At 37.0% G+C, this 60,948-nt stretch overlaps 1 protein-coding gene across 1 annotated transcript; it reads right to left on the bottom strand.

Annotated features, from left to right (window-relative positions):
• Positions 1-18,391: 18,391 nt before the first annotated feature.
• LOC100766163 (vomeronasal type-2 receptor 116-like) lies at positions 18,392-40,090 on the bottom strand. Its single transcript, XM_027407935.1, has 6 exons — positions 39,894-40,090; positions 29,527-29,806; positions 28,342-29,148; positions 22,807-23,034; positions 21,734-21,857; positions 18,392-19,311 (listed from the first exon to the last, which is right to left on the bottom strand). The coding sequence occupies exons 1-6, from the start codon at positions 40,088-40,090 to the stop codon at positions 18,392-18,394; spliced, it is 2,556 nt and encodes an 851-aa protein (XP_027263736.1).
• Positions 40,091-60,948: the final 20,858 nt, after the last annotated feature.

Below are 60,948 nucleotides of genomic sequence, written 5' to 3'. Positions count from 1 at the left end.
CATCTTCTTCTAGTGGGTGCTGGTGGGGTCTTTCTATCTCCTCTTGTGACCCAGTGGTGTGTCGGGGCCAGGAATTCAATGTCCACAACTCTGGATGGTCTTGCCTCTCCTGGTAGTCTCCTCACTCATTGTGGATCATTTGGTGGAAAGAGATGGAAGAGTGGGGTGTTTCCAGATTCAGGGACCTCCTCCTTGTCTGTGCGTGTATACCCCAAGTAGGAGGGCACAGACACGGAGGGGGGGTGAATGATGGTTTGGGTAGGGGTTGGGTTAGGGCAGAGGCTCATTCACCTCGTTCCTGGGTTGGTCGGAGGAAAGGGGGTACTACCTGATTCAGTGAGCAGGGTGCTCCTCCCTGCCTGGGCATGTCTACCCCAAGCCGGCAGGTGAGGGCGGGGTTGGGGGGGGCTGGGTGAGTGATGGTTTGGGCTGGAGTTGGGTAAGGACAGAGGCTCACTCACCTCATTCCTGGGTTGGTCGGCTGGTTTTATTCATTTTTATTACTTACAGCTGAATCATGTGCTAGCTACGTATTGCCTCTACAATTAAATAATGACTTCTGCTTGCCCAGTTTTTCATTGAGAAGCTGTGATTTTTACATGCAGAATATGAATCCTGCCAAGGGCAGTGTGGACAGATGGTATGATATTAAGATGCTCTGAATATGGATATGAGACACATGAGATTCTTTTTTGTGGTAATACAGCTTTTATTTTTTTTACAGACTAATACCATTTCACCCATATCCCCTTCCTCATTCCCCACTCTTTCCCCACATGCACCCCATTTCACTCCTTAGAGTGTGTAATCTTCCCATGGTGGGTCAATCACCACATTGAGGTAGGACCCATCCCTCCCACCGGTTCTAGGTTGAATAAATTATCTCACCATAGGAAATGGGCTCCCAAAGCCAGTTCATGCACTGGGAAAAGATCTTGGTGCCACTGCCTTTGTCCCCAACACACTGCCCAAGCCACCCACTGTCACATGCATTCAGGGAGTCTAGTTCAGTCTCATGCAGGTTCCCCAGTTGTCAGTCCAGAGTCAGTGATCTCCACCTAGTGGGGATCAGTTGTTTCTGGTTTTCTCAACCTGGTCTTGGCCCCTTTGCTCATATTATCACTCTCCATCTCTGCAACTAGGCTCTGGGAACTAGACCCAGTGTTTAGTTGTGTATCTCTGCAGAGAAATGAGATTCTGTAGTAAGGTGAAGTAGTTGATATTGTTAATGGCTGATATGCATTGGAATTCAAAATTACATACAGAAATCTTGGCTATACTTCTGATTGGGAATATTAATTTAAATCAATGCCAAAATTCTTAAGTATTCCTCTTCTGTGATAATTTCATGTTGAAAGTCTTATGATGTTTATACATTGATAATAGGTAGGAGAATTGGTTATTTCTTTTTTTCTGAAGACAAAATATATAAATCCAGAGTAGTATCAGTGTCTGTTTATATAACTAATTTTTACACTGATTATTAGTCCTTTTTGGAAAGCAGTTTCATTGTTTTCCTGTCATGCTTGACATTTGGGTGTTTGTAGCTTCATGTGTGTTATTCTATTTCTTCTGTCATATTGCATTTGTCTGTGTGTTTTCTTACTGAGATTCTGGGGATCTACTATGTTATATTACAATAAAATGCTTTTGCATGTATTGAATGCATTGTCTTGTATGTTGTTTTATGCCCCCCTAGTATTTTAGAGTTAGTTGTCCATTTTATATGTATACTGTGTTTGGAATTTATATAGTAAATTCCTTACATCTGTAGTTGTTTACTGGTAATCCCACCAATTTTGTAAAGTATTGAGTATGATAATCTATATATGCAGAGGTCATTAAACATAATACAGTCTCCTTTTATTTTGCTCTGTAGTGCTTTGTTACTCTTATGCTTTCTCTGTTTCTTAGATGGTCCTTGATCTCTTATCCTGTTCATTCCATATTTCAAGTGCTGGCAATAACAATTAGGACCACTACACCTGATGGGAATATTACAGTTTTCAATGTCATTGTCTTTTCCTTCCTTCTTAGGTTTATGCTTAGGACTTTCATTTTAAATGTAGATGTAAATGAGTTTTTCATAATGCCCATTTCAATAATTTTGGTTCCACTGTGAGGATCTCACAAATTACCAACACACCCAAACTGTCACCAACATTAAGGAGGTCTTGTTAGGTCCCATGCAGGTTCCACAGGTGTCAATCTGGAGTCACTGAGCTCCCACTTGCTAGAGTATGCATCTCTGTGGGCTTTTCCAACATGGTCTTGACCACTTTGATCATGTAATCGCTTATTCCTTTCAACAACTGGACTCTAGCAGCTTAGTCCAGTGCTTAGCTGGGGATCTTTGCATCTACTTTCACCAGTTACTGGATGGAGGCTCTATGATGTCACTTAAGTTAGTCATTTATCTGTTTATAGAGAAAGGGCAAATAAGGTAACCTCTATTATTTAGATTCTTGTTTAGATTCTTCATTCGGGTCATCCTTGTAGATTCCTGGGATTTTCTTAGTGCCAGTTTTCTTGTTAATCCCATAATGGTTCCTTCTATCAAGGTATCTCTTTACTTGTTCTCTCTCTGTGTCATCCCACCCCCTAACTCAACCTTTCCAATATTTCATGTAATCATCTCCCTCTTCTTCTCCACTCCCCACTCTACTGGAACCCTCACCCTACTCTCCCTATTAATCAAGAGATCTTGTATATTTCCCTTTTCAGGGAGGTGCATGGATGTCTCTATTAGGGTCCTTCTTCTTTCCTGGATTCTCTAGAATTGTGGACTCTGGGCTGGTTATCCTTTGTTTTCTGTTGAATATGTGCTTATGAGTGAGCACATACCATGTTTGTCTTTCTGATCTGGATGCCTCACTCACAATGGCTTCTTCTAGTTTCATACATTTGCCTGCAAATTTCAAGATGTTATTTTTTTACAACTGAGAGGTACTTTATTGTGTATATGTATCACAATTTTTTGTCCATTCTTTGGTTGATGAACATTTTGGTTGCTTCCAGGTTCTGGCAATTATAAATAATACTGCTATGAATGCAGTTGAACAAATGTCTTTGTGGTATGAGTGCATCTTTGGGTAAATGTCCATGAGTGGTATTGGTGGGTCTTGAGACAGAGTGATTCCTAATTTTCTAAGAAACTGACATACTGATTTCCAAAGCTGCTGTACAATTTGCATTCCCACCAGCAGTAGAAGAGTGTTCCCCTTACTTCATAGCTTCTCCAGTAAAGGCTTTGATTAGTGTTTTTCAGTTGACTAATTATGATAGGTATAAGAAGGTATCTGAGATTTGTTTTGATTTGAAAACCAATGACGGAGAAAATGATGAGCAATTCCTTAAATGCCTTTGGGCCATTTGAGATTACTCTGCTGAGAATTATCTATTTACATCTGTATCACATTTTTTATTTTATTTTTATTTATTTATTTTTTCCATTTTTATTTAAATTAGAAAAAAGCTTCATTTACATGTCAATCCTAGTTCCTTTTCCCTCACCTCCACCCCTGCCCCCACCAACCCACTATCCCATCCCCTTTCTCTTCCCTCTATGTGGAATGGGTTCTTAAAGACCATTCATGTACTAGGGATAAAAAGTGATCCATTACCGGAGGCCCCATAGATTAAACAGACCTCTAAACTGACATGCTCCTTCAAGGGGTCTGGAACAGTCCTATGCTGGTTTCCCAGCTATCAGTCTAGCTTGTGAGCAACCCCTTGTTCTGGTCAGCTGCCTCTGTGGGTTTCTCCAGCCTGGTCTTGACCCATTTGCTCATCACTCCTCTCTATGTGCAACTGGATTTCAGAGTTCATCTCAGTGTTTAGCTGTCAGCATTTGCTTCTGCTTCCATCACCTACTGGATGAAGGCTCTAGGATGGCACTAGAGGCCATTTCAGGTAGCCACTCCACTATTGCTTAAATTGTTATTTGGTGTCATTGTTGTAGATCTCTGGTCATTTCCCTACTGACAGATTTCTCATTAAACCTATAATGGCTCCCTCTATTATGGTACCTCTTATCTTGCTCTCCTCTATTCTTCTCTTGACTCAACCTTCCTGCTCTGTCATATCCTCCTCTCCCCTCCTCTTCTCCCCTTCTGTTTCTCCTAGCTCCCTCTCCCCTCCCTCCATACTCCCCATTTGCTCAGGAGATCTTGTCCCTTTCCCCTTCTCTGGGGGACCATGTATGTCACTCTTAGGGTCCTCCTTGTTTCCTAGCTTCTCTGGTGGTGTGGATTGTAGGCTGATAATCTTTCCACTATATCTAAAATCCATTTATGAATGAGCAATACCTTGGTTGTCTTTTTTTGACTGAGTTACCCCAATCAGAATGGTTTCTTCTAGTTCCATCCATTTGCCTGCAAATTTCAAGATTCCATTGATTTTTTCTGCTGAGCAGTACTCCATTGTGCAAATGTACCCCATTATCATTATCAATTCTTCAATTGAGGGGCATTTAGGTTGCTTCCAGGTTCTGGATATTACAAAGAATGTTGCTACCGACATAGTTGAACCAATGTCCTTATTGTATGAATGTGCTTTTTTGTGGTATTGTGGTATTGTGGAATTGATGGATCTTGTGGTAGACTGATTCCCATTTTCCTGTGGAATCACCATACTGATTTCCAAAATGACTGTATAAGTTGGCACTCTCAACAGCAATGGAGGAGTGTTTCCCATTCTCCACATCCTCTGCAGCATATACTGACTTTGGTGTTTTTGATTTTAGTCATTCTGACAGGATTAAGATGGTATGTCAGAGTCATCATGATTTGCATATCTCTGATAGCTAAGGATGTTGATCACTTTCTTAAGTGTCTATTATCCATTTTAGACTCATCTATTGAGAAATCTCTATCTAGTTCTTTACCCAACATTTTAATTTGATTATTTGGTGTTTGTTGACTAGCTTCTTGAGTTCTTTGAAAATTTTGGATATGAGCCCTCTGTTGGATGTGGTTGTGGTTAAGAACTTTTCCTATTCTGTTGGAAGCCATTTTATTTTGTTGACTGTGTACTTTGCATCACAGAAGCTTATCAGTTACAGGAGGTTCCATTTATTAATGGTTGATCTCAGTATCTTTGCTACTGGTATTATGTTCAGGAAGCTGTCTGTTTTATCACTTTTTTAAGGGTACATCCCACTTTACCTTCTAAGAGGTACAATGTGACTAGGTTCATGTTGAGGTATTTGATCCATTTGGACTCGTTTTATGCATGGCAATAGATAATCATCTATCAGCAATCTTCTACCTGCCAGCATCCACATATGCCAACACCATTTATTTAGAATGCTTTTTTCCCCAATGTGTAATTTTAGCTTATTTGACAAAAATCAGGTGTTCGAGGTGTGAGTGTTAATATCATGGTTTTCCATTCTATCCCACTGGTCTACCTGTCTGTTTTTCTACCAATACCAAGCTGTTTTTAGGACTATGGCTCTATTATAAAGCTTGAAGTCAGGGATGGTGATGCCTCCAGAAGTTCCTTTATTGTACAGGGTCTTTTGGCTATACTGGGTCTTTTGTTTCTCCACAAAGTTGAGTATTATTCTTTCAAGGTCTGTGAAGAATTGTTCCAGTATTTTAATGGGGATTGCATTGAATCTGTAGATTGCTTTTGGCTAGATGGACATATCTACTATATTAATCTTACCTCTCCAAGAGCATGGGAGAGCTTTCCATTTTCTGGTATCTTCTTTAGTTTCCTTCTTTAAAGACTCAAAGTTCTTGCTTTACAGTTGTTTCACGTTTTTTGTTAGCATAACCCCAGGATATTTTATGTTGTTATTTGCTGCTGTAAAGGGTGATGTTTCTCTGATTTCTTTCTCATTGCATTTATCATCTGTAGGGCTGCTGACATTTTGAGTTAATCTTGTATCTTCCCACTTTGCTGAAGGTATCAATCAGCTGTAGGAGTCCTCTGGTAGAGTTTTCAGGTCAGTTATGTAAACTATGATATCATCTGCAAATAGTGAAAGTCTGAGTTTTCCCTTTCCATTTTGCATCCCCTTGATGTCCTTTTGTTGTCTTTTTGCTCTAGCTGGACTTCAAGTACAATACTGAAGTGATATGGAGAGAGTGTACAGCCTTGTCATGTTTCTGATTTTAGAGGAATCACATTAAATTTCTCTCCATTTAGTTTGCTGCTGACTATTGTTTACTCTATGTTGCTTTTATTATGTTCACATATGTTCTTTTTATCCCTGATCACTCCAAGTGATTGGATTTTGTCAGTGGCTTTTTCAGCATCTAGTGAGATTATTATGATTTTTTTTTTTTGCTGTTTGTTTATACCGTGTATTTCATTGATGGATTTTCATATGTTGAAACATCCTGGCATCCCTGGAATGAAACCTACTTGATCATGGTGGATGATTTATCTGATGTGTTCTTGGATTTGAGTTTCCAGTATTTTACTTAATATTTTTGCATCTCTGTTCATGAGGTATATTGGTCTGTAGTTCTATTTCTTAGTTATGTCTTTGTGTGGCTTTCATACCAAGGTTTTGTAGCCTCAAAAAAGAGTTTGGCTGTGAACCTTCTGTTTATAATGTGTGAAACAATTTAAGGAGTACTTGTATTAGTTGGTCTTTGCGTTTCTGGTAGAATTCTGTACTGAAGACATCTGGCCCTGGGAGTATTTTGGTTGGGACACTTTTGATGACTGCTTCTTTTTATTAGGGGTTATAGTTCTGTTTAAATTGCTTCTTTTTTCTTGATTTAATTTTGGTAAGTGATATATGTCCAGGAAATTGTCCATTTCTTTTAAAATTTTGAATTTTTGTGGAGTATAGGTTTTCAAAGTATGACCTGAATGTTCCTTGGTTTCCTCAGTGTCTATTGTTATTTCCCCCTTTTCATTTCTGATTTTGTGAATTTGCATGTCTTTGACTTTTGCTTAATTTGGATATAGTTTTGTCTATCTTGTTCATTTTCTTGAAGACTCAACTGTTTCTTATTTTATTTGTATTGTTTTCTTTGTTTGGACTGTATTGTTTTCAGCCCTCAGTTTGAATATTTCCTGGCATCTACTCCTCTGGTGTGAGTTTGCTTCTATTTGTTGTAGATCTTTAAGTTCTGCTGTTAATTCTCTAGGGTGACTATTCCCCAGTATCTTCAAGTGAACACTTAGTGCTATGAACTTCCCTCTTATTATTGCTTTCAAAGTGTCTTATAAGTTTGGGTATGTTGTATCTTCATTTACAGTGAATTCTAGGAAGTCTTAAATTTCATCCATTATTTGTTCCTTGACCCAGGAATAGTGGAATTGCCTGTTGTTCAATTTCCATGAGTTTGTAGGACTTCTGTAATTTGTGTTGTTGAAATCTTACTTTAAAGCATTGTGGTATGATAAGATATAGGGTGTTATTCCAAATTTCTTGTATCTTTTGAAGATTTCTATGGTGCCAAGTATGTGGTCAATTTAGAGATGTTCCCATATGGCACTGAGAAAAAGGTATATTCTTTTGTTTTTGGAAGGAATGATCTATAGATATCTCTCAATCCCAAGTGGTTCATAAATTCTCTTACTTCCTTTGTCTCTTTGTCAATTTTCTCTCTGGTGGTCCTGACTAGTGGTAAGAGTGTGGTGTTGCAGTCTCTCACTATAAGTATGCGAAGTTTTATGTGTGATTTGAGTTTAAGTAATGTTTCTTTTATGAATGTGGATGCCTTTGTATTTGGGGCAGAGATGTTCAGAATTGAGACTTCTTTCTGATGGATTTTTCCTGTGATGAATATGAAATGACCTTCTTCATCTCTTTTGATTGATTTTAGTTTAAAATCTAATTTGATAGATACTAGGATAGCTACACAAGCTTGTTTCTTTGTTACAATTGACTGTAATATCTTATCCCACCCCTTTACTCTGAGGTAATATCTGTCCTTGAATTTGAGTTTTGTGTCTTGTTTGCTGAAGAAGGATTGATGCTGTCTTTGTATCCATTCTGTTAGCCTGTGTTTTTTTATAGGCAATTTAAGAACGTTAATATTGAGGGAAATTTTGGACCATTGGGTGTTAATATTGGTTGTTTTTGATTTGTTGTTGTTGTTGGTATTGTGTGTTGATTTTTTCCTCAGTCTGTTTATATGGTGGATTACATTGCTGGATTTTCATATGTTGAACCATCCTTGCATCCCTGGCATGAAGCCTACTTGATCCGGATGGATGATTTCTCTGATGTGTTCTTGGATTCTATTTGCCAGCATTTTATTGAGATTTTTACATCAATGTTCATGAGGGATAATGGTCTGTAGTTCTCTTTCTTGTGTCTTTGTGTGGCTTAGGTATCAAGGTTATTGTGGCCTCATAAAAAGAGTTTGATAATGACCCTTCTGCTTCTATTGTGTGGAATACTTTGAGGAGAATTGGTATTATCTGTTCATTGAATTTCTGGTAGAATTCTGCACTGAAGCCATCTGGCCATGTTTTTTTTTTTTTTGGTTGGGAGACTTCTGATGTATGCTTCAATTTCATTAGGGGTTATAGGTCTATTTAGGTTGCTTATCTGTTCTTGATTTAATTTGGGTAAGTGAAATCTTTCTAGAAAATTGTCCATTTCCTTTAGATTTTCAAATTTTGAGGAATATAGATTTTCGATGTATGACTTGCTGATTCTCTGGATTTCCTCTGTGTCTCTTGTAATGTCTCCCCTTTCATTCCTGATTTTATTCATTTGCATTTTCACTCTTTGTTGATTGGTAAGTCTAGATAAAGGTTTGTCTATCTTGTTGATTTTCTTAAAGAACCAACTCTTTGTTATATTGATTCTTTGTATTGTTCTCTTAGTTTCCATTTTATTGATTTCAGCCCTCAATTTGAATATTTCCTGGCATCTGTTCCTCCGGTGTGTATTGGTTTCATTTTTTCTAACACTTTCAGTTGTGCTGTTAATTCTCTAGTGTGATTATTCTCCTGTTTCTTCATGTGTGCATGCAGCACTATGAACTTTCCTCTTAGCCCTGCTTTCAAAGTATCACATAGGTTTGGATATGCTGTGTCCACATTCTCAATGAATTTTAGGAAATCTTTTATTTCTTTTTTTATTTCTTCCTGGACCCATGAATTGTGCAATAGGGTGTTACTTAATTTCCATGTGTTTGTAGGTTTTCTGTAGTTCTTCTTGTTGTTGAATTCTAATTTTAAAGCATGGTGGTCTGATAAGACACAGGGGGTTATTTCAATTTTTTGTAATTGGTGAGGTTTGCTATGTTGCCATGTATGTGGTTGATTTTAGAGAAGGTTCCATGTGGCACTGAGAAGAATGTAAATTGTTTTTTATTTGGATGGAATGTTCTATAGATATCTGCTAAGTCCAATTGCACCATAACTTCTATTAGTTCTTTTGTTTCTTTGTTAAGTTTCTGTCTTGTGTTCATGTCCAGTGGTGAGAGTGGGATGTTGAAGTCTACCACTCTAAGTGTCTGTGGTTTTATGTGTGATTTGAGTTTTAGTAATGTTTCTTTTACAAACATGAATGCCTTTGTATTTGGGCCATAAATGTTCAGAATTGAGAATTCATTCAGATGGATTTCTAATATGATGATTAGGAAGTGACCGTCTTCATCTCTTTTGATTGATTTTAGTTTAAAGTCCAATTTGTTGGATATTAGGATTGCTAACCCCGATTGTTTCTTGGTTCCATTTGATTGGAAAATCTTTTCCCAACCTTTAATTCGTAGGTACCGTCTTTATTTAATGTTGAGGTGTGTTTCATGTATGCAGCAGAAGGAAGGATTATGTCTTCTTATCCATTCTTCTAATCTGTGGGGAGTTAAGACTATTAATGCTGATCGATATTAAAGACTATTAATTGTTCATTCTTGTTTATTTTTGATTTGGTGATGGTAGCAAGATTATTGGTGGGATTCTATCCCTTTTTCCTTTAGGCTGTTGGTAAAGTGGGGTTATCTATTGCCTATATTTTTCTGATTGTAGTTAATTTCCTTGGGTTGTAGTTTTCCTTCCAGAACTTTCTGTAGGGCTGGATTGGTGGATATTTATTGTTTGAATCTGATTTTGTCATGGAATATCTTGCTTTCTCCATCTATATTTATTGAAAACTTTGCTGGGTATAGTAGTCTGGGCTGGCTTCCATGGTCTCTTAGTGTGGGTAGAATATCTATCCAGGACCTTCTGGCTTTCAGAGTTTCCATGGAAAAGTCAGGTGTGATTCTGATAGGTTTGCCTTTATGGGTTACTTGACCTTTTTCCTTTGCTGCTCTTAATATTTTCTCTTTATTCTGTAAGTTTAGTGTTTTGATTATTATGTGGCAAGGAGACCTTTTTTTGTTCAGTCTATTTGGTGTTCTGTAGGCTTCTTGTATTTTCATTGGCAGTCTTTCTTAAGGTTGAGAAAGTTTTCTTCTATGATTTTGTTGAATATTTATTCTGCACCTTTGAGTTGGATTTCTTCACCTTCTTTCTGGCTATTATTCTTAGGTTTGGTCTTTTCACAGTATCCCATATTTCCTGGATACTTTGTGTTAGGGATTTGTTGTACTTAAGATTTTATTTGGTTGATGAATCTATTTCCACTAGTGTGTCTTCAACTCCTGAGATTCTCTCTTCCATTTCTTGCATTCTGTTGGTTATGCTTACATCTATAGTTCCTGATCATTTATCCAGCTTTTCTATTTCCAGCATTCCCTCAGATTGTGCTTTCTGTATTGTCTGTATTTCAGTTTTTAAGTCTTGAACTGTTTCTTTGAGAGATTTTTAGTTATCTTGTATATTTTGGTTTGTTTTTTCTTCTAATTCTTTAAGGGATTTTCTAATGTCCTCTTTGAGGTCCTCTATCATTTTCATGAAGATGTTTTTGAGGTCATTCTCTTCTCACTCATCAGCATTGTGAAGTTCAGGTCTTGCTTGTGTCTGGTTCCTAGTCTCCAGTGGTGTCATTTGAGTTTTCTGTTGTTTAATGTGCTTTTACCATGCCCTCTTCTCATCCTTTCTTCTGGTGGGTGTAGCAGGTGTTTCTTGCTCTCCTTGTGAGTGTGGGATCAAGATTCTTTTCTGGTAGATGCAAACAGATCCAATACTCTGATTTCTGTCCTCCTCTCTTGGGTGGAGGTGTCACTGTTACCAGGGCTCCATCAGTGCTGAGGTTTGTTGGATCCCGCTGGGCTGGGCTGGGCCAGCAGATGGATGCAGAACTGCGGCTGGGCCTTGGCTTGTTGGAGCCTGCTGCCGAACTTGGATCCGGTGCAGAGATCACTGTTGTCAGATGACTCTGAGCATTGACGATGAATGGATCTGGAAACAGCCCCTGGTCTACCTGGGCTGGCAGATAGACGCAACACTTCCTCTGGGCCTTGGTGTGTGCCCACCACTGAACTCAGATCGGGCACACAGATCACTGGTCAAAAATGTACTCTCTTAAGAGAGCCACTTTTATCATATCCAGGACCTTACAGGAAGTCCCAAATGAAGGTGATTCTATAAGAGCTACTTGGACGCCTGTGACAATATTTGATTTAGGGAAAGTCAAGGAAGCTGTAGTCTTATATGGCATCCATTCACTATTTTTGAAGCAGATGATAAACACAGTCTATTTATAATAGAGTTATCCCTTCAGATTTGATAGACTTATATTAAAGCTGTCCTAGAGCCTTGACCACAATTACAATGGACTTTCTGGTTCAGAGAATAGGCTAAGAATATTGAATAAAAGTAAATCTAGATGTCTAGATATCTCCCAAAATCTTTGAGGAGATTATGCTACTTTAGAAAGGCAATAGCAATATGCTGAAAATCTCTTGGGAATAATCCATGTATTAGCTTTGAATTCTTTGGACATAATTGGAGAATTAGGAAAGAAAATGAAATCTTTTACAAATCGTATACGGTACCCAAAGGAATCATTCATGGACTTCCAAAGAAGGGGGAACTTTCTGGAAAATTTATTAAGAAATATGTGACCTACTGCATTCTCCAAAAAGAAGATCGAATTCAAGTTGTGGAGGTCACACATGCCTTTAATACCATCATTTTGGAATCAGACTCAAGTAGATCTTAGTGATTTTAGGCAGCATGATGTACAACTTGAGTTTCAAGACAGCTAGAACTGTTAACCCAGAAAAACTCTGTATAGAAACAGACAAGGAGAGAGTAGCAGGGGAAGAACATGAGGGTACAGGAAAACTGAATCAGCGAAGAATGAAGGAGAGCAAGATGAGAGATACCATAATAGAGGGAGCCATTATAGTTTTAATGAGAAATCTGGCACTAGGGAAATGTCCAGAGAGCCACAAGGATGATCCCAAATATGCATCCAAGCAATAGTGGAGAGGCTACCTTAAATATCCTTCCACTATAATAAGACAGAGGACTACCTTAAATGCCATCCTAGAGCCTTCATCCAGTAGCTAATGGAAGCAGAAGCAGACTCCTGCAGCTAAGTACTGAGCTGAACTCCTGGAATCCAGTGGTATAGAGAGAGGAGTGATGATCAAAGGGGTCAAGTCTGTGCTATAGAAACTCACAGAAACAGCTGACATGACCAAAAGAGAGCAAATGGACCTCAGCCATAAAGCTGGGGAGCCAGCATTGGACTGAACCAAGCCCTCTGAATTTGGGTGCCAGTTAGGAGACCAGAGCAGTCTATGAGGCCTCAGACAGAGGAACCAGTATTTATTCCTAGTGCCCAATTGGACTTTGGGGGCCAATTCCTCATGGAGAGATACTCTTTCAGCCCAGATACATGGAAGAAGGCCTAAGGCCTCTCCCAAATGATGTGACAGACATTGATGGAAGTCCTCACTGTTCCTGGGGAGTTGATGGGGATTGGGAGGAGGATCAGTGAGAGGCATGGGAGGATGGCAGTGGGAGGGAACTGGAATTGATATGTAAAATAAGATTGTTTCTAAATTAAATAAATAATTTTTAAGAAATAAAATAAATAAAAAAAGAAAAGGTAAACAAACAAAAGAATTTGCAACCCCCACAACAAATTCACCAGGATTTGTTGAATAACAATAACAAAAACTACAAAATGTTCAGAACCTTTTTGAGATCAACAACTGAGAAAATCCAGCTTCACAGACACTGTTCAGAACCATTTGAAGAGGCTGAGATGATCCAGGCTTAGAGACTATTCCTGCCAGGGGATAAGATTAGTCCTGTACTTTCCTTTTATGGAGAGACTGGTCAACAAAGATACCTCTTAACAGTTAACTCATAGTTTTCTTAGGATCCCCTAAAGATGCAGTCAGCTCAGACAGTGGGAAGTAACTTTGAGAAAATGACACCCACATTTCTAAGAGGTAGCTTGGTTTTTTTTATTATTCAATGGGCTACAAATATTTGTCATTGCTTAAAGAGGTTGGTTACAAAATGATCCTGGTTATGGTCTGGAGGAAAGCTGAACAATGAAAATTAGTTTCACATAACATTTGGTGTGTTTTCAAAGACAAACAGATATATTTTAGAAATACACATGGTCTTCAAAAACTTCAGAGATCTACAGAATGTGGCAGTTAAAACTTTTAATGACAAAGGTTCTTTTTTATGACAATGAGACATGTCTGTTCCTGGCAGCACCAATGTACTGAAGAGAAGATGCTGGTCATTGAAGAAAATCACATGGAGTTTACTTTCTTTGTGGCAAGCCCCTGGGCATGAAAGTGCCCTTGCCTTGACTGCTGACAGTATGCTGTCTAAAATGGACAAATAAGACACAAAAGAGGATGACTGCAATACCTTACAAGAAGGCAGGACGACCTTCAGATAATGCTGTTTCACACAAAAGTTTGTCATAGACTCTAGACCTATAGGCTGAAAATAAATATGCCAATTTGTAGAGGAGTCTTGGGTTATTGTCCAGGTAGCCAGCTATTGATCACACTTCCTATTATTATTTCCTTCTTGTGTCTTTGGAGGAGCTGAAGACTAGATATTAGTTGCAGTTTTCATTGTTTACCAGACTCCGAAATACAACTCACTGAAGGTTTGTAAAGTGTAAGTGATTTGAGAGACATTAAAAGATAATTTGATAATGAAATTAAAATAGGAAATAAATTAGGTACAAGACTTCAGACTCACCAAGATAGGATAGATAATGAATTACTTTCTCTGAATGTGTCAAATGCAAATGGACTAGACATTTTTGACAAATTTATTGCCATTTTATATTAGATGTACTTATTGTATATAGTTTTTCTTATGTGAATTGTAGCCTTCTTCATTTTCTATTAAATAAAAAGGGGAATTGTAGTGATATATTATTTATGATTTATTGAAGCTTGACTGAGAATTCAGAAAAGCAAAGTCAGCCTCAATATATAGAGCTCAGGCAGTGGCGATGCACACTTTTAAGTACAGCAGCAAGAAGGTAGGTGGTACACATATTTAATCCTAGGATAAAAAGACAGAGGGATCTCTGTGAGTTCAAGTCATCCCAATCTACAGAGTCTAAAAGAGAATTATAGCTCACAGCTTTAATCCCAGCACAAGAGGGATATAAAAACAGAAGCAAAGATTTAGTAGAGAGATTCTTTCCAGTCACAGTGAGGAGAGGCAACAGTTTGAGACTTGGAGAAGAGCTCATGGTTGGATCATCTCTTTCAGCCAGAGCTATAGGTGAGATCTAGTGGCTGGCTGCTTTGCTTCCCTGATTTTCACGTTGAAACTCAATATCAGCCTGTGGGCAATTTATTTATTTGTGTTACAGTAAAATTTGAAGAAGTTTCATGGCTGGGTCTATTATGTATTTGGGCTGTGAAATACCACAACCCACATATTCTGGTCAGGATCCATTGTAGATCCTTAGAAGGAATGTTACTGATGATATCACTACATGGTAAAGTAAAAGTTGAGGAAGGGACATTCTGGAATTATACAATAAACAGTGTACCATAGGGAGAGTAGTACTTTGTCATCAGAGACTGATGAGAATGAATTTTGAGAAATAAAAGAAGGATTTTTGAGATTCCTAGCACCTACATAATGGCTCACAACCATTGGTAATCCCAGTTCTGAGGGATCCAACAAGCACACACATGGGACACATACATGCATTCAAGTGAACCAGCCTCCATTCACATGCCTGCTATTTTCTTGAATGGTCTTTGCAGATGCAGCCCCTCCTCCAGGTCCATCCTCCCATGGTTTGAGGGGACTGGAGGCAACTGAAGCCTCTTAGTTGGCAAGACATGGACTTTTGAGCTGTACCTTCCCTTTTTCTCTGGGACCGAAAATCATCTCCTCTTATACAATAACACACAGATAGAAGCTATCATCTCCACTGAACTACCCTACCACCCAGCACCAAAAAAAACAAAAAACATAAAACAAAAACAAAAACAAAAAAGAAGGATTTTTGAGAATGATGCTGTCCTTTTGCCTCAAAATCTGAAAGCATGTACAAATGCACTATAGGACACATATTTTATGGAATACCTAGTTGTTTTGGCTGTCAGTTTCATAGGACCATCCTTCTTGATATTTGGGATTTCAAACAGTAATCTATGGGCATCATTCCATTCACCACATTATTATATAAATGTTGAAGGACTTTAATAAGAAATTTGAGGTCTTGAGTCAAGAGAAAGTATGCATGATGATAGGAGCTCACACCATGGCTATTGCAATTATCAATTCCCTGTACATTTCATGAAATTCTAGAATTCTATGTAGTTGACACCTTTTTCTCTGTGAGGAAATCAATCAATCCTCAAAATGAGTGACACATTCCTAGGATCTTTGATCTTACCCAAAACATAACAGTCAGTATGTAGTATCTTCAATGGCCAAGTCTAATATTCAAAATGAATATCCAATGGATCCAAAAGTGTCTTGATTTTGGAGTAGAGGTAAAGTACAAACTGAAATTAAAATCATGTTAACTCCTGAAAATGGATAAATATAACTGACTCTTTCTATAATATTAAAAGAAAAATAAGAATGTTCTTTTCACTATGAAGGCAGGTTGGGTTGTAGAAAATTCATGCTCCCATATACTCCAGCATTTTTCCTGCTACTGGAGTAATTATATATGTGAAAGGAATCAAAGTTGCATTTGGTACCAGTATGAGAAAAAATTCCATAGTAACTTCTTGTTCTGGTTCAAAGGCACTTCAAACAGTCCGATTTTTCACTCTCTTACAACTCATGATTGATACTGATTATTTTGCTCATTCCTTTTTGGTTCTAATCATCTAACCTATCCTCTTCCTGGGTAGGACAGTTAGACAATGGGGAGTTTTAAATACACTATGTGTATTTCCACATGTCCCCATACACATTTTACATACACTCATCTCAATTTCTTTGTCTTTTGATAATGCTTAATTTTCATTTAATGATACTATTACATCAGTGGGTATAGAAACATTCAGTGGAGTGTTGGAATACTACCAGTTTTCAAACTAAATCTGAAAGAAAGTAGTTACTTCTTAATGTCATCATTTGTACCATATCAACTTTTAGTATTCATCTACTCTCAGATGAAAAGATTTGATTAAAAGTCTTAAACTAATAGATCTAATATACACACAGATGACATGGCACATACATTGCAGACCCTGTGCTTGCTACTTCCTTTCAATCATATGCTCCTTGTTTACTTGATTATGAGAATATGTTTTTTCTCCTGATAATCTCCAAAGCATCTAGCTCTTAGAATCTTTCTATCTCCTCTGTTGTGATATTCCTTGATCTCTGAGGGGAAGAACTTGATTCATATCTCTCACTTACACTTTTGTTCCACAAAATGTCCACAAGGTCTCTGCATCTTTATCCTTCTGCTGCTGGAGGAAGCCTTTCTGATGATGACTGAATCAGACACTGATTTCTAAGGATAGATTATCTGTAGAAACGATTTTATTGGTTTCCTTTTTAGAGCAGTAGTGTTTTGTTTTACTTATCATTTCTGGAATATCTGACCTCAGCTACTTGGTTATACATTCAGTGATGGGTGTAGGTTTTGTCCCACAGGAAGGGGCTTAGTCAAATCAGACATTGTTTTGCTATTTCTGCAATTTGCCTGCCACCATTGCCCTAGCATGTTTTGCCAGCAGAACACACTGTAGGATAAGGACTCTATTTTAGGAATGAATGGGTCCCTGACTATTATTCCTACTGTTGGGATTCTCTGGGTTGCATTGTCCAACTTAAATATGACAATTTTTCTTCAGCTTAATATACTATATTTTTGGATATTTGAATGCTATTGCTTAAAGCCTGTTTCATTTTCTATTAATAGATATGATGGGAGTTGTTCTAGAAGGGGGTAAGCAGGGAGACACTAGGAGGAGCACGGTGAGGAGAAATTATAATCAAGATATACTGTATGAAAAAAGATTCCATTTTAAATGAAAGAAAAAAAACAGCCAGAATAAACTATTAAAAATATTTGCATCCTAATGTAGGTTCCACATTATCCCATAAAAAATACAATAAGTGATGGAAAACAGCCTCTGTTTTCTCATAATTTCTGAATTTCATTTGTAACTATTGTGGACAGTAGGACAAGGTGAGTCTTCTTTAATCCTCAGGTTGTTATAGAAGAATGAATTTTGAAAACTAAGAGAACTTCAAGGTTACAGAGCAATGTATACTGTGTGTGTGTGTGTGTGTGTGTGTGTCTCTCTCTCTCTCTCTCTGTGTGTGTGTGTGTGTGTGTGTGTGTGTGTGTGTGTGTGTAAATGTGTATTCATGTGCATGGGTATATGTCATATATGAAGGGCCTGAGAAAATTTTTCTTTTCTTAGAATTATGTTTTTAGTGTTTATTTAAATACAATAGTATCACTTGCCTCTCTCCCTTCCTTCCTCCATTCCTGTCACTGTTCTCAAGCCCTAATTTTTTAGTTTAGAGCCACTTAGTTTTTCATTATTTTTGTTACATATGGGTGTATGTGTGTCATGTAAATACAAAATACTTGGTCATAAATGAATCAATTAATTTTGTGTAATGTACTTTTTATCTCATGTCAAATTAAACAGAATTCTCATATATATATATATATATATATATATATATATATATATATATGTATATATATATATATATATATATGCATGCCCATACATCTCCCACTGTAATGATTTAGAAAAGAACAGAAACTTAACAATAATTTATAGTACATAAGTTATATAAGATGTTAATACATAAGATCTAGACTAATGTATAGCTATTATCCAAATCAAGTACATGGATATAAAGCAGGAAACTAGCATTACAGATATTGCAATGTGAGATCAGAATGTTTGATCCATGAGAACTGAGGTCTTGCCAAATTTTACAGCTCTAATGTGTAGCTTATTTTCTATGTTAACTAATGAGACAAAGTACATATTTTGACTTAATATTTGAGGGTAAATGTGTCACTTTACTCTTTTGCTCATGTATTGTAAAATGAATATGACAGGAAAATTTAATGAGTATTTTCAATTTTATAATGCACATTCCTGTAATTTTTTAAAGAATTTCTCTCAGGTCTTAACAAAATAATGAAACACTTTGGAGCAAAGATGCAAAGAAGCAGCCCTGCACTGGAGACCAAGATACAGAAAACCTCCACACCCACCATAGCCTTGCCCTTGGTGCTATGATAGACAGGGAGGAATGTAATCCAGACACTACAGAACACCAGCATGCTGAATGTCAAGTACTTGGCTTCATTGAATGTGTCCGGCAGATTCCTGGCCAAGAAAGCTACAGTGAAACTTCCCAGGGCAATGGATCCCAAGTATCCCAGAACACAATAAAAGGCAGTAATTGAACCTTTGTTACAGACAATCAAAATGTGGTCTTTTTCAATGTGTATGTCAACATCAACAAATGGAGGAGAAGTTCCCAGCCAGATCCCACACAGAATCAGTTGAATCATGGTGCAGATTGGAATGATGAAGTTCGGTGCCCCTGACACCAGCAGCCTCCTCATCCTTCTACCTGGAGTAGTAACCTTGAAGGCCAGTACTACTGTAATTGTCTTGGCCAACACCGTAGAAGCAGCCACAGTGAACACTATGGCAAATATGGTCTGCTGCATCAAGCATGTGATTATATTGGGTTTGCCAATGAAGAGCAAGGAACAGAGAAAGCAAAAAATGAGGGAGATAAGCAGAACATAGCTAAGATCTCGATTATTGGCCTTGACTGTGGGAGTGTCCTTGTGTTTCAAAAAGACACCTAGTATGCCAGCTGTTAGTAGAGAAAAGCATACAGCCAAGCAGGCTAGAGACATTCCCGAGAGGTCTTCATATCCCAGGAATGTCACAACTTTTTTGAGACAGCGATTTCTTCCAGGGTTTGCATACTGATCATCAAGGCACTTCACACACTGATCCATGCCTGATACAGGAAGAAATGTATCATCAGGTTAATATTTCTTGGTATTTCAGAGAATATGTTATAATAATGTAGTAAAAATCTCTTGTCACAGCTGGACTTTGGTGGAGCACCCATTAAATACCAGCACTCAGGAGGCAGAACCAGCTGATTTCTGTGGGTTCGAGGTCAGCCTGGTCTCCAGAGCGAGTGCCAAGATGGGTTCCAAACTTACACAGAGAAGCCCTGTCTCAAAAAACAAAAAACTCTTGTCACACTAGCCTTATTTTAGTGGTAGATATAAAGTTAAATTTGTGCTTAAGAATTAATAGCAAGGGTGGGTGTTGGTGGCACATGCCTTTAATCTCTGCACTTAGGAAGCAGAGGTAGGTGATTCTTTGTGAGTTTGAGACCAGACTGGTCTACAAAGTTACACAAAGAAAACCTTTCTCAAAAAAAACCCAAAATAAAAAATTAATAGCAACAAAGGTCAAAATCTTTTTTCTTCATGACGTTTTTTAAAGTCTGTTTATATTTTTCATTTACAGCCAGATCATTTTTATTTTCTTTTAAAATTTTTCAGCAAGTGACAGATTATTCATGTTTGGAAAATAAAATACCTTATTTTGAACAATATTGAATGACATATTCATTATGAACCATTCTATTGGCTATAAAATATGACATAATAGAAACACATTCTTTCACATGTGTTTTGTTCTGTCACCTACAAGGCAGGTACCAAATATCAATTACTTTTTGTAACCTCTTGTTTAATGAAACACAGCCAACCATACATATAGCTTTAAAGACTGCATAAATAGTGTCAGGGAAAGGAGAAACGTCATAAAGTATTTACCACCTTAAGTGTCTATGTGTTGAAGTATCACATTTACTATTAGGTTTCTTATGATTGTCGTCAAGAAAAAGAGTCTACCAGTTTACTAATTTATGTAAGATTTGATTGTCACTATTCTCAATAGAAAAATGTTTATTGAGAAAACAACTTGAGAGAGATGGTCTCCATCTTTTTATATTTTTGTATTTGGATGAATTTTTTAATTCGTTAACATATTTTTAAAATTAATTTTTACTTAAATTAAAAACAATCTTATTTTATATACCAATCCAAGTAACCTCTCCCTCCTATCCTCCTCTTGCCCCCACAAAGTCCCCATCCCAGCCTCCATAAATTCCTCAGGGAAGGTGAGGCCATCCATAGGGTATCATCAAAGTCTTCACATCTCTTGGGGACAGGCTCCCCCACATATATCTAGGCTGAGCAAGTATCCCTTTGGATGATTTTTAAAATTATTTTTGCCAGCCATACTAATCCTTGATAACCTTGCTTGAAATATTAAGTTTTGGTGGAATACAAGAAAGAGCAGGCAGGAAGTAAATACATGGATGCCTCTAATTTTAATATTGATGTTATCATTATGTAAACCATTGGGCAAAACACTCATATGGTTTTATTTTTCTAATCATTTTATAATCATTATTTGTTATAAAATATTATATTATCAATATTTTCAAATAAACACAAGGAACTATTTAATTTTATAAAGTAATAGTAGTACATTATTATTATCAACTAAAGTTAATATAATTAAACATAATTTCTCATTGATTTATTTTCAATTTATTATTGTAAGAAACATTTTCCCCAGTATTCAACTGGTACTCTACAAATAATGTTTAACTTTTCAATGGAATTATTTGTGTCTAAACTCTACATGCATCTCCACCTTAATCATGTTCAAATTACTTGGAAAAATTTACATTTTGATGTACAGATGAAGTAAAATAAAAAGTTTTTTTTTAGATTGGCATCATTATTCCCAAGCAATTAATTCCATCTTTTAGTTACCTGTTATACTACCAAATGTTACATGGGAACTTTGTCAATAAGTAGATATCCCTGACTACTTAATCTGAAATGTTTCCAATCCTACTTGTTTTCATGACTAATACATTAAATATATGTCTCAATTTGGATTTCTGTATGCTGGCTTCCAAACTCAAAAGGAAACTTACCAAGTGACTACATGATCTACCATAGGACACATGAGAATATGCATGCCTCTTAAGCAGGATGCATCATCAATAGCTTGTACACGTTGTGACACATCTCATTGGGGTATATAAATATAGACTTGCAACTTCCATGTCTTAGGGAAGATATTAGGAAGGGCTGAATCTCAGACTAAAGATAAATGGTAATGGGATCGATCTTTAGTACACTAAAACAGTTTCCACAAGAAAATATGTGAAGAGTTTCTACAATAAGGATTCAAAGAAGAAGTTCAGGGCACAGGATGTGATGCATAAGGAGTAGAATTGCTATTCATTTGATTTTCAATTCCTAGTAGATGTCACTGAGAATTATGTAAAAAAGGGAGAATTTAACTAATACAATGAATATTTTGTTATGTTATGTATTTACCTGTCATATTGGAAATTTCATTCTCTGGGCAAGGGGTACAATCAAAACAGCAAACAGCCTTTCCCTGATGAGGGGATTTTCTGAATCCTGGACTGCAAGGCACACTGCATATTGAGGGTGGAATCTTAGGAAAATGAGAATATTAAAAATGTTTTATCTACTTGGTAATAGTGATAGACATTTAGAACATAGTACTACTGAAAAACATCCTGTTACAAAGTTGCATTAAATTAAAAAGTAATGTCTGTTTTATATTGTGTTTCCTATATTACAGATATATTGTCATTTATATTATGAAAAACTTGTATGTATATGTGGGTTTATAACTAATCTATATCTATCTATCATATACATAGGTACATAGACATTTGAATGCATAGATACGATGTTGGAAGACATTGCTGGATGGTAAATGTCACAGCCTCCCAATGGCCTGGTGCCTTATCTCAATACTTCAACAACAGGTGTCTACTTAGAAACAACAGATCTTCCTTTCTGTCCATGCCATTATCTGGAGAATGGTTCTGTGCCAACCAGACTAATCTTCTCTGAAAGCTGTTTCTATAGCAGATTTCCTAACAAAAACCTTCTAGCAGAAATTTGTGCCAAAGTGCATGCCAAAGATGAATCAGGCATCATCTGCTATAGAACCCTACACATACTAAGCCTTGAGATAGGAGTGTTCCTCTTAAGGCAAATTATGGTTTGTCCCCATGTTCCCCAATCTTATATATTCTTTGTATTCTCTAATAAAGTTGATCTGGTTCACCAAAGTTTGTTTCCTTTGGAGCTGTTTCCACTCATGCTCATGGGATATGTACAGAGCTTTCTGTCACTGATATTAATTCTTGCCCTCTTGACCTTGTGGCCAGTAGGTCAGCAGGAAAAGAGGACCATCCACATTGTATGAATTTTCATACTACTGAACTAAATTGTAGTGAAGGAAAATCTAGAAATGCGAGAAGTTAGTGACTATATTTGAAAATACTCTGTCTCATGAAGATTGTAAAGTCAATTTTTATATTTGGGGTACTTGTGTTACATGTAGAATTGTACAAATAAGTAAAACAAACCTTCCTGAGGTCTATATTCCACTTTATGATCTCTTCAGACACATGAAACTGTTGACTATGCAACAAATGTTTGGAAAATTTTCCTATTTTGACCTTAAGTCCATGGTATGGCAAAAAATCCATAGTGTAATGAATGTCATACTTCATATCCTGGTTTTCTTTCAGATTCATGTTCACTTGCTTTCCAATAGGGTTTATAAATTGTATGGTCTTCAGGAAATTGACCACCTGAAACATTTATTATTTAATTTTAAGTATTCCTATGCATTAGAACAAATAATTTGAGGAGTATATTACCTATATTTTCTTAATATATCAAGAAATGTGATGTAATACCAAATCTCATATGGTAATTAGAAAGAAAATCCACTAAGGTATAACAACAACATTATGTTTTGGAAATACCATCTTCTCACTGAGGATAATTCTTTAGCTCTTTCACACCTGAATGATATTTTTAGAGAGTAGAGAGATATTACCCAAACTATTTCCTCTAAATGTTACCTGATAATCAGTTAAGAAATAATACTCCTCAGTATGTTAAGCAACGTGGAAGAATCACTTGCTGTTCTTTAGGATCTATTTACTTAATTGCACACCAAGATTCTGATTACATGAAACACACCTCAACTCATAGACAGATATTTCCTCAGAGTGAATGGTTGAGAAAGGATTTTACAATCAAATGGACCTAAGAAACAAGCTGGTATAGTTATCCTAGTATGTAAAAAATTAGGCTTCAAACTAAAATTAATGAAAAGAGATGAAGAATGGCATTTCATATTTATCACAGGAAAAATTGATCAGGATGAATTCTCAATTCTGAAACTATGTCCCAAGGACAAACACCCAAATTTGTCAAAGAAACACTAGTAAAACTAAAGTCACACATGAAAATCCCACACACTTACAGTGGGAGATTACAACACCCCAATCTCACTATTGGGTAGGACTACCAGACAGAAATGAAAGAAAAGAAAAAGAGAAAGAAAGAAAGAAAGAAAGAAAGAAAGAACAGAATTTATGACCCACTTGGGTTTAACAGTATGACCCATTTGGTTTAATAGGCATCTATAGAACTTTCTACCCAAACACAAAATGATATACTTTCTTCACAGCACCACACATAACCTTCTCTAAAATCTGCCACATACTTGGCAACAAAGAAAACCTCAGCAGATACAAAAAATTGTAATAACCCCCTGTATCCTATCAGATCACAATGGTTTAAAGTTAGAATGCAACAACACAGATTCCAGAAAACCTACAAACACAAGGAAATTGAAAATTGCTGAATTGATTCACTACTGGGTCAAGGAAGAAATAAAGAAAGAAATTAAAGACTTCTTAGAATTCCATGTAAATGAAGATACAGCATACCCAAACTTATGGGAAACTTTGAAAGCACTTCTGAGGAAAGTTCATACTACTAGAACCCACGTGAAGAAATTTGAGAATAGTTCCATTATAGAATCAACAGCATACATTAAATCTCTAGAACAAAAAGAAGCAAACTCACACAGGAGAAGCAGATTACAGGAAACAATGAAATTGGGGGCTGAAATCAATAAAGTAGAAACAAAGAGAGCAAAACAAAAAATCAATGATACAAAGAATTTGTTCTCCAAAATAAATCAACCAAATAGAGAATCCTTTATCCAAACAAACCAAAGGGCAGAGAGAGAATGTGGAACTTAACAAAATCTGAAATGAAAAGGAGGACATAACATAGGATACTGAGGAAATTTAGAGAATTATCAGGTCATACTTTGAAAACCCGTTTCCCACACAATTGGAAAATTTAAATGAAATTGACAATTTTCTGTATAAGTATCACTTACCAAAACTAAATAAAGAACACATAAGAAATATAAATAAATCTATATCCAATAATATAAGCATCATCATGTCTCCCAACCAAAAAAGATCCTTGTTTCAGCACAGAATTCTAACATTAATTCAAATAACAACTAATACCAATACTCCTCAAAGCATTCCACAAAATAGAATCAGAAGGGTCCTTGCCAAACTCTTTTTACATCGCTACAATTATGTTGGTACCTAAACCACACAAAGAAAGATACAACTAAGAAGGAGAAATGCAGACCAATATCCCTCATCAGCATGGATGCAAAATACACAATACTGTCAAATTGAATCCAAGAAAACATCAGAAAATTATCCACCATTATCAAGTAGGCTTTAACCCAGTGATGCAGGGATTGTTCAACATATGAAAATCTATCAGTGTAATCCACCACATAAACAAACTGCAAAAGAAAAACTACATGATTGTCTCATTAGATGATGAAAAAGCCTTTGACAAAATCCACAAACCCTTCATGATTAAGGACTTAGTGTGGTCAGGGATAAGAGGAACATACCTAAACATAACAAAAGCAATATACAGTAACCTAACAGCCAACATCAAACTAATTGGAAAGAAACTCAAAGTGATTCTCTTAAAATCAGTAACAATACAAGTTTGCCCACTCTCTATCTCTTCAATATTGTACTTGAAGTTCTAGCTAGAGCAATAAGACTACTAAAGAAGATCAAGGGGATACAAACTGGAAAGTAATAAGTCAAACTTTTACTATTTGCAGATGATATAATAGTATACATAGCTGACCCATAATATTCTACCAGACAACTCCTACAGCTGATAATCACCTTCAGCAAAGTGGCATGATACAAGATTAACACAAAAAATCAGTAGCCCTACTATACATAGATGGTAAATGGGATGAGAAAGAAATCAGTGGAGACTCACCCTTTTCAGCAGCCACACACAACATAAAATATCATGGGGTAGCATTAACCAAACATGTGAAAGACCTGTATTGCAAGAAATTTGAGTCTTTAAAGAAAGAAATTAAAGAAGATACCAGAAAATGGAAAGATGTACAACGCTCTTGGATAGGTAGAATCAACATAGTAAAAATGACATTCTTGCCAAAAGCAATCTGCATATACAATGCATTCATAATCAAAATTCCAGCACAATTTTTCACAGAATTTAATATATATATATATATATAATATTAAATATATATATTTCCATATTATATATATGGAAAAACAAAAATCCCAGAATAGCCAAAACAACCCTGTACAATAAAGCAACTTACAGTGGAGTCACCTTCCCTGACTTCAAGCTCTATTATAGAGCTTTAGTAATGAAAACAGCTTGGTCTTGACACAGATACAAAGTAGACCAATGGAATCCAAGTGAAACCCCTGATATTAATTCACACACCTGTGGAAACCTGATTTTTTACTAGAAGCTAAACTTATACAATGGAAAAAAGATAGCATATTCAACAAATGGTGCTGACATAACTGGATGCTGACATGTAGAAGGATTGTAGTTATATTCTTATCTATGCACAAAACTAATTTCAAATGGATCAAAGACTTCAACATAAATTAGCCACACTGAACCTACTAGAAGAGAAAGTGGAAGGTACCCTTGAATTAATTGGTACAGGAGACCACTTCCTGAACATAATGCCAATAGTACAGACACTGGAATCACTATTAATAAATGGTACCTGCTGATAGGACTATTTTTGTAAGCAATGGACACTGTCAACAAGACAAAATGGCAGCCTACAGAATGGGTAAAATCTTCACCAACCCTACATCTGACAGAGGGCTGATTTCCAAAATATAGAAAGAACTCAATAAGCTACACACTAAAATACCAAATAATGCAATTGAAAGGTAGGAATGCTGAAGTAAATAGACAACTCTCAATATAGGATCTAAAATGGATAAAAGACACTTAAGAAATTCCTCAACATCTTTAGCCTTCAGGGAAATGCAAAACAAAGCAATCTTACACTAGTCAGAATGGGTAAAATCAAAAACACCAATGATAGTTTATGCTGGAGTGGATGTGCAGAAAGGGTAACACTCTACCCGTTTTAGTGGGAGTGTAAAATTGTTCAGCCACTTTGAAAATCAGTATGGCAGCTTTTCCTGAAAAGAGTAATCAGTCTACTACAAGATCCAGCAATTCTACTCTTGTGCATATACCCAAATGATGCACATTGATACATCTAGGACATCTGTACAAATATGTTCATAGCAGCATTGTTTGTAATAGCCAGATTGTGGAGGCAATATAGATGCTGTTCAGTCAAAGAGTGGATGAAGAAAATGTGGTACATTTACACAATGTAGTATTATTCAGCAGAAAAATAAAACAATGCAATCTTAAAATTAGAAGGCAAATGGATGGAACTGTAAGAAACCATCGTGACTGAGGTAACCTAGTCATAGAAAGAGAAGCATCTTATGTACTCACTCATAGTAGACAAAGAGGCAATGATAACACTCCTACATTCCATACCACCAGTGAAGCTAAGGAATAAGGAGGACCCTATGAGAGACATAGATGGTCCCCTCGAGAAGGGGAAAGAGACAAGTGATCCTGATCAAATTGGTAGCCTGACAGAAAGGGCAGGGAGGGAGGAGAAAGAGAAAAGCAGTACAGTAGGCTGAGAAAATGAGAGATCAGGAAGAGTACATTTGCAAAAGAATAGAGGAGAGCAATAAAGAGATACCATAATACTTTGAGCCCTTATAGGTTTTTAAAAAAATTTCTCTCTAGGAATTGTTCAGAGTTCCACAAGGATGTATCCAACTAAGAGTCTAAGCAATAGTAGAGGCTACCTTAAATGCCCTTCACCTATAATGAGATTGATGGCTACCTTAAATGCCATTATAGAACCTTCATCCAGTAGCTGATGGAAGTAGAAGTAGACACACACAGCTAAATGCTGGGCTAAATTCCTTGAATCCATTTGTAGATAGGGAGGAGGGATGATCAAAAGCATCAAGACCATGCTGCCAAACCCCACAGAAAAAGGTGACCTGACCATTTAAGAGCACATGTTCCCTAGTCATGAAGTTGGGGAACCAGCATTGCATTGTAGGTGCAAGTGCGGAGTCCTGGGCAGTTTATAGGAGCTCTGACCTTGGAACCAATATTTATCCCTAGTGCAGAAATAGACTTTGGGAGCTCCTTCCCCATGAAGGGATTCGCTCTCAGCCTAGATACAGCGGGGAAGACCTAGACCCTCCCCCAAAAGATCGGACAGAATTTTATGATAACCCATGAAAGGCTTCACCCTTCCTACCAAGTGGATGGAGCTTATGATGGGGAGTTCATGGGGGTCATGTGAGGATGGGAGTGAGGAGAGGGAAGTAGGATTTATATGGAAAATAAGTTTGTCTCTAAGTCAATAAATTAAAAAATAGAACGAACTATATTTTATTTCAAATATTGAAACTATGCACATGTGGAAGAAATTGTTATGGAAAATACTGTTGGCACAGATCTTGAAAATCTGTTATTGTTTTCCGTAGTAGAGTTTTTAATCAGTAAGAGTCTCAGATATTTGTCAACCTGTATATAAATTCTGTCTAGGCTAGAAATGATCCAGGTGTTCTTGCACAGAAACCACATTATCTATTACAAAAATTATATTTTATCACTACGTTGCATTCATTTAGAATACTTATTACCTGCCAAGAGTCAAATTCCAGCCTTTCCCCAGAATAATTTGGCCATGTATGTCCTTCTTGTAGCAGCATCTCATGGAGTGCATGGGCCACAGCATGCACAGTATTGTATAGGACATAACCTGTACCACCCACAGACATTTCAAACTTGTGCTTGAGTAACCATATATATAGTTTGTCTGTTGAGGAATTCTTAATTTTCATTAAATTAAATGAATTTGTGGAACAATTAAAATAAATCCACCATAATTTAGCAAGAGCAAATGGATTAGTATACTTGGAAGGATCTATTGTCTCAATAAATGTTGTAAAACCAGATAATTCAGAAAAATGAGGCAAAAAAGTAAAGGTCCCAAAGAAGGAATCAAGAAGGAATCTCTCATTATGTTTGATTAAGTCCCACTCTGAGGTAGTGACCCAGATCCTCTGAACATTTACTAATCTGTAGAGTCTAAGGTTGAGCTGAAGATGAGAGTCTTTGTCTCCATAAATGATAACAACTCTTGCTGATGATGTTATGATCTCATTATAAAAGATATTTGCATTTTTCTGGAATAATATTTTATCTTCCACAATAATGTGTACAAAGGCCAAGCATACACTGTTTTTATGTGTCTCTCTCCTCAATTCAAAGAGAAACTGAAGTCCTAGGTCATCATCCGAGATGATTGCTCCAACCCAGTTCCATCTGAAATATACCACCAAAGACACCATTGCCAAGGCCAGAGCTGTGTCCTTAGGAGCCATCTGGTAGAGATTTGGAAACTGTTCACGACTGCTCAGAATAGGATGAAATGGCCCATAGTAAATCTGAATGCCATAAACATAAAAAATAACTTGAAGAAGTTAGAATACATAATGATCACTCTAAAATATTTGTGCTCATCAAATGCTTGGAATATTAAGGCATGTATATTTTCCTCTCATTAAATCAAATGTGATTTCTTCTAAATATCTTAAAAAGCATAAATGAACTAAGACTGCTTCTAAAACACTTCAATTTTCTCAGTTTCTTTTGGGTGTATGTATGCTAAAGTACTATTGTATGTCACAATACATTCTGAGAATATATGCTTTGAATACTCTGCCTCAAATAAACATATACACACTTGTTCTGTCAGCCTCGGTATCTGAAAATCAGAATAAAAGAAGCCAATATTTCTTTAAAACTTGCTCACTCATCATTACCTCTGGTCTATTAGTGATGTACAGGAGTGGTCCAAGCATTGCAGATGATAACCATATTGGACCTGTAAGTACAATTAAGTATCTTCTCTGATTTATACAGTAGTAGTTAGGAAGAAATTCACCAATTCTTGTGGATAAACTATTCATTCTCCAATCATCCAGTAAATTACATTCAACTTTAACTAGCAGAGAAATGTTTGGCAGAATATGAGTGTCTTTGTTGATATTTTCAAGAGCAAAATAAAGAGAAAAAATCAAGTGGATATTCTTAGTAGTCAGCCTGAAAAGAGAGCAAAGAGATCATTAGGGATTGGGCTCCAAACATAATATTAATTTACACTAATAGTGGTAATTTATTTTATTCATACTTTTTCCATTGCTATGGTGATACAAGCCCTGTAATAGTACAGATTGAGAATATGAGATTTCTCAAATTATGTAAAGATTCATCAGAGTTTTTTGGTAGAACTCATGTGGGATTCTTTGATTTTGAACTTTCATAGTTTTATTCCTTTGCATGTGTGTACACTGAGAAGAAGGTCCTAGAAGACATTTATTTCTACTCATTACTTTATTCTAGAATTCTAATAAAAAACATACGTGTAAAATAGAAGGATATAATCTTCTACCCAGATTGTGATAAATTTTAACAAAGAAACTGCTGTTGACAAAGCCATGACTTAGTTATGAATAAAAGGATTGGGTAACCACATATATTCATTTGTTTTACCATCTCTGAGAATCTTTAAATTCATAAATAGATATAGCTTAATTACTTTTACTTTTTATCTGTAGCTCATGTCCCTTTGTCCTTTTCCATTCCATTTGATGCTGATTAATTTTCAGTGATATGTTATTGATTATAACAATGACTGTATATTATGAGGAATAAGCCATCTTCAAATGGGACCTCAGGTTAATGATGACCTATTTCATTTTTATTTATTCATCTGAACATGCTAATCCTTTCTACAGATTCTTGTTGCTTTCTGTTGATTATCAAAATGTTTAACTTCTCTAATATCTTTACTTTTTATATCTGAGTATTTTCTCTGATGTATTTTCTCATTCATTTAAAAATTACCTAAAACTTTGTTAATAATTTGTCTTATTTTTCTGTTTTCTTTATGAGTGTTTCAGCTCTTGTTTCCTCTCATGTGTTTTTCATTGCTTTATGATGGGGTCCCATATTTGAGTTCACTAGACTATTTTCTTGTTCTTTAGCTAGTATCCAATTGAATCAACAGTATATTTCCCCTATAAGTTATGGTTATTTTCCTTGAATAATTTTACTGTGAAGTTCAGTATTTTCTTTATTTCTTGAACATTTCTATCCAATTTAGAAATAACCACAGCTGCATTGTTTATTTATTTACCTTCCATTTCATGTGAATTTTTTCATGTATATTTCTAGTTTTATATTTGAAATCTATAGTTAAAACAATGAAATTACCATTGCAAGACATTAATATATAAATTTATTAAATCCTTATATTACAAATAAATTTTTAGAATACATAATTTTTCTTCTTGTGTATTCAAGTCTTCAGTTTCGAAGAACTCCTATTATTCTTTCATTTTGGATTCAAAGGTTTCTATATCACACTTTAGAGTACTTAGTAGTTTACATGCTTATTTAAAATATTTTTCCCATGAAACATCATTTTTCTACATTTTCTAATCTTAAAGATGACCCATTACTATTCATTGCTGGGTTTTCATTTTAATCTGTCAACTAGCTGGAGTATGAGTGGAAATTTTCTCCCCTTCATTTCACCATACTGTCTTCTACTGTGAAGCATGAATATGATATGCTGCCAATCGTAACACTCTGTTTATTTTCAAGATCAAATTTTTGTTGCTGCCGTTATTTCATATCCTAAAGAAAAATCCTTTAGTGTCAGTATTTCTATTCGTTGCCACTAACAGGATAATCCTCCTTTGTTATTTTGTTCCAATCATCTGTTTTTACAGGTTTCTCTTGCTTTATTCTGAGTCATGAAGTTGCTCTTCTAAGTAAATCCTTTATCTATGTATAACAGAAATAATCTAGACACAAATCTCATTCATCACAAAAATGGCTAAGAATGGAGGAATAGTGGCCATTAATACATTCTTGAAAAGTGAGACTCAATTTTCTTTAAGGATATGACACCAGGTTGATCATTCATTGCTCACTGAAAGAACACAAGTACAAAAATTAATCAGAAGTACAAATGATACTTGATGTGCTAATAAAAATATTGGTGAAAGAGCAGAGCAAATTTCATCAAAATCCATTATACTAAGCTATTAACCAACTAATAAAAATGGTACCTAGTACAATAGCTTCATAACATTCAAGTTTTACATGAACTCACAATTTTGGAAAATTAATTTGATGTGATTGCATTTTCATTGATATCCCTGGAAGATATATATATATATATATATTATATATATATATTATAAAAGAAATAACTATATACAATATGTTACTCTTTCTGTCTTTAAACAATCAAATCACAAGTTCTAGTGAATAACTGAAGCCACAAAAAATGCCTTTGGTTAATCACAGATATTCTTGTTAGGTATGTCATCAAAAGAGTGGCACATGTGAAATCTGATTCATTAAATTATACACCAAAAAACTTAGAAGTAACCTGGGTAGAAAATGGTCAACCAACAATCCTTTTTAGTGATAACATTTATGAAAATAGTGGATCAATAAAGTGGTGTGGTATATTGAAGGTAGTCTTCTAATTGAGTTTTAAATGAATTCATATCAAACATTTCATTTTAATACTCCAGCTTGTCATATTAGTTTCCAGTGGTGTAGAAGCTCCATGAAAACAAACATTGTGGAGGCCCTGCTCAGAGACATCTGATGCCAGGGATCTGCTCAGCAGATCTTAACTCTGCAGTGGTATCCGGTACACCTGGACAGTCCTGAGGCCCCAGGAACAGTGCCACCTCCACGCACAAGAAAAAGACAGATATCAGTATATTGGATCTGTTTGCATCTACCAGAAGGGATCCTTGGTCCCATACCCACTAGGAGAGGAAGAAACCCCTCTACACCCACCAGAAGAAAGGATGAGAAGAGGACAATATAAAAGCACATTCAACAACAGGAAACCCAATATGTCTCCACCAGAGACTAGAAACCATACACCAACAAGACATGAACATCACAATGCAAATGTAGCAGAAGAGAATGACCTTAAAAACATCTTCATGAAAATGATAGAGGAGCTCAAAGAGTATATGAGAAAATCCCTTAAAGAATTGGAAGAAAAAAAAAACCAAACAATACAAGATACCAACAAATCTCTCAAGGAAACAATTCAAGCCCTAAAAACTGAAATAGAGACAGTAAGGAAAGCACAATCTGAGGGAATGCTGGAAATAAAAAAGCTGGGTAATTGATCAGGAACTACTGATGTAACCATAACCAACACAATGCAAGAGATGCAAGAGAAAATCTGAAGAGTTGAAGACACAGTAGTAGAATTAGACTCATCAACCAAAGAAAATCTTAAGTTCAACAAATCCCTAAAAAAAGATCTGGGAAATATGGGATACCATGAAAATACCAAACATAAGAATAATAGGTATAGAAGAAGGTGAAGAAATCCAACTCAAAGGCTCAGAAAACATATTCAACAAAATCATAGAAGAAAACTTTCCCAACCTAAAGAAAGGCATGCCAATGAAAATACAAGAAGCATACAGAATACCAAATAGACTGAACCAAAATAAAGGTCTCTTCGCCACATAACAATCAAAACACCAAACATATAAAACAAAGAGAAAATATTAAGAACAGAAAAATAAAAAGGTTAAGTAACTTATAAAGGCAAAACTATCAGATTTACACCTGACTTTTCCATGGAAAGTCTGAAAGCCAGAAGGTCCTGGATAGATATTCTACCTACACTAAGAGACCATGGATGCCAGCCCAGACTACTATAACCAGCAAAGCTTTCCATCAACATAGATGGAGAAAACAAGATATTCCATGACAAAACCAGATACATATCCACCAATCCAGCCCTACAGAAAGTTCTGGAAGGAAAACTGCAATCCAAGGAAGTTAACTACAACCATAGATATATAGGCAATAGATAACTCTACTTTATCAACAGCCAAAAGAAAAAAAGGTATGGAATCCCACACATAATTTCACCACCACCACCAAATCCAAAACAAACAAGAATGAACAATCAATGGTCATTAATATACTTATAGTAAGGCTCTTAACTCACCCATAAAAAGACACAGATTAGCAGAATGGATAAGAAGACAGAATCCATCCTTCTCCTGCACACAAGAAACACATCTCAACTTCAAAGACAGATGGTACATAAGAATTAAAGGTTGGGAAAGATTTTCAAATCAAATGGACCCAAGAAACAAGCAGGGGTAGCAATCCTAATACCAAACAAATTGGATTTTAAACTAAATTCAATCAAAAGAGATAAAGGAGGAAACTTCCTACTCATCACAGGAGAAATCCATTAGGATAAAGTCTCAATTTTGAACATTTATGCCCCCAAAACAAAGACATCCACATTTGTAAAAGAAACATTACTAAAACTCAAATCAGACATAAAACCACAAACAGTTATAGTGGGAGACTTCAACACCCCACTCTCACTACTGGACAGGAACAAGAGACAGAAACTTATCAAAGAAAGAAAGGAACTAATAGAAGTTATGGTGCATTTGGACTTGACAGTTATTTATAGAACATTCCATTCAAATACAAAACAATTTACATTCTTCTTAGTGTCTCATGGAACATTTTCTAAAACTGAACACATACTTGGCAACACAGCAAACCTCAACAGGTATAAAAAATTGAAATAACCCCCTGTATCTTATCAGACCACCATGCTTTAAAGTTAGAATTCAACAGCAACACGAATTACAGAAAACCTAAAAACTCATGGAAATTTAGTAACACCTAATTGCGAAATTATTGGGTCGAGGAAGAAATAAAAAAAGAAATCAAAGATTTCCTAGAATTCAATGAGAATGGGGACACAACATACCCAAACGTATGGGACACTTTGAAAGCAATGCTAAGAGGAAAGTTCATAGTGCTAAGGGCCCACATGAAGAAACAGGAGAATACACTAGAGAATTAACAGCACAACTGAAAGATTTAGAATACAAAGAAACCAATATACCCCTGAGGAGCAGAAGCCAGGAAATAATCAAATTGAGGGCTGAAATCAATAAAATGGTAACTAGAGAACAATATAAAGAATCAATATAATGAAGAGTAGGTTCTTCCAAATAATCAACAAGATTTATCTAAACATACCAAACAGCAGAGTGTGAACATGCAATTTAATAAAATCAGGAATGAAAAGGGGCACATAACCACAGACACAGAGGGAATCTAGAGAATCATTATGTCATACTTCGAAAACCCCTATTCCTCAAAATTCAAAAATTTAAAGGAAATGAACAATTTTCTGGACAGATTACAGTTACCAAAGTCAAATCAAGAATAGATAAGCAACTTAAATAGACCTATAAGCCCTAAAGAAATAGAAGCAGTCATCAGATGTCTCCCAACCATAAAAACCCCAGGGCCAGATAGCTTCAGTGCAGAATTCTACCAGAAATTCAAGAAACAGGTAATATCAATTCTTCTCAAAGTATTCCACACAACACAAGTAGAAGGGTCTTGCCAAACTCTCTTTATAAGCCTTCAACAACCTTGATACCCAAACCATACAGAGACACAACTAACAAAGAGAACTAGAGACCAACTTCCCTCATGATCTTTGATGCAAATATTCTCAACAAAATACTGGCAAATTGAATCCAAGAACACATGAAAGAAATCATCCACCATGATCAAGTAGGCTTCATCTCAGGGATGCAAGGGTGGTTCAATATATGAAAATCCATCAATGTAATCCACCATATAAGCTGACTGAGGAAAAAATACCACATGATCATCTCACTAGATGCTGACAAAGCCTTTGACAAAATTCAACATCCATTCATGATAAAAAGTCTTGGAGAATCAAAGATAACAGGAACATACCTCAACATAATAAAAGAAATATACAGCAAGCCGACAGACAACATCAAATGAAATGTAGAGAAACTCAATGCAATTCCTCTAAAATCAGGGACAAGACAAGGCTGTCCACTCTCTCCATACCTCTTCAATATTGTCCTTGAAGTTCTAGCTAGAGCAATAAGACAACAAAAAGAGATCAAGGGAATACAAATCAGAAAGAAAGAAGTCAAACTCTCACTATTTGCAGATGATATGATAGTCTATATTAGTGACCCGAAAAACTCTACCAGGGAACTCCTACAGCGATAAACACCTTCAGCAAAGTGGCAGGATACAAGATTAACTCAAAAAAATCTCTAGCCCTACTATATACCGATGACACATTGGTGGAGAAAGAAATCAGAGAAACATCACCCTTTACAATTGCCACAAATAGCATAAAATACCTTGGGGTAACACTAACAATAAAGGGAAAGACAGAGGGATGATCTCCAAAATATAAAAAGAACTCAAGAAGCTAGTCTCCAAAACACAAAACAATCCAATTAAAAAGTGGGATACAGAATTAAATAGACAATTCTCAATAGAAGAATCTAAAATGGCTGAAATACACGAAAGAAAGTGTTCAACATCGAGGTTCAGGGAGCTCCTCCCTGCCTGGGCGTGTCTACTTCAAGCAGGCACAAGTCTGGGGAGATCTGGGTGAATGGTGCTTTGGACAGGAGTTGGGCAAGAGCAGGGGTCACTCACCTAGTTGTGATCAGTCGTCGGAAAGGAAAGGAAGGGTGGCCTGTACCCAGATTCAGGGAGCTCCTCAAGCAAATGGGAATCAGTCTACCACCACAAGATCCAGCAATTCCACTCTTAGATATATACCCAAAAGAAGAACATTCATAAAACAAGGACAGCTGTTCAATGATGTTCATAGCAGAACTATTTGTAATAGCCAGGCAGCCTAGATGCCCCTCACCAAAGAACAGATACAGAAAATGTGGTATATTTACACAATGGAGTACTACTCAATGTCTCCCTGTATTATGGTGTCTCCATTCTTGTTACCTTCTATTCTTCCACTAACTCAAACGTTCTGCTCCCTCATGTCCTCTGCATGCCTCCTCTTCTTCCCTTCTCATTCTACTAACTCCCTCCCTCTCTTCCCATGCTCTCAACAAAAAAATACACAAATACCCCAAAAACAATGGAATCTTGAAATTTGCAGGAAAATGGATGGAACTAGAAGAAACCACAAAAAGAAGACATGATATGTACTGACTCATATGTGGATTTTAGACATAGAGTAAAGGATTTCCAGGCTACAATCCACACTTCCAGAGAAGCTAGTAAACAAGGAGGATCATACATGATCCTCTGGAGAATGGGAAATGGTCAAGATCCCCTGAGCAAATTGAGAGCATGGGAAGAGAGGGAGGGAGTTAGTAGAATGAGAAGGGAAGAAGAGGAGGCATGCAGAGGACATGAGGGAGCAGAACGTTTGAGTTAGCAGAAGAATAGAAGGTAACAAGAATGGAGACACCATAATACAGGGAGACATTTTAGGTTACAGAGAAATCAGGGACTAGGGAAATGTTGGGGGATCTACATAGATGACACTAGCTAACAATCTAAGCAAGAAAGGAGAGGCTACCTTAAATGCCCTCCCCTGATATTGAGATTGATGACTGACTTATATGCCACCTGATAACACTCATCCAGCAGCTGGTGGAAGTAGAAGCAGCTGACACCCACAACTTTTCACTGAATTGAAATGGAATCCATGGGTCTAGACCAGGCTGGTGAAACCCACAGAAACAACTGACCTGAATATCAGGGAACTCTTGCTTCCCAGACTGATAGCTGGGATACCACCATGGGACTGATCCAGACCCCAGAAACATGGATTTCATTGAGGAAACCTCGGAAATATACAGTACCTCCTGTAGTATCCAGTACTTAGCCCTAGCATAGATGTGGACTTTGGGAGCCCATTCCACATAGAGCGATACTCCCTGAGCCAAGACACATGGGGATGAGCCTAGTCCATATCCCAAAGATATGATAGAGTCTGATGACACCGTATGGAAGGCCTCACCATCGGGGGTGTGTGTGAAAGGATATGTGATAGGCATGGTTTTAGTTGGAGGAGGTGGTAGGGGGAGGACCAGAGGGAGAAGGGAACTGGGATTGTCATGTAAAACAATCTTGTTTCTAATTCAAATTAAAAAATCTGAAAACCAGAAAACAAACATTTACTAGGATTGTCACATATTGACATATGCTACAGTCAAAGATGTTTATTACAAATAGTAATCACTATAACATTTCTTTCTTTTTTTTTGGTTTTTCAAGACAGGGTTTCTCTGTGGCTTTGGAGGCTGTCCTGGAACTAGCTCTTGTAGACAAGGCTGGCCTCGAACTCACAGAGATCCTCCTGCCTCTGCCTCCCAAGTGCTGGGATTAAAGGCATGTGCCACCACCGCCTGGCTTTTGTAACATTTCTTCTGGGACTTATTATGAATCAAATTCAAATGGCATGTACCCAAACTTTAGGAAGTCTTTCAAAAATGAAGGATATATAATAAAATAGTGAATATTAGAGAATAATTCATGTAGTGTAAAATTCTAAAATTGAGGAACAAACACACTAATTTCAATGATTTTGCTAATCACAAATATTAAAAGTTTGAAGTTGTTTATCACCACTTTTATTGCTGGTTCTCATTATTTCTATAATCTTCTTGAAAATTTCTGTATTCTACTCCATGATACCAAGCATCCATTTCTGCTTAAATTTCATTCTTCTATATGTTATTAAAAATGAATACAACTTTCATCTCAATGATAAACAACTGTTGTGTTCCTCACAGAGAGTGGAATGCTCATCTTGTACAATACTCATTACCATATATTTAGACTGTTACTTGTGATAATTTGCTTAGTAAATTATAGCAGACATTGCTATAATTATTCAAACCAAATACAATTAATAAAGTTAGATTATGGTTTAATATATAAATCTATAGTGTGTTGTATGTATTCCTACAATATAAACACACTCTTGATAATTGGGAAAAAGGTAAAGATAAACAAGTGTGAAATAAGTGCCAGAGATTATAGTTGTGGACCATAGAATCAAGACATGAAAATATTAAATCAATAGCAAGTAAAGTGATCATATTTATGACTTCAATAGACTTCTTAAAATTATGGCATGTGCTTCTCACAACAGCTTTCATTCTAGTACTTGACAAGGGAAATATAGTCAATATTTACAGTGACATAGTGTTGTTGTGTTTTTATTTGGCTTCCAGCTCAAAAAATGACATGGAGACATTGACTATGAAAGCATAGCCTTGGCTTAACTTGTTTCAAGTTAGCTACTATAAGTTAAATTACCCTGTTTCTACTAATTTACTTCATGCCCTGTGGCTATATTACCACATTTCTTTGATACCCATTTTGCTTGTCTTTCATCTCCTGGCATTTCTGTCTTCTTCTTCCTAGCATACTATCTGTCAACACAGTCCTGCCTAATTATTGACCACTCAGATTTTTATTTCAACCACAGTGACACATCTTTACAATGTACCCTCTTTAACAAGTACACAAAATGTCTCCTGCAATTGGAAAGATGGATGTTATAATTGAATAACACAAAATGTTACAGAAAAACTCTACTGTCATTGCCATTAAAAAGGAATCTGACTGCACATGGGCTCAAAAGAAACAAAATCAAATAAAAAGCATTAAACTAGCAAAATAAAGGATCTTTATGTTTCTATGCTTGATTTCAGCTGCAAGAGTCATGCAGCAGAGCAGGCTTGAAATGATGACATAAACAACACTTGAATAAAATTGCAGTATTCTACTAAGAAATGTACCCATGATGCAGAGAAGAAATATCAAAGACCTCTCTTCACTTTAATTGGGCATTCCATCATAAAGGAAGAAACACTAACACAACTCTGATAGAGGAATTTACTCAGTCTTAAAGAAATGGACTCATCTCACTGCTTTGTGTTATGATTCTCAGGAATATCATTTGGCAACATGCAATGGGAATTGCAACTTTTAAAGAAATCCCTTTAGAAAAAGTATAGACAGGGTGTCTCTCTCAGCTTCCATCCTGAAATATCTGATCCTAAAACTATGAGCCAGATAATCATGAAATCACCTGGAACAGAGAAATAACCAGCATAAAACAAGAAATTTTGGTTATGTCCTGGATAGTAAGGTAGGGCAACAGAGACAGAAGAGAAGGAGAATGACATTTTGCTTATACATATGTCTTTTATTATTTGGATTGATGATGAATTAAAAAAACAAATAAATGAAGGACACTTACTTCTTATCTAGATTACTGGGGAAAATTTCATTCTTCATGTGACCATGATTTGTATAAATAGAAAACAAACAATCAGTATCTTTATCTTGACCCCAGATATCTATATCGTTTCTTCTCAGAAAGCACCTGGTACCTGTCAAACTCCAAAATAGAAAGGAAAGCCTCAGGACCAAGAAGAAAAATTTCAAGTAGACCATCTTCATAATGTCACCAAGATGGAAACCAAGGTAAATGTGCACAAAGCAATGTTTCACAGAAAACCACATTTCAAATGTTCCTGTACACATATATGTATCTCTTTTATTGCACTTTATTTTAGAAGGGCATTTATGCTTCCCAATATATTTCTTCTCAGCTTATTGCTCTCTGGAGAACTGTGAAGCATTCTCAGGCTTCAGGGAGTGCATCAGAGGTATTATGCTCAGGTGCATGAAAATTTCAATGATTTGTTTAAATAATTATCTTCATTTCCACATTCATGTGATTACATCCACATTAGTGGAGGTGAAGGCCCCAGGCTTGATTACTCCTGAGATAGCTATGTAACCATCCCAACACAAAAAGTCTCTTTAATTGTCAACATGTGAAATACTTGAGGCATATTGCATTAGCCATTCCAAACCAAGTTTTATATGTTATTATCAGATGCAACCCATTGCAGACAGAGTATATCATAGACATACAAGTAGATTTCTCGTCATGTTTATGGTATGGAATGCATTATCACCTATTTTGTTTCCTAACTTGCACATGACATGCAATTTGAAACACAAACACATTGATGCATGCATGCACCTGTGTGCACGCATGCATACACACACACACACACACACACACACACACACACACACACACTAACATGGCCACAGGCAGCACAAAGTCTCCAAGAGTTGCAGGGATTAGAGAACACATAATCATATCATAAAAGTGTAAATGCCTATTTGTATCTCAATATCAATACAGAAACTGATATGATTTTGATAGTTCTATTTATGGCCTTGGCTTCAGTTCCAACTAATTGACATCTTACCTTATCTATTCTTTGAATAATCTTCTATCCCTAATTTACTCCATATTTTTTCATAACTTTCATATGACTAAAATTGTACAGAGCTGGGTTTCTTTTATTTTCCTTATTTATTTCATTGGTTTATTCATTGGCATATACTTTGCATAATATTTTCCTTTTATTGAAAATAAATCCTTTTCTCACAAAATATATCCTGATTATGGTTTCCCCAGCATCAACTCCTCTAATCTCATTCCACAAAACCTTGTAACCAGATGTGCTCTGTTTCTGTTTCTGGTTAGAAAAGAGTCTTTAAAGCATTATAATATAAGAAAATGTAACTTAATAAGATCAAACTAAAACCAACACATAGAAACTAAATGTAGAAAAGGAAGAAAAATAGCACATGGGAAGGTACATGAATTAGAAATCTCTCGTTCAAGGTCACAGAATCTGATAAAATTACTAAATTGCAATCCATAATATGTACAAAGGAAATGTAGCATAAATATAGAGAAAAATCAAATAAATACTTAGTAAAAGAAAGAGAAAAAGAATATGATTGCCATAGAATACCCTAGTCAGGTATGTTAGTCCCTGGGATGAGGGTCCTCGAAGAATAGGTGGGTAAGGATTCAGTGGTGAAAAACAGAAAGAAACACAGAGCCAGTTTGAATCTGAGTGTGTTTTGCAGTTCTCAAACAAGGATTTTTGTAGAGATATTTTTAAGGGTTGTTTTGTTTAACAAACCCAAACATATGACATTATTGTTACTTGACACAGTGACATGGAATTCCAAAATATAGAGCCATCCAGGGTTAATCAAAACACAAAATTGTCCTTGATTAGTCAAAACATAAGACCATCCTTGACTAACATAGTATCATCCGAGGCTAACCACATATTTCTTAAATCAAATTAACATACTTTTATGGTCAGTTATTATTTAACATCTATTACCTAGTTCTTGTGAGTTTTTGAAGTATGGAGCTATTTTAACTCTTTCTTATTAAAAGCTTTCATTTCTGGGCATTGGTGGCATACGCCTTTATTCCCAGCACTCGGGAGGCAGAGGCAGGCGGATCTCTGTGAGTTCAAGGCCAGCCTGGTCTACAGAGCAAGTGCCAGGATAGGCTCCAAAGCTACACAGAGAAACCCTCTCTCAAAAAAAACAAAAACAAAAAAAAGCTTTCATAACCAGACACTTAAGCCCACTTTCAATGACACCTGTACAGCCATATGAAATTTTATTTGGGGGAAAGTTTTTTCTGTTTGTACTTATGTGAATAATGTGAATGATTTAGAAAGTGCTGGCTTTTCCTGAGATGAGGTCATGGCTAGTACCCCCATCTCAGGGGATGTTTTCTTATCTATTTATTTCTTTTGTTTAAAATGTCAGCATAGGCTTTTAATAACATTTTGTTAATGTGCAAAAAAAAAAAAAGGAATAGAAGAACAAACTGAATTTGCCATGAGAATCACAGTCCAATATTTACCTCTGGATGAGAGTTTCACATCCATTTCCAGGAGACCTCCTTCTTTTGAAGTTATTGCCTCTGTTTGTGGAACTTATCACACAGAATCTACTGGATTTGGTGTGGCATCTCTACCTTTCCTTTTTTACTTTTAACTGAAGCTTGTAGATATCTCATTTGGCTGTAGAGATGGAGGAAAAGACTAATCAAAAGAATAGGAAAGTAAGGAGAAGAAGAAGAAATATTCCTGAAGCCACAGTGACAATACTAATCCATTGTAGCCAATTAACATGGTTTAAAGACCTCAAACCAAATCTTATATACTGAGCCAAATTTTCTAATCCAGTAGATTTCATATGTGCTTTACTCATAGCAGAGATTTGTGTTAGTAATTGAGCTATATCATGAGCAATATTGTTATTTTTCCAAATTCCCAACAAATCACTTTAATTAGATTCCAATTATGAATCTCATTATAAGGTAATGCTGTTATTCATATGTAATAAAAGTTGGTGTGCAATTGGTAGAAAGCTGAACTTTAATATTTTTCACCACTTGTCCTAGTTTTAAAACGACATCTTCTAGAGCATCAAGTTTTGCTTCTAATTTTTGGTATACAATTTGTTGCCTTGTGAGTATTAAAGAGACATTTTTATTTAAATCATTTACAAGATGTGCAGTTTTCATGTCTCAGACTAGGGTTACTGTTGATCCTGTAAGTGAAGTAAGGGTGGCTATTAAAGCACCAATGCCTAAAGCTAAAGCTGCTACAAAACGCTTTGGTCTAATTAATTCATTAACTCTTTTTAGGATTTGTAAGGCTACATTATCAAACCAAGCATCATTTTGTAAATCTTCAGGAAGCATAAAGTAGGGAGGTCTTCTTTTTTGTTAGGGTCCTCCTTGTTTACTAGTTTCTCTGGCGTTGTGTATTGTAGGCTGGTAATCCCTTACTCTATGTTTAAAATCCACATATGAGTGAGTACATATCATGTTTGTCTTTTTGTGATTGGTTTCTTCGAGTTCCATCCATTTTCCTGCAAATTTCAAGATTCCATTGTTTTTTTTTTTCTGCAGAGTAGTATTCTATTGTGGAAATGTACCACATTTTCTCTATCCATTCTTTGGTTGATGGGCATCTAGGCTGCTTCCAGTTTCTCGATATTACAAATAGTGCTGCTACGAACATCATTGAACAGATGTCTTTGTTTATAGGAAAATAACTGAATAATCTTTTATTGACCTCAGAACATTTGGTTAAAGTATGTTTGGAACAACTGACTTGATGGAATCATTGTACTTTAGTAATTGTTAAATCTGATGCCTGTCTAGCAATGAGTATGCCAAAAGGATACTTTAGACAAGCTCCAATTGCCACAGGATTGCTCATAGATTCCCTAGGTCTCTTTAAATAAAACATGTTAGTTGCTGCAAAAAGTCTACATAATTCTGGAAAAGCATTTGAATCATTGTATAATGAAGAGTGACTAACATAAATAGGTTCTACTCATCCTGTAGTGTACTATCTGTGAGCAGGCTCATTTGTAAATGTATGCTCATGTCCATAAGTCTCCATTAAGTGTCCCCTGTAACCATAAAATGGTCCCTCCATAGAATAGTTATACATTTTTTTCTTGAGTTTACCATGGATCATGTACTGAAGCCCATCTGCAAATCCACATTTAAGCCATTTTGGACTTTCATTTTGAAGTGAGGATGCCCACAATCGGTGTTTATCCCGATATTCTTGCATATATTATTTTAAGGACATAGTTTCTTTTGATCTAACAATAGTTTCATTATAATTCTGATGCCCCAATATCTTTATTGCAATCTCCCACATTAGCTTTCTTTGAGCAGGAGGCAGTTTGTCTGTAACCATTCCATCTTGAGAGTCAGAAAGAAAAGTTCTATAATTAATGGGAAGGTACCCTGGGGAGGATGTTCCCTTTAATGTAACACAAATTGGAGCTGAGTCTGACATTCCCTCATATTTGGTTACAGAGGAAGTCAGATGAGAGGAAGAATCAGGATATCTTCTTAACAACTCAGTGTTATTATTCATGACCTTGATATATACCTTATCTCCCCAACCCATGGGATGAAGGAGTGGAGGATGGGGATGTGAACCCAAAACGAGATTGCAGACACACTGTACCTGCATAGCAACCAAAGCAAGCATGGCAAGAAACATATTCTCTGCCAATGTTGTTTTCCTACTATCAGAAACCTCACCCTGTGCTCTCTGGGTGAGTTTCTTCAGAGAAACTCACCAAGTGGGTGATCTGTCCTTGTGATGGATGACAAAGCAGGGGGAGGCTAGAAAGCCTATGGATGACAGAGAACAAGCTTCTTCATTCCCGTATTACTGCTCCTTTTTTCGTTTTCTTCTTTTCTGGGTTCTCGATAGAGGTTTTTTTTTTGGTGGAAGGTTCGAATAAGTCTGTCTGGAATCCAGACTGGGGTTTCTGCATTCCGTGGAAAAAAACAAGCATACCCTCTTCCTGAGGTGATTAAAACTTCTGGCCCTTTCCTGGTGCCAGTTAAAAGATCCTTCCACGTCACTAGTGGAGTAACAGTCTGCTGTAAAGGGGCCCTATGTTTTTGCATAGGAGTTAAACCTTTATCATCTGCATTAAGGGGATTAATGGTAAATAAAGCTTAGCTTAATACTTGATGAGGTGAATAGTAAAGACCACTAGATAATAATTCTTGAAGTTGTACCTTAAGATTTTGATGAGTCCTTTCTATGACAGCCTGACCTTCAGGTTGTATGGAATTCCCGTTGTGTGTTCTATACCCCATTGAATGCAAAACTTTGCAAAAGTTTGAGAAGTATAAGCAGGAGCATTATCTGTTTTAATTCTTTTTGGCATATCTAATGTGTAGAAGTATATAAACAGAAGTTGTAGGACATCTTTCACAGCTCCATCAGTTCTTTCACTGGGTGTGACCACATGAGAGTATGTTTCTATAGTAACATGTATATAAGCCAATTTTTCAAATTGTGGGAAATGAGTTACATACATTTGCCACAAAACTTGAGGCTTAAGACCCCTTAGATTAACTCCCATTTTCTTTTTTATATTTAATTTTTACAAATATTGTAACTTCACATGTCAATCCCTTCTCCCTCTCCCTTCTCCTCCAAAACACCCCACCAGTCCCCTCCCCCCTCCCCCCTCTTCCCTCCGCTACTCTTAGAGTGTAGAGCCCTCCACGGGGGCTCCCCAAATGCCACAACATCATCCTGTGCTGGGCCTAGGCCCTCCCCCATGTGTCCAGGCCGAGAGAACATCCCTCACTTGGGATGGGCTGTCAAAGTCCCTTCTTACACCAGGGAAAAATACTAATCCCCCACCAGAGGCCCCATAGGGTACAGAGCCTCCTTGTTGATATTCAATTTCAGGGGTCTGGATCAGACTGGTGATGGCCTCCCAGACAGCAGACTGGGGCCATGTGCTCCCCCTTGTTCAGGTCAGCTGTTTCTGTGGGATTCAACAGCCTGGTCCCGACCCCATTGATCTTCATTTCTCCCTCTCTGCAACTGGATTACAGAGTTCAATTCAGTGTATAGCTGTGGGTGTCTGCCTCTGCTTCCATCAGCCACTAGATGAGGGCTCTAGGATGGCATAGAAAGTTGTTATCAGTCGCATTATAGGCGAAGGACATTTAGTGTAGCCTCTCTGCCATTGTGTAGATTGTCAGTTGGTGTCATCCTTGTAGATCTCGAAATCACCCTAGTGCCAGATCTCTCCTCAGACCTATAATGATTCCTTCTGTTATGGTATCTCTCATCCTGCTCTCCTCTGTTCTTCTCCAACTCAAACTTTCAGCTCCTCTATTCCCTCCTCTCCCCTCCTCTTTTCCTCATATTCTACCAGTTCCCTTGCCCCTACCCTCATGCTCCGAATTAGCTTAGGAGAACCTGGCCCTTCCCATTCTCTGGGGAGCCTGCATTTTTCTCGTAGAGTCCTTCTTGTTCCTAGTTCCTTTGGTGAAGAGGATTGTAGGCTCGTAATCCTTTGTTCTATGTCTAAAATTAATATACGATTGAGTACATACCATATTTGTCTTTTTGTGACTGGGTTACCTTACTCAGGATGGTTTCTTCCAGTTTTCCATTTACATGTGAATTTCAAGATTTGATTGCTTTTTTCTGCTGAGTAGTACTCCACTGTGTAAATATATCACATTTTCTTTATGCATTCTTCAGTTGAGGGGCATGAAGGTTGCTTCCAGGTTCTGGCTACTACAAACAACACTGCTATGAACATGGTTGAACATATGTCCTTGTTGTATGAACGTGCATTATTTGGGTATATGCCCAAGAGAGGAATTGCTGGATCTTGAGGTAGACCTATTCCCATTTTCCTGAGCAGCTGCCATACTGAATTCCAGAGTGGTCTTACAAGTTTGCACTCCCACCAGCAATGGAGGAGTGTTCCTTTATCTCCACATCCTCCCCAGAATAGATTGTCATTGGTATTTTTTATTTTAGCCATTATGGCTGGCATAAAATGCCATCCAGAGTTGTTTTGAGTTGCATCTCTCTGATGGCCAAGGATTTTGAGAACCTTCTTAAGTGTCTTTCAGCCATTTCAGATTCATCTGTTGAGAATTCTCTATTTAGTTCTGCACCACACTTTTTAAATTGATTCTTTGGTGTTTTGGTGGCTAGCTTCTTGAGTTCATTGTATATTTTGAAATCAGCCCTCTGTCAGATGTGGGACTGGTGAAGATCTTTTCCCATTCTGTGGGCTGTTGTTTTGTCTTACTTACTGTGTTCATTGCCTTACAGACACTTCTCAGTTTCAGTAGGTCCCATTTATTAATTGAAGATTTCAATGTCTGTGCTACTGATGGAATGTTCAGGAAGTGGTCTCCTGTGCCAATTTGTTCAATTGTATCTCCCATTTTGTAATGTGGGAAATTACCAATATGGATCCAGGTAGAAATATAAGAGTATTTGATAGAGAAAAGCAGAGTGACCTAGCCAGCCAGCGTGGCAGCAGTCTGTACAGCAACTTAAAAGGTAAAATGAAAGTGAACTAGCCACCTGAACCTCTCACTCTATGTCACCCTGACCATGCCCTCGAAGGCGTGAATAGGCACACCTGTAGCCAGCCCCTAAGTAGGCGTGGCTACAGCTACCCCTACAATTCCCCTTTTAGTCTAAAAGAGGATTAAGACTTAACACTATAAAGTTTAAAGTTAAATAAAAAGATACAACAATCTGCTTATGTCATCCTAACTATCGATTTTAACTAAACCCTAAAGTAATCTGAAAGATGTGTCCAAGTCTGAACACCTCCTTCCAATCCCAACCATAAACAATAGAAAGCTATCCATAACTAGGTATATACAGTACCCTAAGTGGCAACAACGGGGAAAGGAGGCATAGCCTCCTCCAAGTTACTTCCTGCTGAAATGGGATGACAATTGCCTTGTGGGGTCTTGTAAGAAGAAAATGTTAGTGTGGTGAAAGTCTTGAAAGGATTGTATCCAGTCCGTGTTAGATGAGACTCGCTTGATTGAGTATCTCACTTGAAATCCTCAACTTTATTGAAGTCAGTATCCGATGCTTTGGCCAGTGTGTCAGTTGAAATGGAGCAAGATGGATCCAGTGCAGTTGAGGAGGTGTGGCCCATTTTCTTTCCGGGGTGTCCAGGGATTGCTGTCAGGCAGGTCTTCATTGGCTGTGTGGGACTCAAACATAAACAGCCGAGAAATGTTCGCTTGTGATATACACATACTGGGAAAGGCAACCATGGGAGAATAACAATTATGAGAGGGTGTAAACATTGAAAGAAAGATGCAAGAAAAGACAAAGACAGTCCCCAAATTCTTCTTTAATTCTGTATTACATCAATTGGCTTCTTGATATAATACAGAAATACTAAAGTTTAGATAATAACATGCTTGGATTTTAGAGGAGGAAAGCCAAATCCACCTCTAAATGCAGCATTGGTTTAATTGAATAGGGACTAGGAAATTAAGAAAAATAGAGTTCTCTGAGAGACAGCTGTAAAGTTAATCATATGGCATGTTCCTTTTGTTTGAAGGTTATAGCTACCTTCTCTTTGTAAGTATCTACCCATGGAGTGTCCTTTGCCTTCTTGAGATGAGTTTTCCTGTGAAGATAAAAGCAAAACACTTCCCTTTCCTTTGGGAGATTTCTATTTAGTTTATGAGATATACCTTAGTAGAATACCTGTCATTTCTCCTCATCAAGAAGTTTTTCTTTTTCAACTCGAATCTTGATCAAATTTTATGGCATCCAAAGTTTTTCTTCTCCTGTGGAAATCAATGCAAAACCCCTAACCCAACAAATGTCCTGGTTTCAATAGAGAGGTTAGTACATATTTGAAGTATACCAGCTGATTGAGTTCAGCAGTTTTTTTCTGTAGTCCAGTGTCTTTCTGCAGCTGTTTGACCTTTTTCATTGGCATTAAGAAAGTTTAGTGTTAATAAAGCATTATGCAATCTATGTTTGGGGGTTAGTCTTCCAAGTTTGTTTGTTGAGCATCTCCTTAAGATCTCTCAACCAATGCTTGTCCTGTAGGATTGTGTGGTATACCAGTAACATGCTTTATGTTATAATATTTGAAAAATTGTTCTAATATTGTGGAGACGTATGCTGGAGCATTGTCAGTTATTATTTGTGCAGGTATACCCATAACTGCCATCACCTTTAGCAGGTGTGTAATAACAGAATCAGCTTTTTCAGAGTTAAGAGCAGTAGCCCATTTGAACCCTGAGGATGTGTCCATAGTATGATGCACATATTTCAAATTTCCAAATTCTGCAAAGTGAAAGACATCCATCTGCCAAACCTCATTTCTCCAAATACCCTTAGGATTACAACCTGCTGGCAATGGAGTTTTATTATAAAAGGAACAAGTGGACAGTTTCTCACTATCTCCTTTGTTTGTTGCCGAGTGATGGAGAAGTCCGTTTTCAAACCTTTGCTATTTACATGATGTTTCTTATGAGATTCTGAGGCTTCTAGCACACTTCCAATTAATAAACGATCAATCTCATCATTGCCTTGTGCTAGTGGGCTTGGCAGATGCGTATCGGATCTGTTATGTATAATGTATATAGGATTACTACTGTTTATGATAGTTTCCTGTAATTGTAAAAACAGAGAAGTTAATTCTGTATTATCAGGAACAAATTCTGCAATCTTAATATGTAACACGACTCTCTTTGCATATTGACAATCAGTAACTATCTTAAGAGGTTCTGTAAAATCCATAAGCACCATGAGAATTGCATATAATTCTGCCTTCTCTACTGATGTATATGGAGCTTGAACTACTTTACTTACCTCACCTGCTTTAGAACCTTCCTTATCTGATTTGTTGGCATCATTGTAGATAGAAGAAAAGACCTCCAGAAATGGGAGTTTATCTTACAATACATGTAATAATCCAGACTGTCGTTTTTTATGAATTTAATTCTGTCAGTTTTGGGATAATTGTTATTAATCATTCCCATAAAGTCTGTAAGAGCTATCTGCCAATATTCATTATCCTTCCACAAGGAAGAAATTTCTTCATTAGTTAAAGGTACTATAATTTCTGCTGGATCTTTTCCAGTCAGTTGACAAAGTCTTAATTTGCCCTTTAAAATCAAATCAGAAATGTTTTCTGTCTTTAACTTTTTATTCTGTTTATGTGGCAGAAATATCCACTCCAATATGGTGTCTTCCCTCTGCATCAGAATCCCAGAAGTGTATTCTCTGGATGGCAAGATAACCAGAATACAATCTAAATTAAGGTTTATCCAATCTACATGAGCATCCATTATTCTGTTTTCTAACCATTGTAACTCTTTTCCTGCCTCAGCAGATAATATTCTAGGACTTTTTAGGTCCTTATCACATTAAGAGCCATTTTAAATGCTTTAAGTCATGTCCTTCTACAAAAATAATCTTCTATAATTGAGAAATTTCCCCTAATAATTTCTGAAGAGAATTAAGAGTTTGATAACGATCTCTCCTAATCTGTACCTTTTGAGGTCTCATTCTTTGCAAGTCTAGAGATTCTAGTTAATAGAATCTCTTCTTTGTATCTTCTCTGGGGCAATCTGTAACCCCTAACGAGGCAGAACTTCCTTCACCATTTCAAACATAAGTTCCAAAGTTTCCTTATTAGAATCTGATAAAAGAATGTCATCCATGTAATGATAAACAAGAGATTTTGAAATTTTCTTACAAATTATTTCCAAAGGTGCTCTACAATGTGCTGACACAAAGTAGGACTATTTAGCATTCCTTGTGGCAAAACCCTCCACTGATATCTCCTAACTGGCTGTGAATTATTAAGAGTTGGTACAGTAAATGCAAAGTTTTCTCTATAATTTTCCTGTAATGGTATTGTGAAAAAACTGTCTTTCAGATCAACGACTATGATAGGCCATCCTTTAGGTATTAAGGAAGGTAATGGCATTCCAGGTTGCAGAGAGCCCATTGGTTAAATTACCTTATTTATGGCTCTCAGGTCTGTCAGCATTCTCAATTTACCTGACTTCTTTTTTATAACAAATACAGGAGAATTCCAAGGTAGATTCCTCTATATGTTCAGCATCTAGCTGTTCTTGTACTAACTTTTCTAAAGCCTCTAGCTTCTCAGAGGTCATAGGTCATTGTCCTACCCAAACTGATTCATCTGTAAGTTACTTCAATGGCGGCCTTTGGTTCCTCTGAAGGTCCATCATTTGTACCTAGTTTCTGTACAGCATGGATGGTTGGTAACCATTTTCCATAGCATCTTACCAGATCTTTTCTACGATCTAAAGATTGTACGTAATTTGTATCCGACAGTGGAGGAATATTAATCTGAGTATTCCATTGCTGTAAGAGATCATGACCCCAGAGATTTATAGCTATATCTGCCATGCATGGTTTCAGTATCCCTTTCTGTCCTTCTGGTCCAATGCAGACCACCGAGTTAACACTCTGTCGAACTCTAGATAGAGTCCCAATTCCTAAAAATTGTACATTTGCCTCTCTCAGAGGCCATTTCCGAGGCCAAAACTTTTGGGTAATAATAGTTACATCTGCCCCAGTGTCTACTAAGCCAGAAATAACTTTATTATTAATTTTGACTTTCAACTGAGACCTTTTATCATTAATAGAAGCTTGCCAAAATATGCATTTCTCATTTTGTCCATTCACATTTGATTCTTCATCATTATTTAAACTACCATCTAGAGCAGTATCATTTTTCAAAATAGGCAAAGAACTATGTATTCCTCCTGTGAGAGATTGTCTCCCACTGCTACTGGGAATGACCCGACCTTTCTCAAAGTGGGGGCCTTCACAGGTTTCCTTGCATGTCCCTGGTCCATCTACATTCATTGGTCCAGTGTCTGCCCTTACCACATCTTCCATACAATCCAGAAGGCAGTGGCCTTATGTATGAGGCATTGTTAGAATTCGTTTGTCTACAATTTCTTGTAATATGTCTCATTTTACCACAGCTGAAACCTCTACGTTCCTGGTGCCTTCGTGGTCTCCAGGGAAAGGCTCTTCCTACCCCAGGTTCTGGTTCATAGTAGTGGTAACATCTGGCCTCTTGGTACCTATATTGACCTGTGTAAGGTGCTTCTCCTTGCCAAGCCCTTCCATCCTCAACTCTAGAACTTTTAATTTCATTTTGCCTTTTTAAACCATTCTAAATGGCTTCTCCCACCCAAGCTCTATTATCTTGCACATTATAATCAATGTTGGCTGCATACAAACCCATTCTTCTAGTGGAGCTGATCTGATCTTTAAAGGCAAAAGTATTCTTTTGCATATTGTGTTTGCATTTTCATAAGCTATTGTATATATAGTTGATTGTCTTGTTTCTGGATCTGTTACCTGTAATTCTACTGCCTTAGTTAACCTTTGTAAGAAGTCCTGGAACTGTCCTGTAGGTCCCTATTCTATTTTGGTATAAGATTCTAGGCGTTCTCCTGGCTCATGAACCTTATCCCAGGCATTTAATGCTGCTTTTCTGCATAGGGACAGTATCTCATCATCATATTCAGCCTGAGCCTCTGGGTTAGCATAAATACCCTGACCAAGAATCTTATGTAGAGGGGCTTCAAAACCTTCCTTTATGCCCTGACGCTCAAGGAGCTTCGCCTCTTCCCTCACCAATGTCTTCCACTGGATTTGGGTTGAATTCTCAAGTATAGCTGCTACCAATCATTCCCAATTTGTGGGTGTCACACTGTTACAGTTTGCCCATGAATGTAATAGCTATGGAGACCCTATGAGACAACTAAATCTTTAATATTCTTAAGATCCTTCACCAGTATAGGTTGCCATTCATAAGCCATCTGTCCAAGAGGGTGTTTCTTAGAAGCTGGTTTTCTACCATGGTAGCTGGGTGCACTAATGGTGTACGAGTAACAACCTTAGAGGAATAGTCATGATACCTGGGTGGAGTAGGTGCCCCAGACTGGAGTGATTCTGCCTCTGAGGCATCCCAATGATCTTTAAGCCTAGTAATGATATCCTTATGAAAAGTTTAAATCTCCTTAATCATAAAAGATTCCAAGCATGTTAGTGAATATATAAGTTGCTCTAGCCGATCCTCTACACGTTTTTCTAGGTCTTTAAAATGGTCATCCTTAGGCAGCATCTGGATGGCATGGAAACTGCCTTCTAGGTATTGGAGTCTAGATTTGAGGTCATGATTTGCTGATTTTGAGTCCTCAGCAATCGACCGTATGGACCTATGTAATCTGTCAGCACTGTACTGTAAATTATCTTCCAAACATTCAAATCTAGACTTAAAATTTGTGATCTGCTCCCTTAGATGCTTCAATAATTGATTTAATTTCATTGTCCAATTCTTCAACCCTATCCTGAGTATTTTGCACCTTTGCATCTAGTTTCTGGGTAACAGCACCTATCTGAGTTTCTAGCTGGCTACATATATTCTTTAGCTCGTCACGGTCTTCTGACAGCCTAGCCTCTAAGGCCTCAGACATGGAGGATATCTCTGTTTTTATCTTATCATAAATACACTGCATCTCATCTTGGGTAACAGACAGCTCTGTCTTTAGCATATTGGACATAGAGCCAAGCTTATCATTCAATTTCTGCTCCACTTGCTGCACAATTGTGGTCTGACCTAATCTGTTCTCCAAAACCTCATTTTGTAAAGCTGTTATTTCCTGTCAGTAGGTGGTGAGGTTATCCTTATCCCTATTCCTGAGTCCTCTGGCTAGTAATATTTGTACCAGCAAGCTAACTGCCATTAGGGCATATAGGCCAGTAATTGGCAAATTAGCATCCTCCTCAAACATTGAATTCACATAATAAGAAAAATATTACCTATTTTAGCAAATGATAAATATTCCACCATAATTTTACCTTATTTCTACTCCAGATGCAGTAACTATCTTTGACCACTGGGTGGCACAGGTGTTCAGTTAGTCCTCGGTATTTGTCTGTGGTCCGTGGCAGCTGTGGAGATAGGTTACAAAAGTGTCTGCACTTATCTTAGAGAGTATACCGCCTTGTGGCAGCAACAACTGAATGAGGCATGGCTTTAAGGCCACTGCACTGACGCTGTTGAAAGCCAAGAACTACTCCAGAGGCCAACTCGGTTCAAGGACTGAAGGCCTCCAGGCATGGTAAGGCCGCAGTCCGAGCTGGTCCCGAGCACAGGGTGGTAAAACCGTTGGAGGTCTGTGTGAATCTCCAAGCTGGGCAGATAGTTCTGAGCAGCTCTGCAGCAGCAGGAATGCACTTGTGTAGGCAGTGGGTCGGCTGGGATCCAGGAGCACCTGTAGAGATAGGAAGCTTTCCTGGCCTCGCTGCAGGCCAGGTTGAAACCACAGCCTGTCCCAAATTGGGTGTAGGTTTCCAATATCCCTCTCCTGACAACCAGATAATGTAGGAAATTACCAATATAGAGCCATGTAGAAATATAATGGTATTTAATAGGGAAAAGCTTTACTTACAGAATGACCTAGCCAGCCAGCATTCTGTACAGAAAGCCAAAAGGGAAAATGAACGGGAAGCAGCCACCTGAACCTCTCACTCTATGTCACCCTGACCACGCCCTCGCAGGCGTGATCAGGCACACCTGTAGCCAGCCCCTAAGTAGACGTGGTTACAGCTTCCCCTACAACTTTGTCTTTTAAAAGATTCAGTGTGGATGGATTTATCTTGAGATCTTTAATGCATTTACACTTAAGTTTTGTACATGGTGACAGATATGAATCTATCTGCAGTCTTCTGCATGTCCGAATCCAGTTGTGACAGCACCATTTGTTGAAGATGCTATCTTTCTTCCATTGTATAGATTTAGCATCTTTGTCCAAAATAAGCTGTTCATAGGTGTGTGGCTTTGTATTGGGGTTTTCAATTTGATTCCATTGTTCTATCTGTCTATTTTTGTGCCAATACCAAGCTGTTTTCAGAACTATGGCTCTATGATAGAGCTTGAAATAAGGGATGGTGATGACTCCAGAAGATCCTTTATTGTACAGAGTTGTTTTGGCTATCCTGGGTTTTTTGATTTACCATATAAAGTTGAGTATTGTTATTTCAAGGTCTGTGAAGAATTGTGTTGGGATTTTGATGAAGATTGCACTGAATCTGTAGATTACTTTTGGCAAGATTGCCATTTTTACTATGTTGATTCTACATATCCAAAAGCATGGGGGATCTTCCCATTTTCTAGTATCTTCTTTATTTCTTTCGTTATAGACTCAAAGTTCCTATTATAAAGGTCTTTCACTTTTTTTGGTTAGTGTTACCCCAGAATATTCTACATTGCTTTTGCATATTGTGAGGGGTGATGTTTCTCTGATTTCTTTCTCATTGGATTTATCATGTGTATAAAGTATGGCTACTCATTTTTTGAGTTAATTTTGTATCCTGCTACTTTGCTGAAGGTGTTTACCAGCTATAAGAGTCCCCTGGTAGAGTTTTGGGGGTCACTTATGTAGACTATCATATCATCTGCAAATAGTGAAAGTTTGATGTCTTCCTTTCCAAATTTTATCCTTTTGATCTCCTTTTCTTGTCTTATTGCTCTAGCTAGAACTTCAGGGACAATACTAAAGAGATACTATGAGAGTGCACAGCCTTGTCTTGTCCCTGATTTTAGAAGAATTGCTTTGAGTTTCTCTCCATTTAGTGTGATGGGGGCTGTTGGTTTGGTGTATATTGCTTTTATCATTTTATATAAGTTCCTATTATTCCTGTTCTCTCCAAGATATTTATCATGAAGGGATGTTGGATTTTGTCAAAGGCTTTTTCAGCATCTAGTGAAATGATCATGTGCTTTTTCTGTTTCAGTTTTTTATATGGTGGATTACTTTGATGGATGCTCATATGTTGAACCATCCTTGCATTCCTGGCATGAAGCCTACTTGATCATAGTGTATGATTTTTCTGATGTGTTCTTGGATTTGCTTCACTAATATTTTGTTGAGCATTTTTGCATTGGTGTCCATGAGGGATATTGGTCTCTGGTCCTCTTTTTAGTTGTATCTTTGTGTGGCTTGGGTATCAAAGTAATTTTAGCCTTGTAAAAAGAGTTTGGCAATGTCCCTTCTGCTTCTATTGTGCGTAACAATTTGAGGACTACTGGTATTAGATGTTCTTTGTATTTCTGGTAGAATTCTGCATTGAAGCCATCTGGCCCTGGGCTTTTTTTTGTTTGGGAGGCTTTTGATGCCTGCTTCTATTTCATTAGGGGTTATAGGTCGATTCCAACTGCTTATTTATTCTTGTTTTAATTTTGGTAAGTGATATCTATCCAGAAAATTGTCCATTTCCTTTAGATTTTCAAATTTTGTGGAGTACAGGTTTTCAAAGTATGACCTGATGATTCTCTGGATTTCCCCCATGTCTGTTGTTATATCCCCGTTTTTGTTTCTGATTTTGTTAATTAGCACGCTCTCTCTTTGCCTTTTGGTTAGTTTGGATAGAGATTTGTGTATCTTGCTGATCTTCTCAAAGAACCAACTCTTCGTTTCATTGATTCTTTTTAATATTTTTCTAGTTTCTACTTTATTGATTTCAGCCCTGAGTTTGATTATTTCCTGGTGTCTACTCCTCTTTGGTGAGTTTGCTTCTATTTGTTCTAAAGCTTTCAGTTGTTCTGTCAATTCTCTAGTGTGACTTTTCTCCAGGTTCTTCATGTGGGCACTTAGGGCTATGAACTTTCCTCTTAGCACTGCTTTCAGAGTGTCCCATAAGTTTGAGTATGTTGTTTCAACATTGTCATTAAATTCTAGAATGTCTTTAATTTCTTTTTTTATTTCTTCCTCAACCCAGAAATGGTGCAATTGAGTGTTATTCAATTTCCACGAGTTTGTAGGTTTTCTGCAATTTGTATTGCTGTTGGATTCTAGCTTTAATGCATGGTGATCTGATAAGATACAGGGGGTTATTTCAATTCTTTTGTATCTGTGGAGGTTTGCTTTGTTGCCAAGTATGTGGTCAATTTTTGAGAAGGTGCCATGTGGCGCTGAGAAGAAGGTATATTCTTTTGTGTTTGGATGGAATGTTCTATAGATATCTGTTAAACCCAGTTGGGTCATAACTTCTGTTAGATCCTTTGTTTCTTTGTTACGTTTTTGTGTGCTGGTCCTGTCTAGTGCTGAAAGTGGCATGATGAAGTCTCCTACTATAAGTGTGTGTGGTTTTATGTGTGGTTTGTGCTTTAGTAATGTTTCCTTTACAAATGTGGGTGCCTTCATATTTGGGGCATAGATGTTCAGGATTGAGACTTCATCTTGAAGGACTTTTCCTGTGATGAGTATGAAATGTCCTTCTTCATCTCTTTTGATTGATTTCAGTTTGAAGTCTAATTTGTTAAATATTAGGGTTGTTTCTTGGGACCATTTGATTGGAAAATTACTCTGAGGTAATGCCTGTCTGAAGTTGAGGTATGTTTCTTGTATACAGTGGAAGAATGGATTCTGTCTTCATATCCACTCTGGTAGCCTGTATCTTTTTTATGGGCAGGTTAAGACCATTGACATTGAGGGATATTAATGTCCATTGATTATTGGTTCTTGTTTGTTTTGGATTTATTGTTAGTGGTGTCATTGTGTGTGGATTTTGCCTTCCTGTCTTTTCGTATTTGTAAAATTGGACTATCTATTGCCTATGTTTGTGTGAGTGTAGTTATCTTTGTTGGGTTGGAGTTTTCCTTCCAGGACTTTCTGTAGTACTGGATTTGTGTAAATGTATTGTTTAAGTCCGGTTTTGCCATGAAATATCTTGTTTTCACCATCTTCCGAAGATAATTTTTTTTTTAGATTTTATTTATTATGTATACAGTCTGCACATGCAGACAGAAGGTGCCAGCTGTGGGTACCAGACTCACTCAAGGTGGTTGTGAACCACTATGTGGGTGCTGGGAATTGAACTCAGGACCACTGGAAGAGCAGCCAGTGCTCTTAACCATTGAGCCATCTCTTCAGCCCCCAAAGATAATTTTTGAGGTCCATCTCTTCTTCATTCTCTGTGTTGGGCTTTTCAGCTCTTGCTGGTGTGGAGTCTCTAGATCCTGGTGGTGTCATATTGTTCTTTCTGTTGTTGAGTGTGTTCTTACTCTGTCTTCTTCCCATACCTTTTTCCAGTGGGTACAGGTGGGGGTCTCTCCCTCTCTCTGGTGGCAGGCTGAGGGCTCAGCCTCTGGCAGTAGTCAGATGGCAGAGGGCAGTGGGTGGACAATGGTGAGGTGTGTCTAGACTCAGGGTAGGCCTTCAGGTCTGACAGGTCCATTCTTGTCCTGGGGGGGGTGTTCAGGCAGAAGTGAGCAGGGGTTGATGGGGGAGGTTATGGGTGCAGAGCAGCATCAAGATTCACCTGAGGCTTGGGTGCCTGCCACAGGGCAGAGGGCAGAGTGTAGACAGGGCATATGTGTCCAGAGTCAGGGTGGATCTTTCAGTCTGGGCAGGTCCACTCTTGTCTAGGTGGGCTCAGGAAAAAGCCACCAGGGTTTGATGGAGTAGGCTAGGGTACAGAGCAGCAACCATACTCACCTGAGGCTGGGGCACCTGCCACAGGACTGAGGGTGGAGTGTGGACAGGGGTGAGGTGTCTACACTCCCCAAAGGTAACTTTAATTTTTTTTTTACTTTAGCATAGGAAAAGAAAAAGGAGAAGTCACTAGTAGAAGTGCCATTCCCTCATCTAAGAGTTAAACTAATTTTCTGTTGGTTTACTATAAATAGATGCATCTGAGTTTGTGATCTAAACAAGGAAGAGCACTCCGGATATTAATAGAATAAAATGTGGCTGTGAATATGTAACAGAATTTAAAGAAAATCATAAAGTTCTCAAAATGAATAAAAATTGTGTTCTCATCCTTTATTTCATCTGTAGGTGTCAAACAACCCATGTCATTACATTATGAAACATATATTATTAGAAAAAAGCCAAGCACTTGCTTTTAAAAATAAATTTTTTTCATTTATTCATGTTACATCCCAGTCAGGTTTTCACCTGTCTGTAATACAGTTACTTTTGGGCCACCAACCATCTCATGACACAGTCATGACACAGATACTTTTGCTAGTTGTAACTACTTATCCTTATATTATACTTGTCCCACTAGCTCTTGTAACATAACCTGTTTCTCTTTTTCTCTGTTTCAGCTTGGAGCCTTTTTTTTACTTTGCTTCTGTATAACTTACTTTCACTACTTCAAGTGTCTCAATGGCTGACAGCTGCCTGACTTCTGGCCCCAAATTGTCCCTCTTTTTCTTCTTCATTGTCGTCTCACTTGAAACTAGATTTCTTCTCCTACTTATTCTCTTCGCTTTGATTTCATCACTAGGACACAAACAGCATAATGATCAGTATATTATGCAATGTATATTATTGGAACAAAAACAAAATCTTTTCTTAAGAAAATCTCTGATAAGTCAGTTTGGATTATCCAAGATCCTCTCTGGAGGAATTCATCATTCTGTCATGATAAAAGAAATACTACCAGATCACTGAAAGAGCACTTTAATTCAATCCATAAAATGAGCTAAATGTAGTGCTTGTGCATGTATTTCTGAGGTAAAATCCCATGAAATCATGAATTGGGAAGTGTCACTAGTAATGGCATTTCTCTAGGAAAGAGGGAGAAAATGTATCTTATTCACACTACAACCTAGATTATGCAATTCTAAAAGCATAAATTATGTAATATCCTGTAGCTATTACAACTGATTAAATGATCAACAATAAAATACATAATGAATTTTGCTTAAGTTCTAAGTAGACAGGGAAGGGACAACAGACAGAAGACACAGAATAATTCTCTATCTCATAGCAGCAGTAGTATGCATTGAAAGTAAACACAATTCAATAAATGAAAGATGCACTTATTGCCTTTCTAGATTCCAAATGAAATGATCATTCTTCACATGACTGTGTCTGGTATACATGGAAAAGAAACAATTAATCTCCTTCTGGAGTATACTTGTCTTTTATTCTCCAGGAGCACACGTTTAGTCAATCTACATAAAATCAAGGAAGGATTCAGGAACATCTCCTTGTGTCACCAAGATGGAAGCCTGAGCTAAACTCAACATGCAGAGTCAGGCAGAAACTCATGTATCAATTATATGCATTAAGATGCATGCTTCAGTTTTATTTCTGTAGCTAATAGCAGAAAGTGCATTTACATCTGTCAGTTTTCTTATTGGTTTGTTGAATTCTTTTCTGGATGATTCTTAAGCACTCTCTGGACTAGGGGTTGGCATCTGACTTCCTATGTCTGGATGACAAATAAGGGCTGATAATTTTGTTTAGAGATCCTCACATCCATATCAATAAAGTTTATCCACTTTGTGAATACATGATGACCCCAGGCATTACTCCTTCCGGGAAAATGTGATAGCAAGCTTAGAACTCTTTTCTGGTCACCATTTGAAATCGTTTTCTTTGATTGCATCAGATATTTCAAAGGAAGGTTATGATGCAAGTGTGAGAAATAGTTGATACATGACATAGTCCTTGTAGTCATATGGTGTTATTTCCAGTAACATCTATTGCAGAGCACATATATTTGATGTTCTGATAACCAGAGTGCATACACTATATATCTTACATACATCTGAATATGTGATCCGGTAAAGAATCCCTCTAAATTGCATATGTTGAATATCGAAGCTATTACCATCCTGAATTCTAAATACCTATCAGTATTTCAATATGAATACTTAAATACTTATGAACTGTCTCAAACATAACCAGGATAGTTACATTTGTAAAATTTGTTTCTTTAATAAAAGGTAAAGATAAACTGCTGATCTTAGTGTGCCATCTAGAATTGGCTCTATAATTAACACATAAGCTCTACTTATTTAAATTTTCAGAAATTAACTGTACCACTGTTGCATTGCTGACTATTCATTGCCAAGAAAGTATACAGATCAGTCTTAAATAATGAGGTTCCTTACATTGATATGAGCCTCCTGAAATTGCTGTATTAATACAAAGCAGTTCATTTTGTTAGGAGATGATGTGACCTAGAACTCATAATGGTGTGTAGAGTTTTGAAGTTGTTTTAGTATTGGAAGTTAATTTCCATTTTATAGTT

Source organism: Cricetulus griseus, chromosome 3 (assembly GCF_003668045.3).
Source record: "Cricetulus griseus strain 17A/GY chromosome 3, alternate assembly CriGri-PICRH-1.0, whole genome shotgun sequence".
Taxonomy (NCBI): Eukaryota; Metazoa; Chordata; class Mammalia; order Rodentia; family Cricetidae; genus Cricetulus; species Cricetulus griseus.
Note: the sequence above shows the minus strand (reverse complement) of the source record. Positions and strands in the feature narration are given on the sequence as shown.

Excerpts from the sequence above, each read along its gene's own strand:
- LOC100766163 (XM_027407935.1), bottom strand. The coding sequence starts at position 40,090 with ATGGTCTACTTGAAATTTTTCTTCTTGGTCCTGAGGCTTTCCTTTCTA. Across the intron at positions 29,807-39,893 it reads CCCAGTAATCTAGATAAGAA|GCTGACTACTAAGAATATCC; the intron begins GTAAGTGTCCTT and ends CTCTCTTTTCAG. Across the intron at positions 29,149-29,526 it reads ACATCACTAATAGACCAGAG|ATTTACTATGGGCCATTTCA; the intron begins GTAATGATGAGT and ends TATGGCATTCAG.